The sequence below is a fragment of the Cnephaeus nilssonii genome (genome assembly GCF_951640355.1).
Source record: "Cnephaeus nilssonii genome assembly, chromosome: 14".
In the NCBI taxonomy this organism is placed as follows: Eukaryota; Metazoa; Chordata; class Mammalia; order Chiroptera; family Vespertilionidae; genus Cnephaeus; species Cnephaeus nilssonii.
The window spans coordinates 58,329,934-58,402,022 of record NC_137085.1 but is presented as its reverse complement, the minus strand read 5'-3'; positions in this window follow the sequence as shown (position 1 = coordinate 58,402,022).

Genomic DNA, 72,089 nt, shown 5'->3' with positions numbered 1-72,089 from the left:
TATTGAGACTTGCTTTGCTTTTTACAAAGATAGAATAACAGAATCCACCTTACAGAAATTTGTAGGATTAACTGAGATGAGATGTACAATGCCAAGCATTTAATTGTAGCTTAATTGATGATAGCGAGCTGCCTACCAATTTTATTTGGGGCCAGGCCTGAATGATTTAAAAGCTCCGAGTATTTGTAATGTCTTCTAAATTACAGTATCCTAAACACTCAGCCAGGATTCCCAAAATATGATCATCAATCCACTAGTTAACTACTCTATAAATAACATTAAATGCTAATTCTTACTCTTCTGAATATTGTAGCTGCTTTAAGTGGTAAGTCACTTTGTCCCAAGGTGTCATGGTTACAGAAAGATTCAGCTCTAGACTCAGATCTCCTGCTCCATTTGAAGTTCATTCAGAGAAAGAAAACCACACCCAAAAAAGAGTGCTCTAATTTAGTAAACTCCCTGGGGGTAAACCAGCTAAATCTGGGGTAAGGCACAGTGGGAAAAAGAAATTGAACAACTGTGTAATGAGAACACATTAGGCGCAAAGCAAAGAATTACCTCATGTACCTTTATTTGACCACATCCTCCCCACCCCATCTTCCAAATCTGACCATTGAGAATTTTTATTCTTCGGGGGCTGGTATTATGAATAAAATTGATGAACCAAATGAAACACTTCAGAAGAATGATATTGAATATGAGGTGTTCAAAGAATGAAGTCAAGTTAGTATCATATTTTCTCCATTAGTACTTTGCTCTTCTGATTTTCACTTTATCTTCCTGGGAATTTCGTGAATTTTGTGTTCATGAATGCATGTCTGATTTTTCAGTGTCCAAATGTTACTCTTTTAAATAGCTCTCATCTATGAACAGGGTTTCTGCTATTAATTCTTATGTTGTGTGTAAGCTATTAATAGATTTTTAAGTGACCTTTTCCACTGTGCCTGGATTTGTCATATTTGGGGAACTGCCAGGAATAGAAAGTATGGGGGCATTATGGTGGGGACAAGGTCTTTGTCACCTACTTATAGGAAAGTGAGAAGAGGAAACTGAGTAGAATTTGCAGAGATCACATATAGAGACATCAGTAGAAGGTCAGGCACCAATAAAACAGACCTAGGCAAGAGCAGTAGTCAAAGTTGTAGTGTTCAGAGTTTTTGGTGTGTGTGTGTGTGTGTGTGTGTGTTTGTGTGTGTTAACTCTGTTAGTTCTTTATTGACATTTGGACATTATTATTTTGTGTTGTTTTTTTAGAATACCCCATAAAGTCTTGCTGATTGACACTTTTTTTGTTGTGTTTTTTTTTTCTTCTTAATTTACTTGGTACAGCCTTAACCCTCCTGGGTATGTACACTATGTTCAGCAACGTGAGGTTTCAACCCAAATGCCGTCAGTTAATATCAGTGATCAAGTCCTTGGCTCCAGTGACACTTGGTTTTCCTCCTATACTTATGTCTATCCATTTTCTGCAATTTTAAAATTCTTTGTTTTATGTTGTGTTCGTTATTTGTTGATATTTTGTGATAAAATACTATATATAACATAAAATTTATCATTCTAACCATTTTTAAGTGTACAGTTCAGTAATGTTAGTACATTCACATTGTTGTGCAACCATCACCACCATTCATCTCCAGAACTGAAACTCTATATCCCTTAACCTCCCGCCTCCCAGAGTCTGGCTAAAACCATTCTACTTTCCATATCTAAGAATTTGACTACTCCAGGTACCTCAGGTAAATGGAATAATGTAGTATTTGTGTTTTTGTGACTGGCTTATTTCACTTAGTGTAATGTGTTCAATATTTATCTATATTGTAGCATGTGTCAGAATTTCCTTCTTTTTTTTTAAATTTTTTTTTATTGAGGTATTATATGTGTACATATCTTACCATTCCCCCCCCCCACCCCACACCCACACATGCCCTCACCCCCCAGAGTTTTGCGTCCATTGTTTATGCTTATATGCATGCATACAAGTCCTTCGTTTGATTTCTTATCTACCCCCCCTCTCCCTAACTTTCCCCCTGTAATTTGAAAGTCTGTTTGTTGCTTTAATGTCTCTGTAACTATCTTTTTGTTCATCAGTTTATAATGTTCTTTATTATCCATAAATGAGTGAGATCATGTGGTATTTTTCTTTCATTGACTGGCTTATTTCACTTAGTATAATATTCTCCAATTCCATCCAGGTTGCTGCAAATGATGAGAATTCCTTCTTTTTTATGGTAGCATAGTATTCCATTGTGTAGATGTACCACAGTTTTCTGATCCAGTCATCTGCTGACGGGCACCTAGGCTGTTTCCAAATCTTAGCTATTGTAAATTGTGCTGCTATGAACATGGGGGTGCATATATCCTTTCTGATTGGTGTTTCTAGTTTCTTTGGATATATTCCCAGGAGTGGTATTACTGGGTCAAATGGGAGTTCCATTTTCAGTTTTTTGAGGAAACTCCATACTGTTCTCCACAGTGGCTGCACCAGTCTGCATTCCCACCAGCAGTGCACGAGGGCTCCTTTTTTTCCGCATCCTCGCCAACACTTGTCGTTTGTTGATTTGTTGATGATAGCCATTCTGACAGGTGTGAGATGGTACCTCATTGTTGTTTTGATTTGCATCTCTCGGATAATAAGTGACTTTGAGCATGTTTTCATGTGTCTCTTGGCCTTCCTTCTGTCTTCTTTTGAAAATATTCTGTTTAGGTCCGTTGCCCATTTTTTTATTGGATCATTTATCTTCCTTTTATTAAGTTGCATAAGCTGCCTGTAGATGTTGGAGATTAAACCTTTATCAGTGCTAGCATTTGCAAATATGTTCTCCCATGCAGTGGGCTTTCTTGTTGTTTTGTTGATGGTTTCTTTTGCTGTAAAAAAGCTTTTTATTTTGATGTAGTCCCATTTGTTAATTTTCTCTTTAGCTTCCATTGCCCTAGGGGCAGTGTCAGTGAAAAAGTTCTTTTGGCATATGTCTGAGATTTTGTTGCCTGTGGATTCCTCTAGTATTTTTATGGTTTCCCGTCTTATGTTTAAGTCCTGTATCCATTTTGAGTTTATTTTTGTGTATGGTGTAAGTTGGTGATCTAGTTTCATTTTTTTGCATGTGTGTGTCCAATTTTCCCAACACCATTTATTGAAGAGACTGTCTTGATTCCATTGTATGTTCATGCCTCCTTTGTCAAATATTAATTGAGCATAGTGGTTTGGGTCGATATCTGGATTCTCTATTCTGTTCCATTGATCTATATGTCTGTTCTTGTGCCAGTACCAGGCAGTTTTGAGAACAGTGGCTTTGTAATACAGCTTGAAATCTGGTATGGAGATCCCTCCTACTTTATTCTTCTTTCTAAGGATTGCTGCGGCTATTCGGGGTCTTTTTTTATTCCAGATGAATTTTTGGAGAGTTCTTTCTAGGTAATTTCCTTCTTTTTTAAGGCTGAATAATATTCCATTATGTACACACCACATTTTCTTTATCCATTTGATCTTCAAAAGACACTTGGGTTGCTTCTACCTGTTGGCTATTGCAAATAATTATGCTATGAACATGGGTGTGCACATAACTTTTTGAGTTCATACTTTCAATTCTTTGGGGTATTTACCCAGGAGTGGAATTGCTGGATCATATGTTAATTCTATGTTTAATTTTTTGATAAACCACCATTGTAGAAGAACAGGAATTCTAACGTACTGCCATTGGTAACATGCTCCATCTCAAGATACTTGTGAACGCTGGTTTAAACGCTTTAAAGGTGATGGTTTTGATGTGAAAGACAAAGAACGTCCAGGTCAACTGAAAAAGTTTGAAAACCAACAATTACAAGCATTATTGGATGAAGATGCGTGTCAAACTCAAAAACAACTTGCAGAAAGATTAAACGTTGCTCAGCAAACAATTTCCAATCATTTACAAGCAATGGGAAAGATTTTAAAGGAAGGAAAATGGGTGCCACATCAACTGAACAAAAGACAAATGGAAAACCGAAAAGTCTTCAGTAAAATGTTGCTTCAACGGCACGAAAGAAAGTCTTTTTTGCATCGAATTGTGACTGGCAATGAAAAATAGATTTATTTTGAGAATCCCAAATGCACAAAATCATGGGTTGATCCAGGCCAACCATCAACATCGACTGCAAGGCCAAATCGCTTCTGAAAGAAGACAATGCTCTGCGTTTGGTGGGATCAGGAAGGTGTGGTGTATTATTAGCTTCTAAAACCAGGTGAAACCATTAATACTGATCACTACCAACAAAACATAATCAATTTGAACCACGCTTTGATCATGAAACAACCAGAATGTGCCAGAAGACACGACAAAGTAATTTTGCCTCGTGATGACGTACCATCACACACCTCAAAACCAGTTAAAGACACGTTAAAAGATCGTGCCTGGAAGTATTAACCCACCTGCTGTATTCACCAGACCTTGCTCCTTCAGATGACCATTCTGATTGATGGTACATGCACTTTCTGAGCAGCACTTCAAAACGTACGAAGAAGTGGAAAATTAGGTCTCTGAATGATTTGCCTCAAAACAAGTAAAGTTCTGTTGGGACAGTATCCACAAATTACCTGAAAGATGGGGGAAATGTGTAGCTAGCAATGGAAATTACTTTGAATAAACCACTTTTGATGTTTCTCTTGAAGTTATCGTGTTTTCTTTGATTACAAAATTCGCATTATTAACTGGTACACCTAGTAAAATGGTGCAACCACTTTGGAAAACAGTTTTGCAGTTTCCTAGAATGTTAACATATACCTACCATATGATCCAGTCATTCCTCTTGCCCAAAAGATGTGAAAGCATATGTGAAGGTTCAGAGTAACTTTATTCATAACAGTAAAAAGCTGTTCATCAATGTCTGGATGGATGAATAAGTGGATACACAAACTGTGGTATATTTAAAGAACAGAATACTAGTAGCCCGGTACACGAAATTCGTGCATGAGGGGTGGTGTGTGGAGGGGGTTCCCTCAGCCCAGCCTGCACCTTCTCCAATCGGGGACCCCTTGGGGGATGTCCAACTGCCCGTTTAGGCCCAATCCCACAGTCAGACATCCCTCTCGCAATTTGGGACTGCTGGCTCCTAACCGCTCACCTGCCTGCCTGCCTGATTGCCCCTAACTGCCTCTGTCTGCCTGCCTGATCGCCCCTAACTGCCCTCCCCTGCTGGCCTAATCTCACCCCCAACTGTTCTCCCCTGCTGGCCTGATCTTGCCCACAACTGCCTCTGCCTGCCTGATCACCCCTAACTGCCTTCCCCTGCTGGCCTAATCTCATCCGCAACTGCCCTCCCCTGCTGGCCTGATCTCTTCCAGTCTCTGTCTCTCTTTGTTTTTCTCAGCAGTCCTCCAGGCCTCCCGGCCTCCCCTTGTCCCTCTTCCTTTTTCCCTGTTGGGAGGGGGCGGGGCCAGTGGGAGCTGCTCCACCTTCTGCCCGCCCTCCCTTCCATCCAGGCCTCTTCAGGCCCAGTTTGTTTTGTTTCCTCATTCTGAGAGAGGCTCCAAGAGCAATCTGGGAGAGAGGGAAAGAAAGGGAGAAAAGGCTGAGAGCTGGTGGGCACTGTGTGTGTGTCTGTGCGTCTGTGCAGTTGTGAGTGAGTGTGAGTGCCGTCCCCGCCTCCCCTGTCCCTGTCTCTGCTGCCACAAGTCCTCACCCACCAGAGCCTGCTGTGCATGCAGCCTGGGTGTTAGGTCGTTGCAGATGTGACGGACCCAGGGTTTTTATATATTATGATAAAATATGTATATAGGCTACAACATGCATAATTCACAAATTATGCTGAGTGAAAGAAACCAAATTTTTAAAAGAGTATATATAACTCTGTTTATATAAAAATCTTATAAATGCAATCTAATATAGTGATAGAAAGCTTATCAATGGGTGGTGAAGGGGGAATAGGAAAGGGGTAGAGGGAGGAATTACAATGACATGAGGAAACTTTTATGGATCTTTATTATCTTCATGTGGTGATGGTGTCATGGGTGTCTGCATATGTTAAAACTTAAATTGTATACTTTATGTGTAGTTTATTACATGTCAATTGTATTTCAATAAAGCTGCTAAAATTTTTAGTCATAGTAACAAATATGAAATAATTAAGCATTAAAATGAAATATAAATTCATATTATTGAGTTAAAACATTTTGGTAAGTAAGGTACACGTAAATGTTGTGGGAAAATTTCCTGTTTATGATAAAATCACAACATTAGCAATCCCCCCACCCCTTTTGGCATTAGAGTGGGTACTGGGGCTGTGGAGCAGAAATGATATGAGGAACTGTCACCTCAAAGGGAGGGCTAAGAGAAAACAAATAACCTGTCCAAGGTGAACAGCTAATTGATAGACATGGATTTGAATTCAGGCCCAACCATGCTGGAGAGCACACATTTGCCCCAGCAGATGTACTCTCCATCCTCTCTAACCTGCCCTAAGCATAGGGAGGGCAACCTATTAGGACCACATCATTGGTCTAGGTTCACCACTGGCTCCCCATTGGGTTCCGCCAATGAGCAGCATCAGCAGGAAGTGAGAAGGAGGGAGGAGAGTGAGGTCCATGTATTCATTCTCTCCACTTCCTTTCCCTGGGTCTCGCTTGGAATCACCCAGGGGCCCCCTGTGTCCACCCTGAAGCTTTGCGCATCTGTCAGGTGACTGTTTTCACACCCTTGTTTCCCTTCAGGTTCCAGCAGCAACTCCTTCCCCTCACCTGATGAGAGGAGTTCACCCAGTTGCTAGCAGCCCTGGGATTCTGCACCGTTTCTTGCGGTTTCCTTACAACCTGCAGGCACTTTTGTAGGCGGTCCCTTTGTTAGCCTTTCTTCACATCACCCACATTGAGTATCCTTCAGTTTCCCATCATGACCCTCACTTGTACAGTCATAACAACAAAAATCCATCCCTTTTCCACTGCTGCCCTTTATTGGGCAGAAGCATCATTTCTACCCAATAAGAGCAAGATCCGTTTTGGTGCCAGACTATATAGACAGGAGCAGAACGCTGGTTGGAGAGAAAGGTGTTTGGGGAAGTTATCTTGAAGTTGCATCTGCAGAGGAAGCACTGTGTCCCTCCTTGGATAGAATGCTGATTTGCTGATGCTTATGGGGACTTAGTGCCACCACTGGCTCTGATTCTCTGATGGCAAACGGGTCCACCAATTTCCTCCACTTGATCCCACATCTGATTCTCCACAGTTATCGGCAAGGGCTGCATGTTTAAGTTAAGCATTATAACACTCCTATACCATTTACCATCTGCCTTTGAACGTAGGACAACTCACCTTTCCCTACGTATGTCACCGGAAGCCCATGTGTCCTGAGGAAAGTATGATACATGACATAGTGATTGGTGGTGAATAGTCTACAAAGTCCCCCTTGTTCTCCTGAGATAGGTGCTAGATCAATGAAACACTGTATTCATGTTCCATTCTGTTCTCTCAGATGTCACCAGTGAAGTGAATTTCCCCCCTTTAATTGCACATTCCTTCCACTCATAGACTGCGGCCCAAAGGCATAGGCACCGCTGAGGGGTTTTGGTACAATACAGTTTTCATCAGCACATGTGCGAAAGGCCCCAACACAATTCAGAAAAGCCAGCCAGGGGACTTTCATACCTGGTGCCTAGAATTTCGTCAAAATGTATCTGCTGGTGCCAGAGAGTATACATTGGCACCGTGCTGTCCCTCTATTCTGGCCACCTCACACGTCTCTGTGAGTAGACATGTTTTGTTTCTCTTCCCACTGCTCCTGGGTTCACACACTCAGCAAGGAAATGCAGAAACAGAGCAAGCCACGAGTTTCTCTATCACAGGCCTCCCCTTCATATTCTTCCTCCCACCTTACACCCTCAGGAAACTCATCCAAAGGGAACATGCATCTGGAAATGTAGGCTCATTCTTGTCTGTAAGATTTTTACTGGAGGGAACGTGTGGTCGCCAACAATGAGCTGGCACCCATGTACTGGAAGCGCTGCCGAGGTTTCCAACTGTTCAGCATGTTTCTCATCGCAAAGCCAAGCCCAAGTTATTCTGAGGTAGCCTGGGCTTCAGGAGAGGAGAGATCAAATACCTTTTGTTCCCAATAGGCTAACTACTCTAAACAGCAACTCCCTAGATTGGCATGCTGAGGCACAGTCACAAGCCACAACTGTGGTTCTTAAACCAATGCCAGTAACGGGAAGGGAACACACACACACACACACACACACACACACACACACACAAAGCTCTACTGTGTCACAGCAGCAGCAGCAGGAGTGGTTGGCTCTTCGTGTTTTCTTTTATTCATAGACTAGTGTATCACTTTGCTTCTAATATTTTCCTTTGTAGAGAGTGCATTCTATATGCCTTTGTGTGTGTGTGTGTGTCTGTGTGTGTGTCTCTGTGGTGTGTGTGTGTGTGTGTGCGTGTGTCCCTACTCAAATCTGTTGGTCTCCATGACTGTAATGATCTGGTCTCCAATATTTGTCTAGCGTCTGTCTCTCTTCTGGGTTTTGTAGAAATGACTCCATTGTTTCATTTGCTGGAAAATCTGGATCTGATCTTTGGAAGAAGGATTTGGAACATAATGACTGTGCCTCTTAATGAAAAGATTAACAATGCTCTGGAGCTGAATAGCCCTGCATTTGTTTAGAATGGGCCCGGCATTTTGCTCTTTTGAGGAGTAACATACAATACTGAGTCATGTCCCAGATTTATATACCATTCCAATCCCCTCGCCCATGTTCTAAATAAAGGTGGTGTGACTATATGTTTGAAACAGAAATAACTCCAGTGTGTGTGCTATGGCTTTGTTTATACAAATGAACGCTAGACGTTTTCTTGGATCTCTCTGAGAAATGACATCCTATACTGATGCCCTTTCTGTAATCACAAGTCTAACCACTTCCAGCCCCTGGTTTTGTATTGCAGCCCGTTGATGATGTTTAGTTTTACACTTATTACAGAACCATGTCCCGCCTGATTATCCTTCTTCCTGCATTGCTGGCGGAGCACATATCATCTTAGTCTATACAGGATTACACACACGTCCACGGATTCTGCTGGCTGAGCGTCGGTGATGCAGTTTGGCCAGGAATCCTCAGCCAGTCCTTTTCCTAATTTGGTCCTACTGTCAGCCTGTCCCTGGCAACACCGTGACACCCCACTCACTCCTCTGGGGAGGGGACATGGGGGACGCTGTCCTGTTGCTGAGGAAATGAAGCACATTCACTTACTGCAGCTGCACACAGACGCCAAGGCCAGAACAAACAGTGACACACCACGCTGAGCTCTGCTGAGACACTGAGGCCTCCTTCCAGCCTGGGACTCCTGCCCTGGGAGACCAAGCTTACAAAGGTGGCTTTCTCCCTCCCTCCTCCTCATTCTCCTTCTACTCCCAACTGTGCCAGGTGCCGATACAAGCATTTCAGAAGGGAGGCGTTATAAATCATGAGATTTGGAAAGTTGAAAGTTATCTTAGAGATCACCCGGTTCGTTCAATCGCTTTTAAATTGTTCTGAAGAGCCCCTGGATCTCCCAAATGCACCTTGGGGCTGCCTCCCTCACCCCCAAGGAGAGAAAGGGCTCAGGGCTCCGTGTTCCCCAATCCCTTCCACTGGGGCAGCTGGGCTATGATCTGTTTTACATATTGAAGTTTCTTATACGATTTCCTTTGCAAAAAGGATTCCATACTTTAAAAAAAAAAAAAGTTGGGGAACCACTGGGTTGGAGAAGGGAGTGGTCCCAAGCTCCCAGGCAGGGGTTTGGACCCAGGAGTTCCAGCTTCTCAGCCCCACAGTTTTCCTACCACCCCGTCCTCTGGAGAATGGGAGTGATCGGGTACCACATGGCTGTGCAGTGAGAGTCCAGAAAGCCACATCCTACCTGGGTTTTAAACTCCTTCCTTGCCAAGTAAGGGGTGCAGAGGAGCGGTTGCTCTCACCACGCCGGGGAGCCTCGGGCGATGGCGGCCAGGCTCCCACCTCTAGGTTTTTAAAAGGCCCTGGGTTACAAGAAAAGATGTAGTTAAAGCTAAGCAAGCTCGAAGCGGGGCAGCATGAATGGCCAAGGCTCTGTGAGCGTGCTCTTATATGCCCCGACCCACCTTCCCCAACGCCAGCACTGGGTGGCAGAGGACCCTCTGCTGGCTCCAACTTCCAACAAGGAGGAGTCTGGGGGTGGGGGTGGAGGGTCCCTGCCCCTCTCCTGGGAGAGCCAGGCAGGCTGGGCACGCTGCCTCCCCTCCCTCTGCCCCTCCCTGTCCACCCCTGCCCTGCCTTCCTCCCAGTTACCGGGGTGCAGCTTTCAGGGAGCCCTTCTCCCCCACACAGGGAAGGGCTTCCTCAGCTCCCTCCTAAATCTTCATGGTGCCGCCCAAGCCCCTTCCCAGGTGAAACTGATTCCTTCGAAAATGATGAAGGCCATCGTTTGCCTCCGAAGCAGGCCAGGTTCCCCCACTTAGGGTCTAAAGATCTCTGCGCAGCAGAAAGGGCTGGCCTGGCTGAGAACTGCAAACACCAGACCGGGGCACAGGCACAGAGTCCGGCAGGCGCCCTCCTGTGCCAGTGAGGGCATCCATTCCGGGGGAGCCCCAGAAACTCAGAGTAATCCCTGCTACCTGAAACTCAAGGCTCACCTGCTACCCGCTTCCTGTGGGACCCAGGAAGAACAGTGCCCGAAAAGAAAGAAAGAAAAAAGAACTTTCTCGTTACTTACTCTCTGCTTCAAATCCGAGGGAAGCAAAATAAAATAGAGGGTGGGGGTAGCGGGGTGGAATTGGTCTGCAAAGTGAATCTCACATTCCAGGCAGGAGGCAGAACGTCAAACCCTTCCCATCTGAAGCCCACAGAGAGCATCATGGTCCCACTTTGTAGAGGGACGGCTGGCTGGGGATGAGGGGGGCGGAGGGCAGGGTGAGCGGAGGGGGTAGCCTTCAGCTATTCCTAGAGAAACGTCCCGCAGCCACATTGTTGCAGACAACGTGAAGGGGAATTCCAAGGCAATCACCCCTTGTTTGGGGGAGGAAATGTACTGCCTGAATGATCTGGGTGACTGAGTTAGAAGGTTCTGCCTTTGAGTACTTGTGGCACCTGATTCCTGATTAAAATTGTTTCCTTTCACGTGTGCATGGCACAGGGGATGATGCAAGCTGGCCTGCGATGCTCTCTTTGTCCTTTCCCTTCTCACTTCAGAACTGGTCTCTTTCTCCCTTCTTCTGCCATAAATAAACTTCTTATCTTAATGCCCTGCGTTAGAGCTGCCAAACTGGAGTTTAAGAGGTTTACGGCTCCCCTTGCTTTCCATTTGGGGATCTTAAGATGATTCTTCAGATGAAAAATTATTTTCTTTGTACTTTCATTTGGACAAAGATAGAGTTCAAGGCTCCGTTAATGGCCCAACAAAGTGGTCGGGCGATGATTGGTTTCCGGCATCCAGGTGCAGTGAGAGTCAGAAACCTGCCCTTCATTCTTCCACAATCAAGTGGCGGGGTCAGTTTTCAGTTGCTATCCTGCCACTCCGGGCATCCATTCCTTTGTTACCTAGCCTGCCACTGTGAGTCATCAAAGAAGCACACTTTTCGAGAAAAGTGTATTTACTAAAGACATTAAATTGATTACAGCACGTTTGTCTGGCCATCCATTCCCGGGCTTTATGCGGAGTTTCCACTCAAAAGGCTCTTTTGCCTGTCATGCTGTCAAATGGTGGGTATGGGGAAAGACGTGTGTTTGCATTTGTGTGTCAGCCCCTGACATTTGTATTTATTTGTACATATGTATTTTGTTTGTTCAAATAAATGTTTCATCAGATGAGCCGTACAGTAGGGAGCCTCAGAAGGAGCTGGTACCATTCAAAAGCAAGTGAAATATTTCTCAGTAAGACTTTGGAATTCCAACTTCTGGTTAATTGTAAATATGATCTGGAGGAGGAAGTAGCACGTCAGGGAACTGAGGTCTGTATTTATCTTTTAATGTTATTGTTATGTCATATAGTTTACTGCGTAAATAATTGAAATGATAGTAATTGCAAGGTAGGGACAATGCAACGCTTGTGCATGCTACATTTCACTGATGCTCCCTTTTCTGAACTGTGCAGACCCACAGCGGCTCGCCATTTAAGCAACACCCAGTGGTAAATTACAAATGAAAGTTGTGTTGTTTTTTCAAATGGATAACATTTGATTTTAGCTCATCTCCCTTGAAAACACCCTTCATCATTTTTTCACGCAAAACCATTCGAAGTCCTAAATATAAACTTTTATTTTTTTATTTTTATATATATATATATTTTATTTTTTTATTTTTATTTTTTAAATATATTTTATTGATTTTTCACAGAGAGGTAGAGAAAGGAATAGAGAGTTAGAAACATCGATGATAGAGAAACATCGATCAGCTGCCTCTTGCACACCCCCTACTGGGGATGTGCCCGCAACCAAGGTACATGCCCTTGACCGGAATCGAACCTGGGACCTTTCAGTCCGCAGGCCGACGCTCTATCCACTGAGCCAAACCGGTTTCGGCCCTAAATATAAACTTTTAAAATACTGTCTTTATAGGCACTGCAAATTTAATATGGTATCACTGGGAAGAAAAAAAAAAGAAACCTTGAAAATTGAATGATACTTATTAATCCTGAATGGATATAGATTATTGCATTTACCTGAATGTTTGGCTCTTTGTATAATGAAAAATATGAAAGCTAAGACTATTAAGGTAATAATTTTCACAGGTACAAAGGAGAATAGTGGTCAGTGCAGGATTAATATATTCATACTCTATGAGGAGAACTTTTCATTTCTACACATCTTATTATTCTTGGTTTAACAAATGAACCATTATGCTGAAATGATTTCCTTGAGGTTATGCATAATAACCCTTTTATCTTTGTATCCCTGGTATCTACAGCATAGTAGATGCTCAAGAAATATCTATTGAATAATTTCAGTGAATACCAGTTTACCCTTTCTCCCCATCTCCTCCCTTGAGGGGAAATTGGAAGAGGAGAGAAGGCACTAGAAATAGATAAAATGAATTGAAACCCTACTTTACATCGGACACTTTCACTCTGTGAAGTTTTGGATGACTGATTTATGAGATACAGGGAAAAAAAGACTATAGAAAAAATTATAGGGGTATAGATTCTCTTGTAAATTTAGCTGTGATTATGGAATACTTTTGTACAGATGGTTGGCCCCATCCTCATAATTAGGGGAGTTTTTATCATAACTACAGAATAGTGCCTGGCCAGTGTGGTTCAGTGGTTGAGAGTCTACCCATGAACCAGGAGGTCAAGGTTCGATTCCCAGTCAGGGCACATGCCTGGGTTTGGGGCTCAATCCCCAGTAGGGAGCATATAGGAGGCAGTCAATCAATGATTCTCTCTCATCATTGATATTTCTATCTCTCTCCCTCTCCCTTCCTCTCTGAAATCAATAAAAACTTATTTTTTAAAAAAACTACAGAGTTGTTTTTGTAAAATATTTGCTTTCCTATTCACCCTGCATGAAGTCTTATTCAATACCAATATCTTCAACCATGATTGACAACTGTTGATAGAATTGTTCCTTTCATTTTTATTGTTTTTAATTAATTTTTGTTTAAATTTTAAATATTATAAAATTAATGTGTGCTCACACTAAAATATTTTTTAAATTGTGCCAACATATAATATTAAAATGTAAATGTCTCTTTCTCTATCCTTCAATTCCACATCTTTCTTGCCCCAGAGGTACTTACTATCACTAGTTTCTTATGTATCTTACCGGGAATGTTCTTAGTATAGACAGGCATACACACAGGGGTGAGCAAAAGTAGATTTATAGTTTTAAATACATGAAACAGTTTATTTTTGTATTGTGGTTTATTAATTATACTAGACGCGGGGTACACGACATTCGTGCACTTGGGGGGAGGGGTCCCTCAGCCCAGCCTGCACCCTCTTGCAGTCCAGGACCCCTCGGGGGATGTCCAACTGCCAGCTTAGGCTCAGGAAGCAGGCCTAAGCCCAGTCAGATATCCTTAGCACTGCTGAGGAGGCGGGAGAGGCTCCCACCACCACCAATGCGTTCACAGCCATCAGCCCAGCTTGTGGCTGAGCAGAGCTCCCCCTGTGGGAGCGCACTGACCACCAGGGGGCAGCTCCTGCATTGAGTGTCTGCCTCCTGGTGGTCAGTGCGCATCATAACAACTGGTTGTTCCCTCGTTCAGTCGATTTGCACATTAGCCTTTTATTATATTATTTATTTGTATTACAACTGTAAATCTATTTCTGCTCACCCCTATGTATATGTATGCAATTTTAAAATTTTATTCAAGCAGGTGGAAACACTTTGGCAATCTACTCTATTAACTTAACAATATACACAGGAGGTAGTATTAACACAACTAGAGTTGGAAAAAGACTCTTAAAACTGATGCCAAAATGCAATGATTAATAGTGAGAAGATTTTCCTGGGACTTAACTCTTTTTTTAAAAACCTAAAAATCATGAAAATATATTTCTCATTTTAAACAAAATTTAGATTATAATTGCAACATTGTGATATTTCTTGGAGAAAAGACATCAAACATTGCTGGGAGTGAAAGGTTAAGTCCTTCACCCCTCCAAAGTATATGATAGTGCAATATAATAAGTCTCCACTCACATTTAAATTCACAGCATTATCTTAAGGACAGTTGTTTGCACAAAACTATTTCTGAGCTTTATCAGTTTTCTGGAAGATCTCAGTTAAAAATCCTTTGACATTCAAATGATTTTCATTTGAAGTGCCTGTCTTATCATCTTTGATATTGTTTGTGTCCTCTTGAATTGTTAGTCTAAGACTAACCGGTCAACATCTGGAATGCATATGATTTGAGCTATTTTCATATCTGAGGGGCTGAGATAGCAAGGGAAGATATTTCAGTGGTCAGTTACGTAGTGAATGTTATGATGGCTTTTACTTTACTTCAGAATTTTTTTACTACAGGGACCCAAATTACAAATATGTAGTTAATAATTGAAAAGAATTTCCTCTTGTATATATAGAGATAACAGCCTTTTTAAAAAGTAGGATTACATAAATTTCCTACTTTCCACTATAGGGTGTTCCATCATTTATTTAACCACTTGCCTCATTGATAAAAAGGAAAGTATTTGCAGCTTTTTGAAAATACCAACACTGCTGAAATGAGCATGAGTATTCACACACACAAACACACACACATTTGTATATGGGGCAAGAAAAATGGTTCTTATGAAGTGGAGTTGCCAAGCCAAAGGGTACTAGTAGATACTACATTTTGATAGATTCTACCAAATTGCCCTTTAATGGCTTCACTAATTTATCTTCCCATCAACAATGCTAAAAAGGGCCTATTGATCATACCCTTGACAACACTGGGTATTGCCACATTTTAATTTTTGCCAATATGATGTTGAAAAAAAAATAATTGTTTTCATTCTTATTTCTTGTATTATAAATGATGTTAAACCTGTTATTTCTTTTTTCTTTCACCATTTGTATTTTTCTGTAAATTTTCTATTCGTGTTATCTGCTTTTACAATTGTTATTCATCTTTTTCATATTGACTGATAAGATCATTTTGCATATTGAAAAAATAGCCTTTTACTATACAGATGCATATATTTTTATTCAGTGTATCATTCGTCTTCGATTTTGTCTTGGGTGTTATTATCACATAAACATTAAATTTTTATATGGTTAATTTTAGCAGCCTTTTATTGGGTTCTGTGTCATGTTTAGTAAAGCCTTCCCCACTGTAAAATTGTTTATTAATTCTGCTGTGTTTTCTTCTAGAACTTTTATATTTCATTTTAAGCACATTAAAAATGCTTAGAATAAGAGATCTTATAAGTAATAGATTTTCATAATGCTTGAAAGTTTTATCATAATCTTAAAACTAGAGTGGTCATCACTATATCCCTATTTTAAAAGGTAAGTGTAATAAATGGCGGAAACACCATCGATTCCCTTTCTACTGTCAGCATGGAGAACATATGTGCCTCCTAAACTTGTCTGATTACAAATTATGACTGAAGGAATCTGGGAATGGTTTTTGTGTATACAAGTCGCCAGATGTTTTATAATGATTCTGTTAATATGAGCCTCAGGATTAGACTAGAGCCAGTGTTACAGGTCAAGACTGAAGCTCATTGACCAAGCTACGCGGGAAAGCTTGCATAGTGCCTGCTGGCACAATACATAAATATCCAGATTTATTACTCTCTGTCTCCAGCACCAAATTTGCCCACAGATTTATGAAAGGGAAAACATGAAATTGAGATTTGTAAATATTTGAAGTTTACTTCTGAGATCTAAAAAGGCAGTAAGAAGGCTAGTAATAAATTCAAAATAGAGGTTGGGGAATTCAGTAAGTTTGCAATTATAGGAATAAAACTTAAGGAAGGAATCACAAACAATAAAATTTAATAATTTCACCCTTGGTTCATAAAACACTGAGCTTCAACTGACATATATTATTAGCCTGAGGAAAAAAATGGAGGTAAGTGAATATGGATCGTCACAGAGGAAATCGTTGGTAGATTCAGCAACTAGAGTTAGAATCTTTAATTCTTATGGCAGCATGATTCTCCTTTCGGTTCAGTAAAAGGCAAAGCCTTAAGAATGTTTACCAATATGCATAATGTTCAGTGTCCTTTGCCCTGTATATAACTAATGACATCTTGGAAGCGCATAAAAGTAACCATTTCAGCAGTTTGATCAGTTTTTCCCCTTTTTATTAATCTGGAGTCTAGTTCCTTCAGAAATCAATTTATTGGACTTTGTAGGATTGTGTACCTCTGTCAATTTCCAGGGTTAATATTAGGCTTCATCTAAGAAAAGCAATTAGGTCAGTGATGGGAATCTGAGCCTCAGATTCAAACAAACTAATTTTCAAGTTCTACTTTGTAAGTTAACAGTTGTGTAACCTTGGTGAATAATTTCCCCATGCCGTGGTTTCCTCAGTTTTAAAATTAGGTTATTAATGACTTTCAGTGGCTGACTCCATTGCCTGCCTATTAAATATCAAACGTCACTACTATCTTCTTCATGAGCCATTCCCAGCTGGTACTGGGCCTTCCTATCCTATTTAATAAAGAGGGAATATGCTAATTGACCATCAAACCCTGAAAGATGGCGTAGCCCACAGCCACAAGATGGCGGTGCCCAGTTCCCTCAGCTCCACTGGGGCAGCAGGCACGTGGCACGGCCTGGGGGCGGGCCCAGCCGCTCTATACGCCTGCCTCTGGAGTCCCCCAGTCCCCTCAGCCCCCCAGCCGCCCAGAGCTGGCCCAAGGTACAGGCAAGCCTCGGATGGCAGCAGCCCAGTTGCCCAGGGCTGCCTGAGGCTCAGGTAACCAGGGCCAGCCAAGGTTTGTGCTTCCAGCAGTGGCAGCAGCAGAGGTGTGATAGGGGCATCGTCTTCCCCTGATTGCCAGATCACCTCCTGCCTCTGTGGGCTCCCAGACTGTGAGAGGGGACAGGCTAAGCTGAGGGACCCCCCGCCTCCAGTGCATGAATTTTCATGCACCAGGCCTCTAGTGATTTATGAAAAGGCAATCTAATAGGCAGATGAAGTGCAAAGCAGTATACATCCTCTGGAGTCACACAAAGGGCCACACAGCTTAACATGTAGGCTGTACAGAACATGGGCTGGATTCCACCTTTGTGCAGGCAGGTTCTGAATGAAGTCCAGCTATATTTTTATTTTAATTTTTTTAGTTCCTGGGGGAAATTTTCTTGATCTCAAGGAAAGTAGGCCCAGTGTCTGGCCTAGGGACAAGCCTGGTTGATCAATGAGATGAAAAAGAATGTCAGTTGGAGTTCTTCCTTGATAATGAAAGGCCCAGAAGGAGAAAAGTTTTGTTCTGATTCCACTTTTGAATGCAATCATGTGACAGCACCATGTTTTAGGCTTTCTGGTCATTATTCCCAATCATGAATGGAAGATCAAGAGGCAATCTAGAGTCCTGACACCAATTACTTACTAAAACAATGCTAGAACTCTCTTTTTGGACTTCCATATAAGCAAATTCCCTTTGTTTAAATCTCTGTTAGTTTAGCTTTGTGCTGCTGGAAGCTTTCCTAATTGATAAAGAACTATAAGGGCTGTTAAAAGGCTCAAATAAAGTGGTATAATTAACCTCCTTAGAAAGATAGAAGGGACTCATAATAATCAATGACTGCTATAACTGTGGTGGTCTTATTGGTTATAATCACGATCCTCTTAAACAGGATAACTAAAGGAAAGAACTTGGGATTGAGATAAAACCACCTCAGTTTGAGTTTCGAGCTTTGTCTCTTGGGCAAGTTACCTAACACAGGGCTCAATTTACAAATCTATAAAAAAGAATTAATAACAATACTTGTCCCACAGGGAAGTGGTGAGAATCCAAAAGGAAGTTATGTGAAAAGCATTTTACACTCTGTGAAGTATGATATAGAGGTTAGCTGTTCTTGTAGTATCTTAGCCATCAGCTCCAAAGACAGGGGAAAATTGCCCTCAAATTAGAGATAAAAAGCAATAATAAATGTCTGAGTCTGATTCTAGACAAGGGTATTGAGTAATAAGAATTAAAAATAACTCTCAATCTGTTTTAGCTATTAATACATCTTATATTCATAGCTGGGAACCTGAGAAAAGGCAATAAAATTACCTTACCTAGAATGGGAACGATGAGTTATTTTCCCCCACAGCTTCAGTGCACTATTAAAGAAACCATGACAATGAAAAAGAACAAGAAATTTTAAATTGGAAGGTAACACAATGGAGAACAGATTACAGAAATGAAGGCCAGATGTTTTTTGGGGGGGTGAGTGTCTCATGAAGTATTCAACAGAGAATTTGGGCTCAGGAAGGATCCAAGAAAGGGGGTAAATTGCAGTTATCATTTCTGTGTTTGTATTCCCTGACTCCAGCTTTGGTGGGCACTTCCAGCGGGGACAAGTGGGTTATGTGTCCCAAGCAAACAGGGCTAGGACTTGCTTAGGCCCATTCAGTAAGGGGTATTATTTAATGGGCCTGCCTATTTTCCACAGTGTCTTAAACGTAAACATACAAACACCACAAAGTACAGTCCAGATGTATAATAATAATTAGAGTTTGTATCGGGTATCTTACCTCTTAGACTTCTACACTAAGGCATTATAAAACTTTCAGCCAAGGATGACTAAGAAAATGTCTCCATGCCTGGTTTGCTATGAGTTTTTATTCTGTCATCCTGATTCCACATAATTCAGTAATTCTATGTCTCCAAATGCTCCAAATCCCACATGGATTTGGTTATTTCCTTGTAACACAGTAGTGTCATGAATTACTAAGAAATCTCTGATTAACTAACATTACTAAAAGTTCATATTTTTTAAAATGAACTTTGTCAATTGGAAGTGTTTGGTTTTATTTCTCCTCTGATTTGCAATGTTGGGAATTTCTATAAAGCCAGGAGGTAAGTTTTTTCTATATTGTGTATTCTGCAAAACCAAGCTTGTACAATGGCCTGAAATTTCAACTGATTTAAGCTGGGTAGGGGTTTGTTGATGATACCAACTTTTTTGCAGAAAAGAACAAATGGTTAATTTCCAAGCTATATTTCTACACCCCCCCCAGGGGTTTGTTTTTTAATTATTTCATGCCCATTTCAATGTAGGCAAGGAAGCAGACAGATTTAATAGTGCTGTTCCTAGCACTATTAATGAGTTAAACATTTAATTCTGAAGAGACTGCACACTTGCTAATCTATCTCTGTTAATACTAATCTGGGAGTTAGTGTACATGATGAGCAACTGAGCTAAAGATACTTCCATTTACAATGACTGAAAAAAGAAAGATGTTTCTTTCTCAGGTAACAGTCCAGAAGTCAGTGAGCAGCTCTGTGCTGATAGGTGGCTCTGACATGCTCATCTTGTGCCACCCACTTATGGGTCCAAAGTGATTCCCACCATTCATCCCTTTTCACAAACAGAGGGAGAGCCTGGCCATTTAAAGGCAAGACTTGGAAATGGTTCTGATCACTCTTCTGGTCATTCCATTGGCCAGAATATAGTCTCACACAACTGGAAGGGAGGTGAGTAAATATGGAGCTGAGAACTCACCAATGTGACCAGCTAAGATTCTATTATTGTGGAAGAGGGAGAGAATGGATGTTGAAAAATAACAAAAGTCTGCTACATTAGGTATACTGGACTGAAGCTTCTCAAAATTTAATGTGCATGCAGATTCTGATTCTGGCGTGGACCCTCAGACACTACATTTTTTAACTTCCAGTGCTTGATGCCAATGCCACTGGTCTGTGAACCACACTGAGTATCAAGAAACTAGAATATTCTCTTGATTGCAAGAAATAGGGATTTCTTGAGACCACTATGAAAGAATTATTTATTGTCAGGAAAGTTGTGAAGAATCAAGGAAACTCTAGTTATCTCAATCTTCTTTGGACCATAGAGTATTTACCTTTGAGTTATTGTGCCCTTCTTCTCTCATACCAAACTGGATCACTCCTTACATATTCTCTAGTCCAAAATCTGACAGAAACATTATTTGCTTCAGTTAGATTGGGGACCTTCCCCAACCAAGTGTCACGATTTCCTGGGTCATCTGGTAGCCTATAAATGGGATAAACTTTGGTTTAATCAGTAGCCACATCAACATGAACTTCCTAACTTGTCTTCCCTGAGCAAGGAGCAGTGGGCATTGCAGCTATATGGGAAGCCATACAGAAAACCATATAGTTTCTTTTTGGCAATATTATAGCAGAGCATATGAACTTAATGCTTTGTGGATAAAAAACTGAGAAATAGAAAGACAATACAGATTTATACTTTGATAAATATGATGGCATATAATTATTACAATTAGTAGCTTCACTTGTTTTCTACTTATAGAAATAATTGACACACATTGTTTACTTTATACTGAGGAGCATAAGAAAAAACATAATTTCAGTTAATTCATATATTTTTAGATTAACATTAAGATGTAGGCACAATAAGGAGTACCAAGTTATAGGAAAAACAAAAGAGGAATATTTTAAGTAGAAAAGGTACACTGTTTGTACTTTATATAACCAATGATGCTTTGCTCTTTAATTGCAGGATATTCTTCTTGTTTAATGACACATTAAGATGAGTTTTATACTTAACTACAACCCAATTTAATTAGTACTAGTTCTGATTCTCTGAGTGTCCAGACTCTACCCACACTCATCTTGGCTTCTGGATAACTCCTCTCTCCATGAAAGGCCTCCTTTTTATTTTCTGGGTTCTGCCTTTCCTATGCCCACTAAGAAGAAAGTATACATGAGCACAATTAAATGCAGATGTTTTTAATTAACCCCTTCAGCTGACCTCCGGATGAATGATTCAATATGAATTGGCAAACTGATGATTTCTAAGGAGTCATACACAATTACAACACACCAATAACATTTAATCACGTTAACCATCCCTACACCGGCAGAGCCAGATGAAACCAATGTCTCTGCCCTGTTCATAATATCCAATTCAGGTGCCTGACCAGGTCAGAATGTTACTTCTCAGAGAGATGAGGCTGGGTCCTCACAATGGGATTTAAGGTTCTGAGGGATCCTTTTTCTCTTCTCGGGGGGAGTCAGACAAGGGCTAAGCAGAACCTGAGTTGATCCCTTAGGACCACTGTGGGGCCTGGAGAAAGAACTTCTCTTACACGTGACCATGTGTTACAAAGCGGAAGAGAATAAACTTTCAGGTGAGGAAGTGATGGCTGGAACCAAGTCGTCCACCAGAAGACCAGGCTGCGCACAGGAGTCAAGCTACAGAAGCCCACGCAGGAGTTCTGGAAGACAGGAACACAAAGATGATGCAGTAGTAAACTGAGCCAGAAGCTGCAAGGAAGTCCAGGAATAAAGGTGGAATTCGATCACTCCACTAGGTGATTTTTTAAGTACTTATCTTGCCAACTTGGATGAGTATACCTAGAGAGTATTGTTGGAAAGAACATAGAAGACAAGTGGGATCAAAATTAGTCTTTTCCTTGAAGAAAAGAGGCAAGGCCTAAGAGTGACTATGTTTGCATGAACGGCTCCGTTTTCTTTAGTTCCAGGATTACCTGGTCAACAATCAAAGATTTTGATGTCTGGTCCTGGAAATTGTTCTTTATTTATTCATTTTGCAAGCACTTATCAAGTAGAAATTAGGTAGTAAAAATATGAATTAGATATACTTCTTTCCTTCAAAGGCCTTATATCCATCTTGGCTTGAGAGATGTATCTAAATATAAAACAAGGCAAAATATATGTCTCAAACTTTGAAGAAGGAAGTTGGGATCCAAAGTCACTGCTAAGACCAATGTCAAGAAGATTTTCCCCTATGCTTTCATGTCTGAGCTTTATCATTTCAGGTCTTACATTCAAGTATTTCTTCTACTTCAAGTTAAATTTTATATTGTGAGATAGGAGTCTAGTTTTACTTTTTTGCATGTGACTATCCAATTTTCCCACCACCATTTATTGAAGAGAATTTCCCCCTATGGAATATTCTTGGCTCCTTGTCAGATATTAGTTGACTGTATAATTAATTCTTATCGTTAAGACTTGGGGAAGACTTCTGAAGAAGGTGACATTTAAATCTCGTCTTTGAAGCATGGGAAAAGATGGGATGGTAAAAAAACAAATCCAGGGATAGGAAAGACAATGAGAAATACAGAAATATTTGGCATGATGAGGAATGAAAAACACTCCACTGTAGCTATAAGGTAGATTGCACACAGGGGGATGAGTTGGAAATATAACCAGAGAAGCAGGTTGTGATGATACTTAATGATATACAAACAAGTTTAGAATTTATTCTATAAGTAATGGAAACAACCAAGGATTTTGAGGATGGGCATTGTTAAATTTTTGGGCCTGAAACCTATAACTCCCTCCTCTCATTTTTTTCAATTCTAACTGAAAGAGCTATCCACCAAAGAAACCAATATTAATTTTAATAGTTTCTAAAAATATTCAGTATTTCTTTACCCTCATATTTATTGCAATACATTTACCGGTAATCCCATTTTTAAACTTCAGAACCTAAATGAGACTTATGGTTCCTAACCTCTCATTGGCCAGATCCATAGAGCAGACTCCCTGTCTTACCCGATTAGATACAGGTAGAGACATAGGAACAGAGAAAGAGGCAGACACTGCCCAAGAGCTAAAAAATGGAACACACATACTCATCCCTAAAACAATCATTTTGTCTGGCAGGGTCTGGGTGCTCTGACTGGCTAGGCCTGGTCACATGCCAGGAGCTGCCAAAACCATATAGAGTGGCAGGATGAATTTTGAACATTCTTACTTTTTGTCATTAAACATATATGGGGGATCTTGAGACACAGCCTAGTTTGAGGATTTTAGGCCTTGGTGGTGGGGTAGGGACAGCTGTCTACAAGGGAAAGTGGCTTGAAGGCCCTGGACAATGGAGGAGAAGGTCTGTGAAAGAGAAGGTAACAGAATTGGGTCATCTCAAGGACAGTTTCACTGACTGGACAGTTTTATTTAGGGCTTTCTGGCTTTGTCTTTCCAGGAAGAGACCTACGTGGGTGCAAAGTGCAGTATGTTTCATAAATATGCAGAAAATAGAGGATTTTACAATGCTATTTCATCTGTACCCATTTCTCAGCCAGGTTCCAATGATAAAGTCACAAGAGCTGTTGTAAAGGCTCATTCTTCAGTGAGTCACCTCAAACTTCAAATAAAGAAGGACCATAAATCTTTTCAAATATATAAGGTGATGCAAAGCAGAAGTCAAGCTGCTAGAAAAACAAGGTACAGCATATGTATCATGCCAAGAATGCTTTGGAGGGACTTAGTCTAACCTGTTTATGTTTTGGGGCAAAAGAACTACATATTTTGACAAAGACCACATAGTCATATAGTAGCAGAGCTGGTGCTAAAATTCACATCTTCTGCCTCCTAGATCTAATCATGTTTAAATACATCAGCTGAATAGGTCTCCTAGGAGAAAACTGTCTAGCCAGAAGGTCATTCTAATATGGTTGTATATTTGTTAAAACTTCCACCTGGTGAAGACTGGGTGTGGTCAAACTAGAGTTAATCCTGGATGCTTATGATCACAGCTAGGAGCATTTGAAAAAAAAAAAATCAATCCAGATTCATTTAGCTGCTTAATCAGACTTGTGCTTGATTTTGTTGTTGTTTGCTATTTCATGGAATTTATTTCATCCATCCCAGACTCCCCAAACTCAATCCTTTTTTTTTGCAAATGATCCCATAAGTGAGAGAACACTAGGATTGAACAACAGTAGATAGAGAAACAGTCACTGCCATTGAAGATCAAGAGGCCCTGTCGAAAGAAGTAAATGTCTAAGTAGGAAACTGTCACGAGGTAAAAGAAAGCAGGGAGAAATCCCACTAGGGGATGCAGATCAAATAAAAGAGAGGAATATTTTATTCAGGCCTATTAAAACAGACAAAAACAATACAGCGGTCCCTGCAGGGAAACAACTCAGCAGCTCCTCACTTACACATGCAGAGCACGGTGCACTTTCGTGGCACCTTTCAGATGGGCCCTTCTGAGGCTCCGGCAGCACGCTACCAGCATCACTAACTATGTCAGCCGCAGTCAAAGTAACGCGTAGATTATGGTTTCCATGCTATGTGATGCCTGGGAAGGTCTAAGTCTGGCGAGAAAGTTTCACATTCAAGAAACGAGCTAGGTTGCACACACTATTCATTTTTGTCGTTTTAATATGATCAAAAGAATTTTTAGGAGGAGAGTCATTTAACAACTATTACTTTAGCCCGAGCTGGTTTGTCTCAGAGGATAGAGTGTCAGCCTGTGGACTAAAGGGTCCTGAGTTTGATTCCAGTCAAGGGCACATGCCTGGGTTGCAGGCTCGATCCCTAGTAGGGGGCGTGCAGGAGGCAGCCAATCAATGATTCTCATCATTGATGTTTCTATCTCTCTCTCCCTCTCCCTTCCTCTCTAAAATCAATTATATATATATATATATATATATATATATATATATATATATATATTAAAACAAACAAACAAACAAACAACTATTACTTTAAAAAGTGAAGTAAGACTCATGGCATCAAAAGATATGACCAGAGGTATGGCTACCCCTGAGCTTTCAGTGAGGGTTTGTAATTATCAAGAATCATTCACTACCTGTGCACTAGTCATTCATTCAACAAGTGTTCCTTGGATAGCTACTAGTGTCTGACAGTATTCTAGGCTTGGGACACATAGAGAAATTGGAACCCTTATTGAGTTTATGTTCTTGTGAGAAATGTCCAGGCTACCCTGCCTAGCCTAAAACCGTACCCTCTCCCCCTTGACCAACACCACTCAGACCTATGCTTCTCCACATGGTTTTCTTTAAGTCTTTATGAAATAAAAGGTGACTGTATCCAAACACCGTGAAGATTTGAGGATTGTGCCATTGCCAACTTCAGGGAGGGACTCTGCTCCAGGACATAGATTTGAGAGGTGAACATGCTTAAGAAAAAAGGCAAAATAATTGAATTGTCAAACCCTTCCAAGGGAGCATGACTTTAATAGATTGTTGCATAAGGAAGTGTACTTTCCCATTAGCCAAGCATCTGACATTGGCTTCCCTTTTAATTAAATTTCACAGTACCGGAGAGTTCTGGCTGAAGAAAACCACAAATGTAGTACACAGTATTTACAACAGTTGCACATGGCAGCTAAATAAAGTCTTGTATTTCTATTACTCTTGTATTTGTATACTAATAAGCCTAGACATGATGTGCATAAAGTGTGATACTGACTACATTGTCAATGAAATGGACACTGAAAGCTAAATTTAGAATAGCTTTATATTTTATAAAAATTATAATGCTTTAAATAAATGTTAAACTTTACCTGTATAATACATTTTAAACAAATAAAAATGTTAACTTAAAGCTTTTAAAGTTTAATTTATAATTTTAAATAAAATATTTAGACTTATGACATGTGGGTCTTCACTTGTACTCTTGCCTCAGGAGTATAACAGGGTTGAACCTATTTTTTCCCTCTACTCCTGTGAAATAATTGTTGAGTAAATAATAAGCATTTCAAAAGTGTTAAATAAGGCTATTAAATAAAAGCAATGGCCAAAATAGAGATAAAGTGAATAGCAAAAAATAAATCTGTTTAAATAATTAAAAACTAGTTCTTCTAAGAGCACTCTTATAGGTTCACTTTCTCAGATATCATGACCCTTTCATTGATAGCATTGAACCTCTCCTCTTTGAACGTCTTCTATCTTGAACTTCATAACCTAATTTATATCATTTCCTTTATCTTCCAAAATATTATATTAAAATCTCCTCTTTTTAAAAAAAAATTAAGCAGCCTATGGAAGAGTTTTCCACTTTTTTTTAACCCATACAGTGCTATGTTTATTTTATAATAACAGTAAATAAAAGGTTAATGAATAAGTGAATATAAACAATTGTTTTAGCAACATATTATATGGGGACATAGATCTTGTAATCAGCAGATTCTAAATAGATACATCATCCTCAGAAATATTATTTCAAAATTCAAACCCAATTTCATGGTTATGGAAAATTTTCCATTGTCACACAGATGTGCTATAACAAGCCAGAAAGTTAAATTCACTAAAGACCATGTTAGTAAGAAAATCACAACAGCTGGTATTATTGAGAACATTAAGAATGCTCACTGGAGAAATAATACCCACATCAACTTTGAAGAGCATGAAACTGAATCTCACTAGGGCAGTTCTATTCTTTCTACTTTTATCTCTATCCAGGAATGGATGAATCAGAAGATTTTGAAAATGATTTATGATTTCCCTTATATCTAGAAATGGAATATAAATGAGTAAAAGAACGAGCCCAAGAGGCTATGTGGATAAGTGTGAACAGAGAAGATGAGATTCAATTAAGAGAACAAATACCACCATACTGAACTCTCGATCCTATACACATTTCTGATGAAGTCTCGATCTTATACACATTTCTGAAGGAGACCACATATGGATTATTGTCTGTTAAATTACTACTTTCTGGAATTCATGAATTAGCACCTACAGTACACTAAAATAACTCCAAGAGTGTGTGTCTACTGTGACACTTTTTATTGAGAACTACTCCAACTATCCTTACCATGGGCTGCAATGGGCTACTGGTCACAGATGACTGGACCAGAGATGAAATTGATCTAAACTAGACCAATCTAGTTATTTCCACATATGGAAATAGGAGTGAGATTGAGTTAATTCAGGAGCATTGGGGTGAGCTTTTTCTATCATGAACTCTGAAATCGAGAGACAACTGACCTGAAGATGCAGAGAGAAACAGGGCTAGCAATGTAGAGAGCTAGCAATGTCTGCAAAACTGCGTGGTGGCTCTCCAGGTTCTGCATTTAGTCCCTGGGCAGGCCAGCTGTCTTTGGATTCTTTAAGATTCTCCCACATCCTCCCAATTAATTCCCTTTACTACTTAAGCAGTTAGTTTCTCTTACTTCCAACCGAAACAACTTAGCTAAGATATGGGAAATACACACACTCTAAGAACTTCTATAATGTGCTTAGAACCTTCATGTGATGTAAAGGTTCAGGCCCATGTCCCTGTAAACTCTTCAGTGAATGTGGGAGGGAACGGTTACGTTTGGAAAAAAAAGAAAGAAATATTTTTATCTTTAGTATCTAAAACTGAAAAACAATTAAGTTTAGGGGAGAAAATTGTATATGTTTAGTAAATTCTATAAAACCTAGGGGACTTTAAAATACATGCACATACATGGAAATGGGATGGGAGATGTAAGGAACCAGGCATGAGAAAAATATAAACCCAGAATTTAACTTTTTCTGCCACTTAGACTAGCCATGTTTTGTGGATCACTCACGCAGTATCTTGCTCTAAGTTGGATGTGAATTCACTCACAAGGAAGTTGGAGATAATGTCACTGTGAATATTAAATCAACCAGCAAGGGGTGGGAAGGTGGTGACACTAGAGATAAGATCAGATACAAATCCAGTGAACTCTTAAATAAAGAAACAAGTGAGCCCAGCAGGGCTATAAACAACCACCAAAGTGAAAGGCAATAAAAGAAAAGGAAAATAGGATACTCAAATGTAATGAAGCAAGACTTATAATGACTAGTGCCTGGAATGCCATTTTAAGTAATACAAGATTCTACAACCAGAGCAATTAAAGAATGTATTTAACTGGTTCTCTAAACCTTCACTGGGATCAGCCTACATAGAATATGGCTTACATTATTACGAGTTGTTTTTCCTAGTCCTCTATGACACAAGGACCAGAGTAGGAAAACACTGACCCGGATCTGGCCAGTTTAAAATGGACCCTGCACTTAAGTGGACAAAGGGTGACAAGCTCCAGGACATTTCTGGGAGAGGAGCAGCTTCTCTCGGTCAAGAGAGCACAACAAGGGGAGAATGAGCTCTATGGTTAATGAACAGGACACGTAACTCAGATTTGCTACATTCCACAATTAAGGCCCCGATTTTTTATTTATTTAAAATATTTCAGAAAATTCTTAGTACACAATCAAGATCAAATATAAATAGGTATGAAATTATTACAGTGTACACCTTAAAGTTTCACAATGTTATACATTAATTATATCTCAACTAGAGGCCCGGTGCGGGGTCCCTCGGCCTGGCCTACACCCTCTCGCAATCCAGATCCCCTCAGAGATGTTGGAGAGCCAGTTTTGGCCCGATCCCTGCAGGCCAGGCTGAGGGAATCCCACCGGTGCACGTGCACTGGGCCTCTAGTAAGCATATAATATCTTTGGTTAATCTCTTCCCGCCCTCTCCCCTCCTCCCCTTCCCTCTGAGATTCATCAGTCTGTTCCATGTTTCCATGCCTGTGGTTTCCACTCCTGTGTTGAGCATCTGCCCCCTGGTGGTCAGTGCACATCATAGCTACTGGCCAGTCGGCCGGTCAGCCGGTCACTTAGGCTTTTATATATATATAGATAAAGGTAAAAAATAAATAAATAGTAGTAGGTGCATTAATTCATTCATAAGGAAAATGAATCCAGAATACCAATGAAGGGCTGTGATGTAGATATGAAATCTCTTACATATGCCAAACATGACCCAAGAATCTGCCAAGTATTTTTACTAATATTCATAATTATTAAAGCCATATAGATTTTATCACATTTTGTTAGCAATCATAGCAAAACAAACTGAGCTAGCTTGTGATCAATTCATATTTAGCATATCATATAGGTGTATCCTGCACTTGAAGAAAGCTATACTATAGGTGAAAATTTTCTCTCCACTAAAAGTATTAGGCAGTATACCTTATTCCTCAGTGAACTCTAAAATATACTGGATCTAGAGAATATAAGTTCATTTTGGTTATGATTGGTATGAAATCAATATAGAAAACCTATAAAATTTTAATTGCTATAAACAAAGGACACAGTCTATTTCTAAAAGTACTAGTATTGAGAAAAATTTTTGAATATATACTAGTGAATGTTTTTTTTTTCAGAGTTGAGAAAAGCCAGTAATCAATAAAATTCAATTCAACATAAATTTAGTGAGAGCCTAATGACAGCAAAACTATGTGCTAACTTGTGTACTACTAGTGGAGGTAAAAATTGGCACTCCCTGCCCAGGAAAGCAATTTAGCAATATGTATAAAGAATTTCCCATATGTTTATACCATTGACACAATTATTCTACTTCCAGATATCTTATCTAAAGAAGTAATCCGATGGCTTTACAAGTGAATATTTAAAGAAGTAATACCAATTCTTTACAAACTCTTCCAAAAATTAGAAGAGGAGGGAATACTTCCCAACTCATTATATGAGGCTCTGATACCAAAACCAAACAAAGGCATTACATTAAAAAAAAAAAAAAAATGAAAGACCAATACCTCTTATGACCATAAGCACAAAAATCCTCAACAAAATACTAACAAACCAAATTCAGCAACATATAAAAATAATTATATATCAGAAGCAAGTGGGACTTGTTGCAGGAAATAGGAAATTAAGGTTGTTTTACCATTCAAAAATCAATTAATGAAATATCCCATATAATTAGAATAAATAAAAACCCACATGATCTCTCATTAAATACAGGGGAAAAAAATTGACAAATTGCAACACACTTTCATGATAAAAAGCAAACTAGGAAGAGAAGGAAACTTACTCAACATGAAAACAGTATCTATGAAAAATCCACAAATACCATATCATACTTAATGGAGAAAAGATAGTTTCCTCTTAACATCTGGAACAAGACAAGGATGTTCATTTTGCCACTTCTATTTAACATTGTCCTGGAGGTTCTAGGTACAGCAGCAGAGCAAGAAAATGAAATAAAACACATGTAGTTTGGAAGGGAAAAAGTAAAATTATCTCTATTTACAGATGACATGACTTTATATATATATAGAATCCTAAGAAATCTACAAAAAAAACTATTAAAACTAACAAAAAGGTTCAGAAAAGTTAAAGGCTGCAAGGTCAATATGCAAAAAATAGACCATATTTCTGTACACTTGCAATGAGCAATCCAAAAATCAAATTAAGAAAACAATTCTATCTACACTAGCATCAAAAAGAATAAAATACTTAGGAATACATTTAGCCAAAGAATTGCAAAACTTATACTCTGAAAATGCTAAAACATTGTTGGAACAAACTGAAGATGAATAAATAGAAAAACAGTATACATTCATGGATTAGAAGACTTGATTATTGTTAAGGTGGCAATGTTCTCCAAACTGATCTAAAGATTCAACACAATATTTATCAGAATAACAGCTGACTTCATGTAAATTGGCAAACTATTCTTGAAATTCATATGGAAATGAAAGGAACCCAGAATTTTCCAAGAATGATTTGGAAAATAACCAAGTTGAAGAATTCACACTTTCTAATTTTTATAACAGACTATACAAAGCAAACATAATCAAGACCGTGTAGAACTGGTGTAAGAATAAACATACAATAAGGACACATATGTAACACCTTAATCAATAAAGAAATTTTTTTAAAAAAGAATAAACATACAGATCAACTGAACAAAATGGAGATTCCAGAAATAAGTCCATGAATCTGTAGTCAACTGTTTTTAGACAGTATGTCAAAACCATTCAATATGGAGAGAAGAGTCTTTTCAACAAATGGTACTGGAACAACTGCCTATCCTATCTAATGAAGGAGTAATATGCAAATTGACTCTCACTCCAAGACACAAGATGGCCACCCCCATGTGGTCAAAGATGGCTGCCCCCATGTGGACAGAAGATGGCTGCCACAAGATGGCTGGCAGGGGAGGGCAGTTGTGGGCAGTTGTGGGTGACCAGGCTGGCAGAGGAGGGCAGTCAGGGGGGACCCAGGCCTGCAGGGGAGGGCAGTTGGGGGAACCAGGACTGCAGGGGAGGGCAGTTGGGGAAGACCAGGCCAGCAGGGGAGGGAAGTTGGGGGGGACCAGGCCAGCAGGGGAGGGCAGTTGGGGGGGGACCAGGCCTGCAGTGTATGACAGTTGGGGGGGATCGGGCCTAAACAGGTAGTCGGATATCCCTCAAGGGGTCCCAGATTGGAGAGGGTGCAGGCTGGGCTGAGGGACAGCCCCCCCCCCCCATGCATGAATTTCATGCACCGGGCCTCTAGTACTAATATATCTGTTAAAAGATGAAGTTGGACCCCTACTTCACACTATGTATAAATAAGTTCACCTTTTAGGTTACAACCTTTCAGATGTGCCTGACGATGTGAAATTAACTCAAAATGGATCAAAGACCTAAAAGTAAGACCCACAACTCTTAGAAGTACTTCAAGAGACACTATCATGGCAATCCATATACACACCTGAAACCTATATGATCCTGTTAACCAATGTCACCACAATAAATTTAATAAAAAATATAAAGCTAATAGAATGTAAAAAAGACAATCAATAGAATGGGAGGGAATATTTGAAAACCATATATCTGATAAGGAACTTGCAACTAAAAGATATAAGGAACTTTCACAACTCACTGATAAAAAGATAAAAAATCCAATTTAAAAATTGGCAAAGCATCTAAATAGACATTTCTCCAAGGGAGATATACAAATGTGAAAGAAACAATCATAGAAGTGAATAAACTGATATACAAGTATGCTCACTGTTGCAATAGTCATTTAACATCCAAAAAGGAAGCAACCTAGATATCCAAATAGGGGAATAATGACATGTATTATAGCATATCAAAACATGGAAATATGATATAGCCATTAGAAAGACTTATGGAAAAGCAGTGTAGGGCAATAATTAAGCACTAAAGCACTAGAGAGAGATAGCTTGTGTTTGAATCCCAATTCTACAACTTACCAGATTCGTGTTCTTGGGCAAATTATTTAACATGTCTAAGCTTCAGTTTCTTCATCCATAACTTTTTGCTAGGATCAAAGGCGTTTATGCATGCAAAGAGTTTAGTACAAAATGGGGCACATAATTAATACTAAATAAATATTTAACATGTTACTCTAAAGAATATTTAAAATGTTGACATCCTTAAGATACAGTATTAAGTAAAGAAATAGGATCTAAAAGTATGCATAATATATTCAACAAACTTTGAATGAATGGTTAGATAGATAGGTGGGTAGATGAATGTATAGGATGGATAAATGGGTGAATACAGAAATATATAATAAAATATTATATTACTCCATGTCACTCCCTTAGTAGAGAAAGCCATCCTACTTTATAGTTATTTCACAGTTCATATGCCTTTTTTGAAGATCCCTCTTAACTTTGTATGTTCTTTTTTTATGTCTTGTCTGGTTTTCCTATTGGTGTCTGTGAAGAGGAGCTGACACTGCTAGAAACATTCATGGATCACAGAGAGAATAGGCTGGTTTATTTCTACTGAGAAGCCATAATTACTAGTACTATTACCACTACATTCTTATCATTGTTTCCTGGCTAGAGGCCACCTGCTGTTTGTATGTGGGCTACAAGTATATCCCTTATTCAACTTACTCATTTTTTTTAATCCCCCCTTGTTGGCAATTAGCAATCCAATTCTTAATTAGCTTAAATCCACCTAGCTATTTTGCATCTAATAAATCAATTAATTCAATTCACATAGAGGGGATTGTATTTAGTGCCATATTTCAGTCATTACTGACCATCATTGTGTGTGGCTGTTGTATATATAGTGAAGACATGATATCCAAGCAGAATTTTTATTCTCTCCTGTTTCACAGTCTGTCAGAGAAGTGGAGAATGTGGTTAGAGTTTTTAATGTAGAAAGGGATTTACCAACAGGCCTCAGAAGACTGAAGCAGAGTTTAGGAGTCTAGTGTACGTTATAAATAGGTTCACCTTTTAGGTTACAACCTTTCAGATATGCCTGACGATGTGAAATGAATTTGAGTCATTCATTTCAGACTCAAATTGTACTTGTTCAATAGAAAAATGGTGATATTATATTCTCTGTTGTTGAAATAAAGGTTGCTGAATAGTGGGATAGAGGTTCCAGGAACATGTCAAGAATGAATTCCACATCATTATACTTGGCCCCCAAGTCTCCTAGTGGGTACAGAGTTTGGAGGAAGAGGGCAAATTTAAGATTCCATCTTAGAAATGAACTTGAAGAACTTTCAAATAGAAACAACTTTCTTTTCACCATTTAATATTATGTTTGTTTCTTGAAAGAGAAACTTCTTCAGGGGAATGATAGTAAAGTAGCATTGAACAGGGAATTTTAATGATCAAAATAAAATCTTTAGAAACAGGTGAAGATTTTATGTAAATACTATTACATGTCAATCCTTTAATTACCCTAGATTCATATACTTGGCCTAGTGACCTTGATTGTTGTTTTTTCCGATCCCAATGTAATAAATAGAACAAAATATTTAGATACATTTTGAAATAGATTGCTGCAGCTTAATAGTGTGTATTTTATTCAAAAGTTTGAAAATACTATTGATGACTAACAAAAGAATATTTAATTAACCTATTCTGATTCAGGATTGTCAATAAAGTATATATTTACAACCTCAGAATTTGATCTGGGGAAGTGGCGGAGCAGGGGAATGAGGCAAAGTGTAATGAACCGTTACCACCTCAGAGCTAGTTCTTATGGAAGCACAAATTTGAGCGTCCCAAGGAGTGAAAGGAAATCTCGGCTTAATATTTTTTTCTTTTACTGCAGCTTAATTGAAATGTAATTCACATACCATAAAATCTAGCCTTTTAAAGTATACAGTGCAGTGGTATTTAGTATATTATAGAATTGTGTAAACTTCACCAATATCTAATTCTGTACCTTTTTCAACACCTTAAAAACAAACCTCATATCCAGTAGTAGTTATACCCCATTTCCCCCTCTCCCTGTCCTTGGCAACCACTAGTCTAGTTTGTTTCTGTACATACAGGGTGGGGCAAAAGTAGGAATCATTGTAAACCTACTTTTGCCCCACCCTCTATTTGCCTCTCTGGACAATTCATATAAATGGGATCATACAATATGTGGCCTCTGGTGACAGGCTTCTTTTGCTTAGCATAATGTTCTCAAGGCTCATTCATGTTATAGCATGTATCAGTACTTCATTCCTTTTTACTGCTGAGTGATATCTCATTTTATGGACTTACATTTTGTTTATCCATTCATTAGTTGATGGACATTTGGGTTATTTCCATTTCTGAGCTATTATGAAAAAGACTGCTGTGAACAGTAATGTACAAGTGTTTGTATGGACTTAATTTTCAATTCTCTTGAGTTATACCTAGGAGTACAATGACTATGTCTTATAGTACACTAGAGGCCCAGTGCACAAACTTCATGCGCGGGTACAGTCCCTAGGCCTGGCCTACAATCAGGGTCATCTTCCCAGGCTGCCCGCAACCAGCCCCACCACCTGCCACCACCCACCCCCGGTTCCCTGTTCGCCATCGGGTGATTGGTGCCTGAAGGCCGGGGAAAGGGACCGAGAGGTTGGCTGTTCCCACCCGCTCACTGGCCCCACCCCTACCGTGGGTCACCCTCTGTGTGTGGGGTGACCAGCGGGGCAGGGTCCTTGGCCTGGCACTACCCGCATCCCCTGCCACCCAACCCGGATCCCCGTTCACCATCAGGCAATCGGAGCCTGCCAGCCGGGGAAAGGAACTGAGAGGTGATCAGTGCGCCTCATAGCGACTGGTCCAGTGGTCGTTCTGGTTGTTCCGCCATTAGGGTCAATTTGCATATTACTCTTTTATTATATAGGATATTTATGTAACATTTTGAGGAACTGCCATAATGTTTCCCAAAGTTCCTACCACATTTATAAACTTACCAGTAATGTATGCAGTTCTAATTTCTCCACATCTTCACCAATATTTGGTATTATCTATCTTTTTTATTCTAGTCATCCTATTGTGTATAGTTTGGTTTAATTGCATTTCTCTAATGGCTAATTATGTTGAGTACCATTTTATATATTTTTTGGCCATTTGCATATTTTCTTTGAATTAATGTCTATTCACATCCTTAGTCCATGTTTTGATTGGGTTGCTTGTGTTTTAATTGTTGAGTTGCAAGAGTACTTATATATTCTAGATAAAAGATCTATGATATATACATATTTCTCCCATGTTCACCTTTTTGATGGTATCCTTTGAAGCACAATAATTTTTATTTAGATGAAGTTCAATTTTTTATTTTTTTTTCTTATCACTTGAGCTTTTGGTGTCATACCTAAGAAACCATTGCCTAAACCTAGGGTCACAAAGGTGTGTTCCTATGTTTTCTTCTAAAAGTTTTATAGTTTGATCCTGGCTGGCATGGCTCAATGGCTGAGTGTCGACCAAGAGATCACGGTTCGATTGCAGGCTAGATCCACACGGGGAAGCAGGGGGCGTGCAGGAGACAGCCAATCAATGATTCTCTCTCATCAGTGATGTTTCTATCTCTCTCCCTTTCCCTCTGAAATCAATAAAAATATATTTTTTAAAAAGATAATCTTTAAGAATAAAAGTTTTATAGTTTGAGCTCTTACATATATGTCTTTGATCCACTTTGACCTTATTTTTGTATATGTGTGAGCTAGGAATTCAATTTCTTTCTTTCTTTCATATATGGATATCCTAGTAGCATTTGAAAAGACTATTTTTATCCCACATTGAATTATCTTGGTACCCTCATTAAAAATCAACTCAGCATAAATTTAAGAGGTTTTTTTTTTCTGGACTCTCAATTCTATTTCATATATCTATATTTTTTCTTATGCCACTACCATACCATCTTTCAACTTTGTTTTCAAATTGTTTTGGCTACTCTGCATTCCTTGCAATTCCAAATGAATTTTAGGATCAGCTTGTTAATTTAGGATCAGCAAAAAAGTATTGACTTAATCTTAGTTTAACCCTGGCCAGTGTGGCTCAGTAGGCTGGGCATCATCTGCACCCTGAAAGGTTGCCAGTTTGATTCCAAATCAGGGCACATGCCCAGGTTTCAGGCCAGATCCCTGGTAGAGAGGCATACAGGAGGCAGCCAATCGATGACTCTCTCTCATCAATGTTTTTACCTCTTTCTCCCTCTCCCTTCCTTTCTCTGAAATCAATAAAAACATATATATATTATTTTTTTTAATTTTAGTTTACACCAACACCCAACAGTTTCTGGCCCAGTGGACAGAACTATAATTGAAGATATACCCAAGCAGCAGTGATCATTGGTGCCAGCCAGTTACAGTCTCATGTTCCCGGTGGTCGGGTCAGTCCTGGGTAGAGCAGGCCCTCAGCAGCATCTGGAAAACAAAAGTAGGCTTTAGTCCCTAAAGGAGAAGAGAGCTTACAAGATCTGGGCAGAATAGAAAGATCAGAGCCAAGAAATACAAAACTTGAGGCCCAGAGATCTCCTATAAGAAAGAGTAATTGTACACATCAGGTAACCGTGGCCAAGAGCACTGTGTGCTGGCCATTGTGCTATGTCAGTATTCAATGCACAACAGTGATTACTACTATAATTACTTTGTCAAAGAATCATCGATATAAATGGAAGTCATGTTACTAGGGTGGCCCTTCCACCAAAGCCAATTTAGCCCATATTAATTACAACCAATATTGAGAAGCACTTTTTAGTTTAAGGCACCCAATCGCACACACAATCTCACATCTATAATAATAATAAAAGCATAATATGCTAATTAGACCCGACATCCTTCTGGACCTCCTTCCAGACCAAGCCGCGGTGGGCGGGGGCAGAGGCAGAGGCAGAGGCCCTTGGACGAATTTCATGCATGGAGCCTCTAGTGATACTCATAACAACTTACACAGGAAATGTTATCTACAGATCGGTTTAAAAACATTCACTGAGTTTCTCGATGGCTGCTTTAGACACTGGGTTTAAAAAGATGAATGAGGAAAGTCCCTTTCCTTCAGAAATCAACTTAATAATGGAGATGCAAGCAGAGTGTGATAATTATGTGTCACCTAGTGTTAAAAGTGACAATAATGGGCATTTGAGTCAAGTGCTCAAAGGGAATATAGAAGAAGATCCTAGTCTGACTGGGAGTGTGTACTCAAGGACACAAGGAGTAACTAGAGGGATAAAAATTAAACCTAGATGTGACCATAATATAACCTATTGTATAAGTCAGGGTTCTCTAGAGAAACAGAAGCAAAAGGATTCTTTATCTCCCCTATCTATCTATCTATCTATCTATCTATCTATCTATCTATCCATCCAGTCATCCAGCCATTCCTATAATGAGATTTATCATAAGGAACTGGATCATGCAACCATGGAGGTTGAGAAGGTCCATAACCTGCCACCGACCAGCTGGAGATCCAGGAAAGTAAATGGTGCATTATGAAGGCCTTGGAGCCAGAGAGCCCATGATGTAGATTCCAGTCCGCATCTGGAGGCTTGAGAACTGGGAGCTACAAATGCTGGAGAAGATGACTGACTTCCCAGCTCAACAGGCAAGCAGAGAGAGCTAACCTTCCCTTTCCTTCTCTTCCTTTACTTTGTTCTATTCAGAATAAATTTTAATTAATGAAGTCCAAATTTTGTTCTAATTATCTATTCATGTATAACAAAGGATCCCAAACTAAGTTGTCGAAAATAACACTTTATTATGTTCACTGACCTGTGAAATAGGAATTCTGAGAAGGCAGAGCAGGGACAGCTTATCTGTACTCTGTAAATGTCTTGGGCCTCATCTAGAAAGACTGTAGGAAGGTAGAAATGGTTGTCAGTGACTCAAATACTAGATGATTGGAGTCATCTGAAGGTTTCTTTACTCACATTCTTGTGCCTGAGTCAGGATGACTCTAAGTTGGGCTTAACTTAGACTGTGGATTGAGAGTCCCACAGTCTGGTGGTTGGGTGCCCAAAGGGAATGCCCAATGAGGATGCATCTAGAGAGTGAGTATTCCAGGAAAACCCATATTAAGCCACGTAACTCTTATGATCTAGGTTTGGAAATCACTTAGGCATCATTTCTGCTATAATCTCTTGGCCAGTGTAGTCATAAGCCCATCCAGATTCAAGGAGAGGAGATATATACTAGTATATCACATCACAATTGGAGTAGTTTCAAATAATTTGTGGTCATATTTTTAAATCTGGAGAATTACAAATAGTATCATAGGATAAAATGCCACAGCTGGACAAGTAGGCAAGGTCATATTAGGGAGGGTATTGTTTTACTTGAAATGCCTTAGAAAGGAGCTGAGAACAACAAATACATATCTATCAACAAGTGATCCTGAAAATCAAGTGAATTAAAAATCTGAGGAACAGAATAAACTGGTGAACATAATAGAATCAGAGGCATAGAATGGGAGTGGATTGATAATTCTCAGGGGGAAAGGGGTGTCTGTGTGGGGGGTATGGGCAGAGACTGGACAAAAATCATACACCTATGGATAAGGACAATGGGGGGAGGGAACCGGGGGATGGGGAAATATGGGGGGAAAAAAGGAGAAACAATTGTAATAATATGAACAATAAAGATTTATTTAAAAAATAAAAAAAGAAAGGAGCTGAGATTTTGTTCTGTACGTGATTATATTAATTATCAACATCACTATAAGCAAGGAAAATTGTTTAAGAATTTTAAGTAGTAAAATGACCTCCACATTCTAGCAAAAATATTGACATATGGCAAGCTTTGGAGTAAATATTCTTGGTTGCAAGTAAAAGAAAATGCAATTCAATCTGGTTTAAAAAATAAAGGAAACTTAATTGGTTCACATAGCAAAATTCCTCAAGAGAGCCCGTAGGCATCACCTGACCCAGTTTCTTACTGTTTGGGCTTTGGCTTCATTTGCCTGTTATTCTCTTGGTTCTGCTCTCCTCCCTGTGTCTACTTTATCCTCAGACTACATTTCCTTGTGGGGTAAATATAGCTATTACAATTCCAGTCTCATCTCTGCATACAACACTATCTAGAGGGAAAGAGATCACCCTTATCCTAACATTCAAAGCAGAACCTAAGATTCAGTCTCATTGTCAGGCTTAGGTCAAATGTCACCAGGAAGCAACCTACGTGCCAAAGGAGATGGAGTAGCCTACAGGTTCTTCATCTGTAGAATCACATGGATTTCAAAGTGGAAACAAGAGGCTTACAGAATGGGAGAAGAAAGAGATGAATGTTAATGAGTAAACAGCAATGTACAAGGTGGCCCCAACAAATATTTGTGGGATTGACAAATACTTTCCAGCATTAATGGTATTTTTGACCAAATACAATCTCTCTGGTACAAGTATAAAAGAGTAGATGAGACTATAAAACTAGAGGCAAGGAAAAATGGTAAGGAGGATACTGCAATGGAAGTGATGTCCAGAAGGAGAAAGAGTGAGTGAGTGATTATAACACTTTTGAGCTTGTATTTCATTCATGATGTAACTTAAAAGCTCTGGGGTGTGCTACTTCTCCCTAATAATTTTGAAATTTCCCATAACCTCAGCTCTCCCTTCAGATTAGCCATACAACTCATTTCTATCCATCCTCTGGCTACCATTTTTACCAACAATCTTCAGTGTGCCAAATTCGGTGGGCATTTCACAAACCTGTTGTAACCGCACTGCCTGCTCTACCTGAAACTCTCCAAGAGGACTCAAACTGTACACGCTGGAAGTCTGAAGCACCATGCTCTTTTAATTCTTATAACTTTTCTTTTTGTTTTCATTCTGGTTTCTTTGTCCTGCCCCAGGGCCTTAATTATGAGTGTTTTCAGAGACCTCTCCTTGTCTTCCTGCTTTTCTGACTCTACACCAGCACAGTCTGCCAAAGCAGCCACTGGCACATGAAATGTGGTTTTTGAGCACCTGAAATGTGCTAGTCCAAACTGAGATGTGCTCTTAGTGGAAAATACACTCCAAATATCAAATACTTAGTACAAAAAAAAATAAAAAAAGAAAGTGAAGTATCTCATTAATTTTTTATATTGAATACATATTGTATTCATATTTTGTATATATTGGGTTAAACAAAATATATTATCAAAATTAATTTCAACTGTTCCTCTTTAGATTTTTAATATCATGGGTTCTTTTTTACTCTTTTTTAATATCAAAAAATATAAGTTACATATGTGGCTGGCATTATATTTCTACTGGACAGTGCTGCTCTAGACACTCTCCCTGGTGATCTCATTCAGTATCATAAATTCTCTCAAAACTCTGTGAATCTAATCTCCCTTCTCCCTGACCTTCAGATTCATATATTCACCTTCTGGCTTGGCATTTCCATATGGATAATAGGTAATAACAGCAGACATTTATTTATGGCTTTCTATATGCCCGGCACTATTCTAAATATTTTACATGTGTTAACTCATTTATAATCCACAAAAACTTTATGGGGTGGGTATGATTATTACTCTCTAGTTTATAGATGAGGAAACTGAAGCACAGAGAAGAAGTGCGTCCAAGTCTCACATCTGGTCAATGGTAAATCTCAGGTGAAAATACAGGCAATTCTGCCTCTGAATCCATTCTCTCCCTAAACATTATGCTACCTATCCTCCAGAAATCCCTCACAAATCTCAAACTCCACCTGTTTACACCAGTGGGCCTCCTTATCCTCTGCTTCTGCTCCCACTTGTCCTTGACCAACAAGTGATCTCAGCAGATCCGAGGGAGAGCCCACAGTGAGTGTTCAGCTCTCTTCCTTCTCCCTGTAGGGACGCAACACCCTGGCTGCCTCCATTATTCCTTACTGAGGTTGCAGTGGTCAGCCCTCTGTCTCCAGGTTCCAGTAACCTTTCCCTTCAGGGCTTGGGTTGATCACAGCATTTCTTCTCTCCCTCCACTATCATTGGTCTCAAGGGGCTCCCTTATTCCTCCTGGTTTCTTTATACCCTGCCCACATCCTTGTAAATAACTTAGTTGCTAAACTCTCCTCAAATTGCCCAACCTGAGTGTGATTCCTGTTTCTTGTGGGGACCCTGAATAAGACATACATATTCCTTTCTCTGTGTTTATTAAATCAGCTCATGAGACTATAAATACCAAGTCACCTAAGCTAAAACCTGGGAGTCATGCTCCATATTATCCTGCCCTTGCCCTCTCCCCAACTCCCACATAGAACCTTTATGGATTCTTGCTAATTTTGCCTTCTAACTGTTCTGCCTTTCCTTAGGCCTTCGCCATCTCTGCCTACATTGTGGTACCAATCCCCAAGGAGTCCTACTCAAACCCATCCTCAGTAACACAGTCAAAATGGACTCTCTAACATGAAAATCTCAGCAGGACTCTCTTTTGTTTAAAACCTTTCCACACCTCCATGCCACCAACAAGCCCTGCTTCCTCTCCAAGTCCACATCCCATCAATTTCTGCCTTACAATGTATGCTCCAAAAGCAGATTGTTTGTGGTTCCAAGCTCACACCACCAACATGTTGTTTCTCACCTCTGTGTCTTGGCACACTGCTTCTACTCAGCACCTCCACCACGGCCCCTACTGCCGGCCTTTCCAACTCCTGGTCATTCTACAAGAGCATCCCTCACACATGCATTCACACAGCTTATTCTGATGAAGGTTCCTTCTCAGTGCCCTGTGCATGCCTCGTGATTGTACTTACCACGCTGTCTTTTCACTATGTGTTTGTATGTCATTTTCCTTTGAAGGGTGTCAGAATATGCCACCCCAAAATACACTAACTTGGCATAAGGATTGTTTTGAGCTAAAAAAGAAAAGAAAGAAAGAAAGAAAGAAAGAAAGAAAGAAAGGAAGGAAGGAAGGAAGGAAGGAAGGAAGGAAGGAAGGAAGGAAGGAAGAAAGAAAGAAAGAAAGAAAGAAAGAAAGAAAGAAAGAAAGAAAGAAAGAAAGAAAGAAAGAAAGAAAGAAAGAAAGAAAGAAAGAAAGAAAAAAGGTTGAAAAACAACAGGTGCAAGAAAGGCACTCTGACCTACCCTTTTCTTCCTGAAAGCAGGAGATAAAACTCCCACATGAAAGATGCCCTCCCTATTCCAAGAGGAAACATTCTAATCGCCAGAGATGGGAGTTGAGGCAGAGAGAATTCTGCACAAACAGACCTTATTAAAATAACTCTTATCTCCCTTTAGTCTCCCCATTTATTTTAGTAACTTTTCCACAATTGCCTCTCCTTGTTCAACCTAATATTTAGGCACTTAGGTTTTGTCACTTTTTTAGGTGTTCACTTTCTTATGAGAGTTCCCATGTCACATAAAACTTACATTAAATAAGTTTATATGCTTTTCTCTTGTTAACCTGTCTTTTGTTAGAGAGCCCTAGCCAAGAACTTAATATAGGTAGAGAACACATTTTTCCTTCCCTATACCCCCATTCACCTTCCCATTCTCAAACCAGGCCCAGTACCCAGCACCTAGTACATGCCTAAAGAATGAATATCTAGGATAAACATTATATCCAACCACAGAAAGTGAAGTTATTAACTAAGGCATGTACTTTTTACAATGTAAATCCAGATTCAACTTCTACCACAATTTTATGGCAATTATAGAAAATTGTGTTTTTTTAATCTAATTTATTTTGTATTTAAAGATTCAACCTCAATTTTTGTTGAGTACTTCAAGCCAGTGTCTCCATCCTGGGTATAGAGACATAAAATCTACCTCTTAAGATATTTAATATTTTTCCTTTACCAGGGGAATGTCCAGCCCACAAAATCATTTGGTCTGGCCCTGCCAAGGCAATAGAGGTGAGTTAATTAAATGTCTGACCAAATATAGCAGGCTAATTTTTAAGTTGATCATTTTGTACAGCCCTCGAATAATGCTATAAATATCCAAATGGCCCTTGCAGGAAAAAGGTTCCCCACCGCTGCATCTTTTTCCCTAGATGGTGTTTTCTATAGGTGATCCCTTAGCTTTTACAAAGTGTGTACTTTTGTATGTAGCTAACCCTCCCTCAGGTTTCTGTTCCCTATTTCTAAAATGTACCCCCTTGTTTCGTCACTAAATTTGAAAGCATGTGTGCTTGCTCTGCTGCTTATTTTATTGACTGTATCTCATACTTTCAAAGGCAGCTTCTGCTTTCCAGGATGACATTTAACAAGTAAACTTGACCATCCGTCCTGGTGCAAAGGAAGGCATCATTCCTCTCGGTGACAGTTTTATAGCATTCTTTCCCTCCACTTCTTCCACCCAAGAACCCACCCAAGGAACACGGATCACTCCATTTAAAAGCTCTAAACCACACCGCTTATTTATTTTTCAGGGTTCCACCATGCATCTCTGTTTCTGCATTTTCAAGCTATGGCTTATTTAACTTGTTTATTTTTAAAAATACCCCTTCATCTATTTTAAGGACCCTGAGTAAAAAACTACATGGAAGCTGAGAAGGGAGAAGAAATAGTTCAAAGGATTGTATTTCTTATATTCTTTACTTGGCAGTCATTAACATCTTATCAGAAAGGGAATCTTTTAAATTTTCCTCTAAAATATAATTATTCTAACTATTTAAACTATTTTTCCAGAAAAATCTCCTTAAGAAGATTGCAATTTTTTAACATTAAAAATATGAAAATCTACAGTTCCACATAGAAGACATGTACTATTCTTGTGTTTTCACCCTTCCCCTACTTCTCTCCTTAACTCTCTAGTTTGTGAATGAATAAAGTGTGACCAGAAACAGAGACAACCCCTGAAAACAAGTGCTTTATTCCATGTCCTACCCTGATTTTTCAGTCTCCTTCTGGGTCAGATTCTAGCAATGATAGCTACCAAGAGCATATTCTTTCTTTGAGAAAAAGAAAACAAAACATCATAAAATTGTTAGTTTACCTTATTATATTTACATTTGAAAGTATTTCAGATGATTATTGACTTAACAAAACACCTGAGTAGCTTTTTACAAGGAAATAGCTTATAGCATCTTTGCACCTAGGTCCCGATGTTTTGTCTCTTGGTCCAGAGACAAAAGGCCTTGAGTGACTCTGATAGACAAAGCCTCAGGTGCCCTTCCATGAGCCCCTTAGCCAGGGTCACTGAGCGGGCGACTGTGTGCTCACCAAGAATATTGATCTCCTGGCTACACCAAGGTAAGTTTGATACTGATGAGTTCCTGGGGCTGCAATGAAAGGCGGGGGAGGATTCATGAGCCTGTGACCTGAGCCATCGCCTAGGAGCCTCCACCTAAATGGGCCCTGCATGTCCATTTATGCTCTGCTATTGCTTGTCTTGAAATTCTTAGTAGTTTTTTTAACAAGGGGCCCTAGTTTTCATTTTGCACTGGGTCCTGCAAATTATACAGCTAGGCTTGCTGGGAGGTAGGAACTAACAAGCCCAACAAAGGGGGGGGGGGGCATACTTAATCCTCTATACATTCTTTTCATAGACTCAAGCCAACTACATTAAAGAAAGCAAAAGGATTCCTTTTCCTCACATTGGTTATTTTCCTCACCTAGATCATTTTATATGAAGATAAATATAGAATTCTAAAGAAAATATGAGAAGAACCAGAAAAATGAACGATCTGTTGAAATTAATGTTTACATTAGAGAAAGTTTCGGGGGAATAATTCTGTCAGTGATTTTTATTTTTTATTTTTTTACTATAGATCATGGGACCTTCCAGATCCCATTTAAATACAATATACACCTAAGCTACTATAGAAACTTCTGGGGAACCACTGCTATCTTTTGAGTACTTAAATTTTAGTAAAGACTTAAATTTTAGGAAAGACTGTTTTCAAATTTGATATTGATTAATTCGTTGATTTGGAAGTGAGAAGTGTGATGGTTTTTATCCCTGTTCCACTCTGGGAGGCAGTAGAACATAGAGTGAAAATCAAGGTCTTGAGGAAAGGTGGATTTCAATCTCAGCTGAATTTTCCCAGGTGCAGCCCTTCACAACCCTAAACCTCAGTTTCCTCAACTTTAAAACTGGTTGACTAACAGTCATCTCACAGGGTTACTATGAGGATTACTCAAGATTATGCATGAAAAATATCTGACAAAGTGCGGGATTTCAGTCAGCTGCTATTGCTATTATTGTTGTTATTATTCTTCTCTCTTCTTCTCTAATGGAAGCCCTGTCTAAAAAGACCTACTCTTTCTGGGAGTTAGAATAAAGTATTCAACATTTTGGTTCTACGATATCCTTATCTGTGAAATGGTTGTTAACCTAGCCTAGCACCTGGCAGGGAACCGGCATTCAGTAAACAATACCATGTAAGTTGGGGTTCAGGGTTGAACAAAGTCTTTGGGAACGTGTGACACACATCAGGAAATATACATGCTATTCCCCTGAAGTAGCTCTTATCTCTTAAGTTAGTGTGAACTGTATTTGAAAAAGAAGTTTTATCCTCACCCAAGGAAATTTTTTTAGAGAGAGAGAGGAAGGGAGAGAAAGAGAGAAACATAAATGTGAGAGAAACATCGATCAGTTGCCTCCCTTATTTGCCACAACTGAAGATGGAACCTGAGACCTAAGGGAGAATAGAACCCAACACATTTCTGGTATACAGGACAATGCTCCAACCAACTGAGCCACCTCGCCAGGGTTGTATTTGAAATGATTTTTAAAAGATTAATTTTCCTGACCAAAGCATATAGTTTTTTTCAATTCTTAAAGCAGGTTTATACATTATCTCATCTGATGAGGTCACGCAGCTGGTAATGACAGAGTCTGGAATCCTGCTCTCAATTTTGTGATGTTTCTTCTTTATCATCCATTTATTCTATCAAAAATTTGGAGACACATTATAGTGCTGTCTTCAGGAAAGTTACTTGTGCAAGATTACTTAAATAGGTAAAAGCACTCTATAGTCAAGAGTTATTAAGTGCTTGGGAACTAAGCTGCCCTGTTCCCTCACCTGGCATCCATGTGTCATACAAAGATTGTCAAATTGGATAGCACAGATCCAGCTTGGGTATACAGAGGGCTATACTGAAAGTCAGTTGGGACTTGCTAAAGATCAATTCACTCACATTTCAGTCCTATTTAAAATCAGCCCTGAATTTATGCAGTGGTGTTTGTTTAAATACCTAATTTCAGAATAGCCTTATTATCAAGCACCAAATAGAAGTATCCCATCCCCACAATAAAAATCTTGTATTCTTGTAAACTGTTCTCCATGGTAGGCAGCACTAGGGAGAGATTTGTCTAATCTCTCAGACGCTCTGTCTTCTGGTTCCAGTCTCACTGCATTTGGCTCAGTCCTCTACTTGATATGGAACCTGTGCTCCGTCCAATCTCACCTTGTTTAGGTTCAGTGACCTTGGGGCCAGTCAGACAAGGCCTGGGACCTCTCAGAGAGCGGCTGTCCTTTCGATGTTTACTCTTTCCTGTGGATAATGGTCTACTCATCTCATACCCTTCCTGCCCCTGACAGGGCCCACTTGGGAGAGATCATACTCCAAGACAACACTTTACATTATTTTCTTGGAGGCTGGCTTGCTGGCAAAAATTAACTCCTCCTTTACAGTCACCAAATTATGAGAAATGGCAGAGTGAGTTCTTCACAGATTAAGTCATAGCTCCTCTTTTTTGCATGCCAAGCATTGGCATATTTGTATAATGGCGATAAACATAAAGCAATCATGTGAAAACCATGGCTACATATATTTTATAAAAACCTTTGGATTTAATCTTTTAACTAAGTGTCCCCTCTACAAAGTTCCACATGGGAATTATTTTTTAAATTTAATTATAAAAATAGAATTTTGACCTCCTCTGGTAAAACAGAGCGAGAGAGACCTTATATTTTCCCTTTTTCCTTGTTGGCATCAAGCTGAGAGATGCTACAATGGTAACAACTCTTGTGGGTAGCATATTTGCCTCCTCCTCCTTTTCTTCGTTTCAATTTTCCATTTTATCATTTTTTTAATGGTTCAGGTAATTTTTTGAAAGCAGAAGGGTAAAAAGAAACCATTACATATACGTATGTAATGAAGACTTAGAGTTTTCCTAGAGCTTTCACCTACACCAGAAAATGAAGGGTCCTGCATATTTTGCAAGTGTACCTGGGGAATAAACAGGCAGACCAAGCCTTCTTCATCCTCAAATCCATGACCTGGAGTTGTGGTTCTCACACTCCAGGGAGCATCAGATTCCCCTGGAGGGCATGTTAAAACCAGACTTCGAGGCCCCACACCCAGAATTTTGACTCAGTAGGGCTGGGGTGGGGCCTGGATATCTGCATTTCTGACAAGTTCCCAGGTAATTCTTATGCTGCTGATCAGGGAAACACATAGACAAAGTATAGGAGAATAGAAGGTAAGGACCAAGGAATAACACAGATATTGGGGAAAGTAAAGGTTAAAGAAGGTAGGGGAAGCCAGAGACCTGGCGCTGGCCACAAAGGCTTTGGAAAAGGGAGTGAGACTTGACCTCAGCCTGAGATGAAAAGCAGGTGGTGAAGGCAGGTCAGGCAGGGGGCTAGGTTTGAACAAAGTCAGGAAGCAGAAAAGTTTACAGTGTGTCTAGTAAAGGGAGTCCACAGAATGCACCATCCAAAGAACTCAATCAACATTTGTTGAATAAATGCACAAGGAAGAAATTGATTGGTGGGAGCAACAATTCCTTCCAAGAAACAGGGAGGATATTAAATATGAACAAGGAAGGACCGTTTTGAAAGTGAAATCAAGGGGTTCAATTTTAGTTTTCTAAGCAATTAGAATTCATTAAAGTTTTGGGGCAGAGTACTGACTTGAGGAAGTAGCATTTTTGTATAGCTTTATATAATGATATGACATTATTGATTTCTTGTGGTGTAGCACCCATAAAATCAATAAAAGGAGGAGACATTTCAAAGGAGGCATTAAAGGAATTGGTCATAGACTGGTGTATAGGGAGGAAAAGAGAAAGCCGGTATGAGTCTGTAATGTCAAGCCAGAGTGGAAAAGAGAAAGAATCACTTACATAAGGAAATGTGGAGTAGAAGATAGGTTTTGGAGAAGAAAGAATGAGTTTTGTTTTAAAGCAAGACATCAGGGTGGAGGTGTCCAGCAAGCCCTAAAGCTGCCCGCTTTAGCTTGGCCAGAAGATAGGATTGGACGTTTGGAAACATTCTCCTGGAAGTGACAATCTAGTCATGAAGAAAGTGACAGTAACTCTCATGCCAGGCGTTCCTCCCTGTCCCTCATGATGTGTCTCCTGCGAACACAGACAGCTCTGGCCGGTTGCAGCTGATAGCTTTCCCCCCAGGCCATGCCCTGGGCTGTCTGGGAGATGCACTTTGGTTGTACAGAACCACCCTTGCGATCTGGCTTGCTCTAACCTGGGTCCAGAGGCCAGAGTGCTTCCATAGCCTTCTCAGGGCCTGGACCTTAGCAACCCAGTTCTATGGCAACCCTGCTGGACTCCAGCTGGCAGCAGTGGAGATGGCAACAGCAAAGCCCTCTGTCACCACACCCTGGGGGCAAGGCCTGCCAAGAGGGGGAAGGGTCAGGCCAGGGCTGGAGTCCAGGCAGGCAACCAGCTCCCACTAGATTTTAAATGCAGTTGGAGAAGATACTGCACTAGCAACCAAGGCCGGCAGGAATGTCAAGGCCAGGGAAGATTGTGACGGTATTGAGGATAGCTCAGGGATAAGAATCCAGGGACCTTCTTGTAAGGAGAAAAGATAGGAAGGCATCCAGGGCAGATGGGAATGGAGAGTTCCTTCAAGTATAGAGACAAGGTGGGAGAGAGAGAAGCATAAGTACTAGAAATAGTTTGGTGTTATTTTTTAAAATATATTTTTATTGCCCTAACCAGTTTGGCTCAGTGGATAGAGCGTTGGCCTGTGGACTGAAGGGTCCCAGGTTCAGTTCTGGTCAAGGGCATGTACCTTGGTTGCAGGCACATCCCCAGTAGGGGGTGTGCAGGAGGCAGCTGATCGATGTTTTTCTCTCATCGATGTTTCTAACTCTCTATCCCCCTCCCTTCCTCTCTGTAAAAAATGAATAATATATATATATATATATATATATATATATATATATATATATATATATATATATATTGATTTCAGAGAAGAAGGGAGAGATAAGAAACATCAATGATGAGATAGAATCATTGATCTGCTGACTCCTATACGCCCCACACTGGGGATCAAGCCCACAACGCAGGCATGTGCCCTGAACCTCCTTTCCTCAATACTCAATTACTGAGCTACATCGGCTGGACAATAAGTAGTTTTTTGAGGATAGTATGATTTGGCAAACTGGAAGATCTAAGTAAAAGCCTAGGGGTTTAGTGATCAGAACAAGAGGACTGAGATTGTGCACAGCGACTAGGAGTAAATTAGAAGAAAATAGGGTCCTTAGAAGATATACAAAGTAAAACAAAAGAAAAATGGCTATTCCTTCATATCTTTATTTTACTTATTTATTTTTGTTAATCCTCACCCTAGGACATTTTTTTCCATTGCTTTTTAGTGAGAGTGGAAGGGAGGGAGTGAGGGAGAGAGAGACACACACACGTGGGTTGCCTCCCACACATGCCCCAACCAGGGCCAGGGATTGAACCTACAACCCAAGTATGTGCCCTTGATCAGGAATTGAACCCAGACCAATGCTCCAATCACTGAGCCCCACTATCCAGGGCTCCTTTATATCTTTAAACTGGAGGTGATTTAGTCCATCTAAATATGTGACAGATCACCACAAACATTCCTGTGTGCTACTGAAACAGAATCAGCACAATATATTTATTTACAGGGTGGCACAAAAGTAGGTTTACAGTTGTTCATATGGAAAATAATACAGCCCTAGCCAGTTTGGCTCAGTGTATAGAGCATCAGCCTGAGGACTGAACGGTCCCAGGTTCGATTCCGGCCAAGGGCACATGCCCAGGTTGCAGGCTTGATCCCCAGTAGGAGGCATGCAGGAGGCAGATGATCAATGATTCTCTCTCATCATTGATGTTTCTATCTCTCTCTCCTTCTCCCTTCCTCGCTGTAATCAATAAAAATATTTTTAAACATAATACTATACTTAATACACGAATAGACTGTGTTTCAAGTACTCACAACAGTAAACCTACTTTTTCCCCACTCCGTAGATACATTTACACACCACACCTATTGTGTAAACAACTTCCCAGTGTTCCCAAGGCTCAGCCACTTTGCAGACCTGATACAGAGGATGCTCATCAGGTACCTGGATTCAGGGAGCGATTTCGTCTTCCTGTCACAGTAGCAAAGAAACACTGGAGGAAAACAGGAAAGTAGAACCATGAGAGTTTGTGGGAGCAAGGTTAGAAAATGGGAAGCAGCATTTTGAAAATTTATCAAGTTCAAAGTTTGGGGACCTGGAAAGCTGCCAGGAAGCCCTGACCATTGAGTCCTGAGGTAATTGAGCAATAGGATTTGGACAAAACAAAATTTGCAAATGGCCTGAGAATAGAGAACCAGTTTGCTAATTTCACCAATGTTTCTGTGGAAAGTTACAGGGGCAATTTAAACTCTAAAAAGTTAAACATTTTGTCCAGATTTCTAACCCAATGCTATATTCTTTCTGTGGCACAGAATTTCTTGAGTTCTGGTCTATGTTCCTTCAAACCAGGTTCTCTGAGGAGAACCTTTAACTCCAGTTCTGCAGCTTATGGGGATGAAAGAACATCAAGATGATTGTAAGGCAGGAACGATGCTATCCATCATGCTTTCTTTCTTTGTTTTAAATATATTTTTATTGATTTCAGAGAGGAAGCGGGAATGAGAGAAACATCAATGAGAGATAATCATTGACCGGCTGCTTCCTGCATGCCCCCTACTGGTGATCAAGCCCACAACCTGGGTTTTTGCCCTGACTGGGAATCAAACCAATGGAATGGTGACACTCAACCACTGAGCCACGTTGGTGGGGCCATCATGCTTTCTTTTATGACAAAGGGATACTGTACTTTTCCCATTGAAATAAAAGTACGGATTAAACAAATGAATGGGTTACAGTATTGTTTTTCTTCTATAGTAGGAAATATGGGAAAAGCAAAAGCAGACTTTGAACTCTCACCATGTTCTGTGAAGACATTACTTTAGAGTGAGAATGAGTCAGCCAAAGAGAGGTCATTCTTAGCTTTTCCTGAAGCTCTGTTTTCTCAAGCATACTCCCAAAATATTAGACCCTGAAAAAAAGGGTTTGTGATGTCCAAAGTAAACCAGCCAGAGGCTAAGTAGCACTCAAATGTCTTTTTAATCACTACTACTTTTCCTCCTACTTCTCAGCATGTAAACCTAACTGCCAACCCACTAGGTGGTTGTGACAAGCAATTCAATAACTTCAATAAACATAAGGACATCAACATCACCAACGTATTAAAATAGGTGACTGTTGCCCAAAGGAAAACAGTACCACAATGAAATTCTGAAAATAATACTCTTTTCATTTCTTTCAGTTTATTTTCAGAACATACATATGTGTGTAAATTTATGTGTGTGTATGGTAACACACATGCACACAAACTTTTTTTTTCAGTTCTAATATAAAACTGGCTATCTAAAAATAAAAAAAAAATGCTATGAACATAAGGTTAACGTCCAAACCTCAGAGGCTGTGGCAGCATCCGGGAGGAAGAGAGAGGATCTTCGTCAGGTTTGGGTGTGACCTTGGGTCTCTGTGATCTCTCGGGACCAGAACAAAGGCGTGCGAAGGGCCAGGCGGCCTTGGTCATGCTGGCAGCTGAAGTTCAGCATGCTCTGTTTTCATCCTTCTTGGACAAGACAACCATGCCAGGTGTGATTCTTTGGTTCTCTGCCCAGGTTTGTAGGGATTGCAAGTGGTGCCAGTCACATTCAGTCCAGGCCAGAAAGAGCATCCTGATCATCGGCATATTGTACCGAGTCAGAGGAGGCCCCCGCCAGGCACACAACTTGAGAGACAGAGAGTTCCAGGCACTGTTTTAGGAATAAAGTAGAATAAACTCAGGATCCAAACGAAAAAGTCTTTCTTATGTTTAACACAGGCAAAAAATTAAAACGAATTTTTACACTCGAATTGCATGTGTGTTTTTCACAACGATAAATCCCAAGCATATTCTTTGCCCGTTGGTTTGTGCACTGGTAGCCTTTAACACAGGAAACTGGATTGTTTAATTGATCTTATGACATCTTGAAATACTATCATTTCCTTAAAGGAAAAAATAAAAGGAAACTGACGTTCTGCAGACCATCCCATCACTAGCAACGTGGACATTGAAAAAAAATGGATGGATCCTTCTAAATTGGGTACTTGTTCATTCAAAAACGTTTCTCCTCTTTCAAGTTTTTGGGCAATTAAAGAGAAAAAAAGCAATAACCCATATTAAAATGATTACGTGCAAGGATGTTTGCTATTACAGAGACAATACTTCGGAACTGAATAAATGTAAAAGTGAAACTTCTACTCATTGTAAAAGAGCATCATTTTGAAAATTTATTCTGCAAATAAACTTCTCAAAATATATTCTTTAAGTCCTCAAGAATGTATGACTATGGGAAAAAATAATTACCTTTTCAACTCGAGAGAAGGAAAATGGTTGGAACAGTTTAGGCAATGGCTATCCAATAATAAAAAAATGTTTCTTGGACCACAATTTATTCTCTAAACCTTCAAAAGCCTATCATTTATCATTAATTTTGAAATAAAACAGGAAATACCTGTACTAGGAGAACCTTTGAAAACAAGCAGAATAATTGGCAAGGAATATTTTGGGAGGCACTGACAATAATGTAATGCCTGGATTAGGCTTTCAAAAAAACATGAAATTGTAGCTGGGAGGCATATGTAGCTAAAGATGCAGCATTCCAGTGCTGAGCATTATAACTCAGTTCTCCTGATATTCTGACATATTATTTAACAAAAAGCACATGGAAGCTGTTCACAGAACCCAACTGCTGAGTTCTTACGTGAACTGAAGTTTTACTGCTGTAACAGAGCTAATGGATAAAACTGGCATAGAAATACTCAAGTGCTGTGGAGCCAGGCAGTTTTGACAATGAGGAAACACTTTCAAGGGCTTTATGTCTTGATGTACATGTGTGTTTGTATGCGATTGTATGCATGTATATGCATATGCATGTATGTAATCCCAGGCTGCTTCATTCAAAAAAGGACTCAGAGATGTCTACACTTATTTAGCATTATTCTCCAACTAGAGGCCCAGTGCAGGAATTCGTGCACGGGTGTGGTCCGGCCAGCCCACCCTGATTGTGGCTGATCTGGGCCAGCCGGCTAGGGGGAGGGGCCACGGGCAGTTGGTCGGCCAGCCCCACCCTCTAGTCGAACTCCCGGTTGAGGGGACAATTTGCATATTAGCCTTTTATTATATAGTATTGCTAACATCCATCCTTGGAATGTAAAAATGTGTAGGATTATCACTGTGATATCCATCTAAGATGTCTTCCCTTGCTTTTCCCCAAGTAGACCTTGGATTTTCCCACTTCTGTCTTTGCTAAAACTATGCCATTAACTTAGAATACCTTCCCTCAAAGTTCATTCAGATGGTACATCCTCTCAAAGTTCATTCAGATGGTATATCCTCTCCTGATACCTGCAATCAAACATGATCTCCTTTATTCTGTTTTTTGTGTGTTTTTTTGTCCCTTTCTTATGACACATTTTACTTTAGCTCAAATTAAGCTTATTATTTCTACTTTTCTCTCCTCCATATCCCTTCCCTCACCCCCACAAAATCACCCCCCTACATTTCTTGAAGGAAATTACTTTCCATCTATTTAGACTGCTTATCACACTGACTTTGTATGTAGTGGCACTCAAAGAAGTCTTTGATGAATTAGAGTGAATTTTCCTGAACCTGAATGAAACTTTTCATGTTCATTGGGATGAGAGAATTCACTTTTGATGGTTCTTTAGGTCGTGTTTATTCAGAAATCATTTTTAAACCATTTATTATGAAGCATTTAATTTTTCTCTTTGTTTTTCCCCATTAATTACTAGATCTCCTCCCTCTGTCTCTTCTTTCCTTCCTTCCAACATTAATTGAAATACCTGTTATCTGTCAGGCCTGGCTAGTGTAGCAGTTGAGCATCAACCCAGGAACCAAGAAGCCACCGGGTCTATTCCAGGTTGTGGGCTTCATTCTAGTTTATATATATAGATAAAAGCCTAAGCAACCCTTATGACTGAATGACTGGAACGACCAGAATGACCGGTTGACCAGTTGCTATGACACACATTGACCACTGGGGGCAGATGCTCAATGCAGGAGCTGCCCCCTGGTGGTCAGTGTGCTCCCACGGCCAACCTCCTGCAGCCAGCCAGCAGCAGCGGCATCTGGCGTCCATTCCTTCGGCGCCCAACCCAGCGACCATTGCCTCCTCTCCCAACCCTGCTGGGGCCTTCAGCCCTAGGCTGGACGGGGAACCAGGGATGGGTGGAGGTGGACACGGCCCCTTTCCTGGGAGGCTGAGAGCCGGCTCCCTCCTCAGGGCCGGCGGCCAACCTCCCACACCCAGTCCCTCCCCTCGCCAGAAGGCCCTGATCGGCGAGTCGCCCACCTTCTGTGGTGGCAGCACTGTGGCGAGGGAAGGAGGAGGGGGGAGGCAGGGAACCAAGTGGTGGCGGGGCGCTGGCATCAGTGTCTGGCGTCCGTTCCTTCCGTACCCGGCCCTGCGACTGTCGCCTCCCCTCCCAACCTCGCCGGGGCCATCGGGCCCCAGGCTGGGACAGAAAACCGGGGGTGGGTAGAGGCAGACGCGGCCCCTTTCCTGGGGGGCTGAGGGCCGGCTCCCTCCTTGGGGCTGGCAGCCAACCTCCCACACCCCGTCCCTTCCCCTGGTTGGCAGACCCTGATGGGCCCGCAGTCCCTCCCCGTTCCTCCCCCCGACCAGCAGGCCCCAATTGGCCTGGCCCTGATAGGCCCTGATCACCGGCCAGGCCTAGGGACCTCACCCGTGCATGAATTCGTGCCCCGGGCCTCTAGTGCTTAATAAAATTGTAAATCATTAGGGGGCTGACACTGAGTAAGTAAAAGGAGAAGAAATTGGGCAAGGTAGTAGAAGGATGGATCCCAGGCAGAGAAGTTTAGTTTTAGTTGTTCACACTTCTGTAATAACTATTCTCCATCATCTTCCCAAATCTATGGCCAAGTCTGCTACAAATACACACAGAGGAATAGACAATGTTTTATACAGTGATGCTCATGATGCTCACTCAGTCTTCAGTGTGGTTCTGGCCACATTGCTTTACCGTGGATGTAAATGAGGCCAAGCAGTTTTCAGTTTAGTTCTACTCTGTTCCTGGTGCACAGCCATAGCTACAGAATGCTTCATCCAATTGGCAGGGATCTGTGTCAGTTCTTGCCCAGGTCCTAGGGCCCTCCCACATATTTGCAATAAGTACCCAGAAGAAGTCTACCCTTTCCTTCCTAGAAGCCAATAAAATTTTACCAAACTTCATGCTTGTGGCTCTCACTTTTGAGCATGTATATAAATCATTTTCTACTGACAGACGTCCCCAAGGGCTGAAGCCAGCACCTGGTTCTTTCCATAGCATTATCAGATGACAGATCCCTAATCTCATCACAGAAAGATCAGCCCTATCTACCTGGCCTTTTCTGATCAGGGATCTCAGTTACCTGAAATTTCTCCATACCCTCTGAGTCTCTGCCCACTGCCCACCACCCCACCCCCAGCCCAGTCTCCTGCTCTTATGCAGTTAGACACATCTGGAGAACCATGGATACACCCCTCTTCCATGCTCAGAATGCTCACTCCTCCCAGATGCAATTCTGAAGCCTTGCCTTTTACTCTGTTCCTTTCAATTTGGAACCCTCCCTGCAAATCTGGAATCGAAATTTATCTAAATATATTAATCCAATATATTTACGATTCCAATGAATCCTAATGTAAATATCTGTGTTTTCCGATGGTCTTAGGCGACCCTGCTAGCGGTTCTCAACCTGTGGGTCATGACCCACAGATCGAGAGCCGCTGCTGTAGAGCCTAAGACCATCGGAAAACACAGATATTTACATTACGATTCATTAACAGTAGCAAAATTACAGTTATGAAGTAGCAACGAAAATAATTTTATGGTTGGGGGTCACCACAACATGAGGATCTGTATTAAAGGGTCGCGGCATTAGGAAGGTTGAGAACCACTGCCTTAGATGAAGTGTCAGAATCACTCCCCCACTCCTCCACCACAATGAGGGGGAGATAAAGATGGCACCCCATTCGTGCTCGCTGCTGCGGGGGACAAATGCACAAATTCTGTGGCTGCGTACAGTCAAAACAGGTGTCTCGCTCACATAAAAGAATGGGTTAGCAGCTGGCTTGTCCTCTGCATGGTAACTGAGACAAGGGTCCTTCCATCTCATGGCTCCACCATCTTGTAGGGATTCACATTCATCGGCATTAAGTCCACAGAAGGGGGAAGAGAGGGAGGGCAACACAACACACACCCATTCCTTAAGATTCTCCGGTGGAATCACATGTTCACCTAGATGCAAGGAGCTGGCGAACTGATGTGGTCCCTGACCCAGCAGCCACCTTCCAGTGACAACTCTATCCCACGGACGTGGACATTGGGCTGTCTCTGTCATGATGGCAATCCTCAGCTGACTGAATCAAAAACACAGCTTCCACCCTGAGGCAAACTTACTATGTAAAAATGTTAAGACTCTTTTCTTCAAATAGATTAAATAAATTGTGAATAAAAGGTTCATGTGAAAGAGAAAAGGAAAACAACACGATTTGAGTATTTTGAGTATTTCACGTACTTATAGAGCCCCTTCCTCTATGTATAACAGTTTACATAACAGTATGTAACTGTTTTCTCAGTCTCCTGTAGCTGAACACAAATAATTGAAATGTGACAGTATGGAACTGGTTTCTTAACCACCTATACCTAACTAAGCACACCTGGTTGAAATAAGGTAAGCCTAAGGGATACCTGAGAGCCTTCCCATTTTTGTTATTACCTATAGGGTAAAAGCAAAGAGGCATATGGTATAAGAATACTTGCTAAGCACATTTATTCATTCAGCGTATGTGAGTGTCTACTCTGTCTCCATTATTATTCTAAGCACTAGAAACAGAAAAATACGCAGGGTTTCTGCCCTCAATAATGGATAATGGAGTAAAAAGTAGCTCCATTTTTATTTTCCCAGCCAGCGTGGCTCAGTGGTAGAGCGTCAACCTATGAACCAGGAGGTCACAGGTTTGATTCCTGGTCAGGGCACATGTCTGGGTTTCGGGCTCGATCCCCACTGTGGGGTGTGCAGGAGGTATGCAGGAGGCAGCCGATCAATAATTCTCTCTTATCATTTCTACCTTTCTCTCCCTCTCCCTTCCTCTCTGAAATCAATAAAAATATATTTTTTAAAAATTCTAGACTTGGAATGTTATAGAAACATTTTTTTTAAAAGTAGGTTCATTTTTTGGAGTAGGCAATGCTGAGCTTATCCTTTGAGAAGAGAGAGCTAGATGTCAGAATCTGCTACGGTCTTTTTGAAAGGAGCCTTTAAAATGTTGTATAGATTAACTGTATTGCTTGGGGGTAGAATCTATGTCTTTGCTTATCAGGGTTGGCCATATTATTAAAAAGCAGGTCACTGCCCACATGATACACTTTGAGAAGGTATTCATGGTCCTTGAGGACATTTCTAGCTTGACTTAGGAGACCACAGCTTATTGGTAAGTTAACTCATAGGGCCAGTATTGGGCATGATCACCCTCAGTATTATTAACCGAAGTGGGACCAGAAAGAAGGGCTAAGGAAATGGATCAGAGGACCAAAAATTAAAATAGGAAAACAGAGGGAGGGGTCCTGGGCTGGCCCTGCAAGTAAGAGTCAGGAGTAATCCTGAGTCAGAGTGAAGAAAAATTACTACTTTTAAGAGTCCCTGTTATTGTAAGACTCTGCTGCTCATGAGAATGCCTTTGATCCCTAGGCATGTCAGGGAAAAATAAATCTTGAATATCTCAAGAATAGATTGTGAATCTTTCTTCAGAATTTGGAAGTTGAGTGACTGAATTGAATAGGGTTTTTTAGAACATCAGGGATGAAAAATTGGTCATGAAGGTCCATTGAGAATGGAAATGTGCAGGCTTTTCCCCCAGATTGCCAAGTACATAAAGTTCTGTTTCAGACTCCGAAATCCCACCACATCTCTTGGCTTTTCCTGCTCTTATCAGGAACCTTATCATAAAGATCTAGTAGCTGGAAATAATGTTTCATCCTCCCACTTCCTCTTGATGATCTCTTTTATGGCATTTACTGTATTTTACGGTGGATTATTATTTGCGTGCTCCCTATTTCCCTTGCTTGATGGGAAACTGTTGGCAGTAAAATGTGGTGGTTAAAGACATATACTATGGAGTCAGACAGATCTGAAGGAGCCCCACCCAGGCAACTTAATAACTGTGTGACTTCAAAGCAACAGTCAACCCTTCTAAGCCTTAATTTCTTCCTCTGAAAATGGATATTATAATAGTATATGAAATATCAATACCATGATACTAGGAATAGGCACTCAATGAGGTATTATTAGACCCTTTTCCTTTGTTAGTAAATTTAAAAATTTCAACCTCTTAAAGCCATTTTCCTGAAGAGAGCTCTGCATTTCAGAGGTTATATAAACTTTCTCAGGATTACATAGCTGGTTGGTAGAAGAGTCTGAATTTGAACCCAAATTGTATCTGGGCAGCCTCTCTTTCTAGGAGATGAGGGAGCCGCTATTTACGAACATGGATAGCTGACATACTACGAAGTTTTAATGACAACTTTTCTTTGTCTTGTTTTTTTCCCCCCCATTGAAATAAATAGGCTCCAGTAGGGATGGATCTTGGCTCAGGTATCCCTGTATCCATCACAGAAATAGCGATTAGAAGGTATTCAATGCTTTATAACTTAAAAATGGAGAACAGACATTGCCTTTAATTTTGAGCTATGATTTGTTAATATAAGAGAATGTTTAAACTGTCCTCACACGAAAATGTTTCACTGATGCCATAGTGCTAGTCATATATTGTGAAAGTATAGGAAGGAAATAATGGAATTACATTTTCTGAAGAAATACATAATAGTCTCCCAAGTTTTTTTCTCTGTAGCTTAAGAGTCAAAAGCCAGAGAATACCTAATTTTGTGAATGTTTCCCCCAAAAGGGTTCAGAGGATGATGATAATGACACCGAATCATGCTGAAATCACTTTAGTTATTTCTCTGCTAAAATAGAAGGGTAGATAATGGAAATTTCAAAAAATTTAAATAGCATTCTAATGCAAAACTGAGTTTTAATTTTTAGATAGACTGTTTTGTAAAATAAATATAGCTCATTTTTACCGAGCATAAAATAGTAACTTCCTGGTGTTTTTTTTTTTTTTTTAAGAACACATATCACCAAGAAAAAATTAAAATAAAATAACAATTACTTTTCATTGTTTTCTGTTCGGACACTGCCTGTACTTCCTCAATTAATTTACACCATTACAGAAAATATTTTAGCTCTGCAATATCGAAATATTCTTCATTCTACATAAATCTTTAAAAATTTTATCAGTTGATCCCAGGTATTCATTTCAATAGAGCCTTTCTTTGGTTACTCAATAACTCAATAATTCATCAAATATTTATTGAGTGCCAATTACATGCTAGGCACTGTTGCTCAGTGCTGAGGGACATAAGGCTACAGCGATAGATTCTCTACACTCAACAATCTCTCAGTAGACATTTAATGTATAATTTTATTGTTAGAGTAAAGTAAGTAGAAATGAATTCCTTTAAGTATCAAGTAAAGTATTTTAAGTATGTCTCTCTGGATGTAAGATTCTACTATTTGATGCACTCAATGCACTGTTGAAGATTTTTGACCCAAATTTGATGATTTATTAGTTTCATCTTAAGGTACACTTGCTGACCCTAATGAAGGTTTCTATCATTATTGCTGTTTTTGTCATTCATTCATCTGAATAATATTTGAGGGTCAATGTATACAAGGCAACACATTAATTTATCTGCAGGCTAAAATGAATGGTATGTCTAGTAAGTGGGTGCAAAAAGTTGATGGAAAAGGTAGGGGCTTGAGATGGGACTTAGGGTAAATAGAGAGGAAAACATATTTTCCAGTTACTGACACTTGCATCAGGGTTAATGAAGATGATACCCATTTTATGGATGAGTATTTCCTGGCCTCAAGGCACCTGCCAGCACCTTTTCAAGTACTTATTACTGAGTAGGATTTTTATCCAGACTGAATTTCTGCTTCCTTACCCTGAAATAACATTTAAATGACCATAGGGATTCTGCACCCACTTCCTCAAAGCTTCTAGCCAGCTGCACCCAGTTAGGCCGTAGATTCCTGTCGGGTCCTCCACCAGAGTCAGGAACATGCACCAAAATATTAAGAGGGCCTGGAATGGAATACAGATGAAAGTGATTTATGTTCAATATCACACAATTCTATAAAATTTTTATTTTTATAACCCAAAGTGTATTTTCTTTTTTTAAAAAAAAAAGTTTAAAAATTAAAAGCGTATAAACCACATTCTCCAGAGTCAAAGGCAGCTCCCAGCTCACAAAAGTGTGTCTTCTAAGTCTTAACACTCAAAAATGTAAAAAATGTAACAGGACCCAGCGAGAGGGAGAGTTTTTATAATTCAGAATTTCTACATCCACCGGCTCCCAGTTTTTCTTCGCTGCAATGGCTCTTTCTCTCCACATTTATTCAACAAGTGTGTCCAGGTGCCTGCTCTCCCGTGGAGGTGAAGACAAGCTCCCGGTGGATATACCATTTTAACTAAAGAGGGGAGGATGGGAAGGTGAGGCTGTGAGGTGAAACGGGAGTAGTTAAACGCTGTCTATGGAAATTGGTCTCCAAGAGTTTCCGTCACTGGCCATGGTCCCGTTAGGTGCATAGAAGCATCAGAAACAGAATTCAGGTTCTCCCCAACCCCTTCCCCCACCCCTCCAGCAAGTCCTGGGTCTGCACACAACTACCTTGTAAGGGCTGTATAATTAAAGTCTTCCAGTCTTGGACCTTCAAGTCAGTTGTGAACTGAACAATGATTGATTACAGATTTTCTGAGGACAAACTTTACCTACCGGATGAGCCCTTCTGCGAGCCCTTAGAGAGCCTGCACCTTTCAGGTAACTAGTTGATGAATAATGAAATGAATTTCATTTCTTGTTAATATTCTCTGTTCTACACAAGCCAGTCATACCATGCCTGGAATCTGAGTGTTTTCTAGGACGGGGGCGCTGGTTGAAGTGGAACCCCTGAGGTGGAGGAAAACCAGCTGGGAGCGTTGACCCTCCTTCTCTGCCTCCAACAGAGCTCTCTGGGAATCCTTTGACCAGGAGCCTCTTGCAATATCCACTCCCTGGATCACACAGGCCTATCCAAAATCTTGTGTGTGGTTTCCCTGAGATTCTGAGGAGAGCGGCAAGACATCTTAAAAGCCTCTTGGAATAAATGTGTGTATAGATATCCATTTTTAAATTCTTCATTGTTTGAAGTATTACATGTCTCCTTTTTCCCCCCATTGACTTCTCACTGGCCACCCCCACCCCCCAGCACATGCCCTCACCGCCCTGGTGTCTGTGTCCATTGGTTATGCTTATATGCATGCACACAATGGTTTTCAGGTCAGATTGATGTATTTTTAGCACTTTATAATAGTGTAGCCTCTGTTGGCCAAGCACTTTAGCATTCCATTATTGGAATAGAATTTGGTGGTATGCCAAGTGTCTTCTGATTTGGGAATGATAGCCAACTTAAAAGAGTAAGCTAGCATCTGCAAAGTTCCTTATCACTGAGATAACTGGTTTTATATTGACATTTTCGTTTCCTCATTTGCTTTTACTTTTCTTTCTGAGCGGCATATTTATTGTTGTTATTTTGGATCAGTTTTTGTGATGTTGGTATTAAGTGAGACAGCTATGTAAACAAGTTGCAAGGGCTTATTAGTTTATCGGGAGAAGGATGTCTGGTCCATTGCCCAGATTCATTGATCTGTTTATTATGACTCTACCCAGTACAATTTTAGAGGCAATTTAAAAAATGGTCTTAGGGTTTCACTTACAGAAGTCCGCTGGTTCATTTATTAACCCACATTTGAGGGCTAACTCACTGTATAATCTTACCAGCATTATTATGACAGTTGTTATAATCCACCGCAGCCAGGGAGCAATATCCCAATTACGTGTTCTATTGTTTCACTTGTGATATGAGAGCAATACAAATTGTTGATGATAATTATGTTGATTTTCAGCAGTTTGCAAATTAGTAAATTAGTACATTTAGAAATATAAATATACCCAAAGGCTAATATGTGTGTTGGGGCTAGTTAGCAAGTATTTATGGAGTGCCTACGGTGTGTGTGGCGGACTATAATAGGCACAGTGTAGGGATACCAGCGATGGCGTAAAACAAACAAAGATCCTGACTAGCACAGGATACAGTCTGTGCTAGGTAAAATCAAAGTACAGTACCTTACCAATTAACTTAGGTTTTTTTCTTTGTTTGTTTGTTTGTTTGTTTGTTTTTGGTAACAAACAATGCTGACACTTACTGGCATAAAACAACAATTTATTATTGCCCATGCCTCTGTGGGTTGGCTGTGCTATTCCTCAGGTGGTTTCCTTAGGCTCAGTTAACTAGAAGAGCATCCCCAAGGCTCCGCTGGGTTGGAAGGGACAGCCTCCTTCGTATGAATGGCAGTTGGTGCTGGCAGTGGGCTGCACACTCACTTCCCCTCCAGGTGGCCTTTCATCCTCCAGGAGGCTAGACCCGCTCCCTTATGTGGACTCAGGACAATGCTCCAAGAGGGTAAGAAGCTGCAAGGCCTCTTGAGATCTAGCCTTGGAAATATCATAGCATCTTTACGGCCGTGTTCTAGTGATCAAAGCAAAACACAAGGCCAGCGCTCGTTCACAGGGGTGAAGAAAGAGGCTTGATGAAAGCAGTGGCAAAGTCACATTGTAAAGGTGTATACATACCAGGATGGGTGGCATTAGTGCCGTATTTTACAATCTACCATACTTGCTGTGTAAAAAAAAAAAAAAATGTGTCTTCCACAAGGGTTGTCTTTGTATTTCAAAATTCCTATTCGGTTGTATGAATGACCAATATTGGATCAAAACCCAGCTCTTCTCATATCTGAAGTTTATATAAGTTCCTTTTCCTATGTCAATTTAAGTTACTTAAGTGTCAAAGACCTTGTATACATGATTTTCTTGTCAAAGCTTCTATTTAGTGTCCTGAAAATAGTGGGCTGCTTTTGAAGTAATATTTAGTTTTTAAATAGTGGACTGCTATTTATGCTTTAGATGTATTCCATATTTAGAATAAACTTACTTATATTGTTTTCTGTTATTGCACATTGTTTATACATTAAAACATCAGATTTGATTCACAGATCCTCTGGAAATAAGTCTTTTCAGAATGAAGTTGACTATGTAATTTATTTATTATTTAAGTTGTTTTCAGAATAGGTTACCCATTCACATAATTCCCAACTCAAAAGGTAATATATCCAGTTGAAATTCTCTGTCTCATTCATTTCTCCTGGCATACTATGTATGTTTTTCTTCATCTTGCTTTTTCCCCTTACTCCATTTCAGTACTTAGAGATTTTCATTTGTTTTTAGAACTACGTAATATTCCATGGCAAAGCTGTAGCATACTTATTCAGCCAGTACCCTATTGATTAGAAACTTGTGTTATTCTGAGATTTAACTATTTACCATTTTTTAAAGCCCTCTTTTGCATATGGCACTGTAATGAAATAACAGAACAATAGTTATTTGAATCACATGATTTTGTTCAATGTCATTGAGCCACAGATCATACTGAGCTTTCACCTTTTCATTATAAAGAAGCACTTTCCGGCTTCTCTTTGACATATCCAGATTGCCAGCATCACTGCCCTTGTTTTACCAATAGAGGCCCGGTGCACGACATTTGTGCACTGGAGGGAGGGGGTGCCTCAGCCCAGCCTGCGTCCGTTTGCAGTCCAGGAGCCTTGGGGGATGTCCGACTGATGGCTTAGGCCTGCTCCCCGCTGTGGCTGAGCAGCGCTCCCCCTGTGGGAGTGCACTGACCACCAGGGGGCAGCTCCTGCGTTGAGCATCTGCCCCCGGTGGTCAGTGGGCATCATAGCGACCAGTCATTCTGCCGGTCAGTCGATTTGCATATTACCTTTTTATTATATAGGATTATATAGGATGAAGTAAACGCACTGGAAGCAAGCACTGCGATACCATAACAATTTATCTGATAACCAGGTGGCTATTAAGCAACTATTGGGCAGATAGTGTGTATATGTGGATACCCTGCACAAAGGAATGACTCATATCCCAAGTGCCACAGAGCAGGACGGCATGAGATTTCATCACACTACTCATGCAACTTAAAACTTATGAATTATTTCTGGAATTTTCCATTATATATTTCAGACCATGATTGATCAAGGTGACTAAAGCAGTGGAAGGTGTTACTGCAAATAAGGGGAGCTTACTGCAAATAGAATCATTCAATATGTGGTCTTTTGTGCCTGGTTTCTTTCACGTAGCATGATGTGGCATTTGTAGTAGTTCATTCTTTTTTATGGCTGGATAATATACCACTGCATTGGATATACCACCTTTTATTTATCCATTCGTCAGTTAATAGACATTTGGGCTGTTTCCACTTTCTGGCTATTATGAATAATGCCGCTCTGAACAATGCTATACAAGTTTTTGTGTGGATGCACGTTTTCAATACCCTTGGGTATAATATACCTAGAACTGGATTCTATGTTTAGCTTTTGGAAGAACTGCCAACTGTTTTCCAAAGGGGTCCCACCATTTTACATTTTCACCAGCAGTGTATGCGGGTTCTAATTTCTTCACATCCTTGCCAACAGTTGTTATTATTTGTCTTTTTTTATTATAGCCAGTCTAATAGGTATGAAGTGTTATCTCAACATGATTTTTTAAAAAATTTAATTGTGGTAAATGCACATAATATAAAATGTCCTATCTTAACCATTTTTAAGTGTTCAGGTCAGTAGCATTAAGTACATTCACACCATTGTGCGACCATCACCACTATCCATCCACAGAACTCTTTTCATCTTGTAAAACTGAAACTCTGTACCCATTAAACAATAAATTCACATTCCCTTCTCCACTCATTTCCTGGAAACCATCACTCTACTTTCTGTCTCTATGAGCTTACTTTCTCTAGGTACTTCATATAAGTGGAAGTATATAGTATTTGTCATTTTGTGATTGGCTCATTTACTGACCATAATGTCTTCAAGGTTCATTCATGTTGTAGCATGTGTTCAATGTGGTTTTTATTTATATTTTCCTAATGATTAATGGTGTTAATGTGCATATTGGTCATTGGTACATTTTCTTTGGAGAAATATCTATTGAAATCTTTTTAGTGTCTATAATTTAAAGATTATTCTCAACTAAAACCCACTTTTTGGATTGCCTGTAACACATTCAAGTATCTCCTCTTATTTTTCCCTTCTAGAAACCATACAATGAGGTGTATCACTTAATCACTATCTTTGGGTGAACAGAGGCTCAGTAATAATTGCTTTTCCGCATAACTGAAAGTTCTGATCAATTTTGATGTGCCTTTTGGCCTAATAATGGCAATATTAATGATGTCAATTACAAATGTAAATAATTTTAGAATTTATGTGTATTTTTAAAATATGTGTATTCTTAAAAATTCATAATGGATATAGATTCTAATTAACATTTTATTACTATTTTGCCTCATTTCAGTTCATCTTAAATATTGCTGTCTGAATAATTTTCAACAGTATAAATCTGATCATGTCACTTCCTAGCTCAAAGCCTTCTATAGCGCCCCATTGCCAACCCAAATAAATACAATTGCATTTGACTGAAAAAATCAGTAAGAAATATATTTTATATTATGTAAATAACCAGAACACAAACATATACTATAAGCAAATAGTAAAAAAAACAACAACAACAATGATCTTTCACAAAAATGTTCCTACCCTAATCTGATATTTTGTAAATAATTTTAATGAGATTTACAAAATTGACTTTCAAACCTACAGTTTGGAAAACAGGATTCTACAGCTTGGCCAAATAGGACAACGTTCTTCAGAGTTTGGTAAGACCTACTCCAGTGACCCCTAAACCTACTTGCACATTAGAGTCACTTGGAGAATTGAAATAATTTAAATTTTAAAAGCAACATAATCTAGGTCTCTGCCCTCGAAAATGCTCATTCATGAAGTCTGGGAAAGAGCCCAGAAATCTGTGTTTTCACTAAAAGCTCTCTAATTCATTCATTCGTGCAGCCAGGTTTGAGAACAACTGCTCTTACTTGCCTTTCCTCCTTCATCCCAAATATTTCTTGCTTCTTGCACATTCTTTCTTTGCCCATTCATTTTCTTCCACTTGCAATTCATGCTCCCTGCCTACTGGAACCTTTCCAGGCATAACTCAGACACCTCTTGCTACTTATTTCTCCAACCAGAATAGTCTCATTTCCCTTGACTTTCCACAAGTCTTTATTTGGGTTTCCTTGATGGCACTTTTCTTGCCCCACCTCCAGGCGCTTATCTTCCCATTACATTGTGAGCAATCACAATGTAATTGCCCTTCAGTGGGAATACAATGGCCTGCTCAAAGTCAGGATTTCATAAACTTCCTTGAACTGCAGTTGAAATGGAACCTTTAATTCTGGGGCCAAACTAGCAACAGAGAGTTAAAGGAACATCAGCCTCTGCTACAGTTTAATGTGAGATTATGGGCATAAATAGGTTAATGCCAAGCCTTTCCTCAAGGGATATTCACACCATCTAGCCTTTGGTTAGCATTCCCCTAACATTCTGCTCATCATAGTCCTCCACAAGAAAGAACGGCTAGATCTAAATTCCCATATCCAAAGTAGACTGAAACTCCGTCTTTCTTGGTGTTAAGAGTTCTAGTCTCTGTGATTGGTGGTTTCCAGGTCAGGTCTTTGAGCTTCAAGCATGTGAAATACCCGAAGCATTTTGTTCTCATCAGATTTGGCTGCTTGTGTTCAGAGCACCGTCACAGTATTATGTTTTCCATTTTGCATGGGTATAAATTAAAGTACAGAGAGGATTTGATTAGCTCAAGATCCCAGAGTGACTGGCAGTGATGGGAATAAAGGCTTGCTCCCCAGATTCCTGGCCCGGCTCACTCTGTACCAAACCACAGGTATGCCGCCTTTTTGCTGATGAGGCCACACAACGTTCCTTGGAGGGGGTACCCATTAGCTCTGGGAGGATGAAGGCACATAGGGCGGCTTCCAGAGAGCCATTTGGAGACTCAGAGTAAGATCCAATGGCATCCTGCAAGTTTAAGTGAACGTTTCTGAATATGGTTTAGAAAACATGTGGTTAGCAAATACTTAATGGGGTTTGGGGATATTTATTTTAAATGTCAAGCCACTTTGAATTTATGGGTAATATCAGGTCCTGCATGTCCATCTCCTGCTCTGAGTGTAATGCAAACAAAATGATAAACCAATATCATATTTTTAAATTCTTAGGAGATGCTAGAAATTTAAAATGACACCAATGGCAAAGCAAAGGTGGTGGTAAGGATCAAGTTGTAGAACTTGGGATTCGTATTAGCAATGACTGGAAATTCTTGGAAGAGGGAGAAATCACTGAGGTTTCTTACCATAAACCCAAGGTCCCAATTAGTACCTCCAATTCAACTGTGGATTCCCTAGTTGGTGAATCTCATCTTGTCTGAACTACAGACAGGATCTTATTTATATTGAAAGGTGTTTTTTTTACTGAATACACATGTTCTCTTTGCCTAGCCTCTCACTCCAACTTTAAAAGCACCGGGCCATGATTTCCAAACCCTCACTGACCTTCTTTAAATCCCTTTCTCAACTCTTTCTTACCTCGGGGCCTTTGCAGGTGTTGTTTTCTATGCCTGAGAGGAACTTCCCACTAATCTTTTACAAGGTTTGTCATGATTCAATCTCAGCAGAAAATCACCTTCTAACAGGGACTCCTTTGACTATCCAATATAATGTTTTACCTCATGGTTATCTAACACCAACACCCCACTCCTAGGCACTCTGGATCCCTGAAGCATATTCTATTCTCATTCAAGGTTTTATCACCATTCGTATTCTCACCTGTTAACTTGTTCATGTGTCTTCTCCACTAGATAGAAAGCTCAGGGAAAGTAGAGGCCTTTCCTACCCTGGCCACAACTTCATCCTTAGCACTTGGAGCAGTGCTTGGCATCTAGTAAGTGCTGTATGTATACGTATGTTGAGTAAATGAAGTACCCATCAACCCCATCAGTGATGTCACTGAGGGAAAATGCCTCTTCAACACATGCATTGCTCTAAGAAATTGCCTAATAATGATTTTTGGAATGACTTCAGCAAGTACGTTAGGTAATATCCCCCCAAATGTTGGCTGGCTGCATAGTAAACCTTAGCCAGGCCTCACAATTGACCCAGGAAGATGAACTCAGAGTTTGACTAAGCAGTCGGGTCAGCTTCCTACTGGACAATCTTTTACATATCGGCAGCAAAGGATGGAGGGCAGGTGTCCTGGGCTTCAGGGAGCAGCTGTATCCCAGCATGCCGTGCCTGTGGCAGGCAGCAGAAAAGCTCTGATGGAAAGCAGAGGAAATTACAGTTGTTGGGCCTTGTGGTCACAAGGGCATATGCTGCATTTGCAAGGTCATCATGAGACAATTCAGGGTGTAGCTTGCACACACATTCTGCTGCTGAAAGGGAGATGTTTTTTTTTTTTTTCCTACCACATCCGACACATGGTTTGCCAGAGGAAGGGCACGAGATCAGCAGCACTGATGAGCTGGCTTGGTGTTTTTAGGCCACAACTCTACTAAACCAATGACTCCCTTCTGACTCCTCCAGAAGAGCCAACAGAACTTATTTATTACCGAGTGTGAACAGCAATCACACACAGCCACCAGATTGCTCTTGCCTGCTCTGCCAAAAGTCACTTCTAAAAAAAAAGAAATTCCTAAATAACAACGCTCTCAATGCCTATTGTACTAAGATTTTTGGGAGGAAAGAATGTCACAACTAAATACAAGTTTTATTTCTCCATTACAAACCTAAAAATTAAAACACAATGGAGAACCATAATATAAAACACAGGGTGCATTTAATATGTATAAAGTAGATAGATAGAAGGCCAAAGGAAAAAAAAATGCTCAGCTCTGTTTGCTAACTGGTGGTGCATATTAACACTATGTAACTAAGTGACTGAGATTTCCCTAAAATCATTGGTGACATAAGCATTAGAGAGCATGAGATGCTATGGTTAATTAGTACATATGTCCATTAGTGGACAAAGAATTGACATAGAAATAGTAGCTTGTGCTATAATCCTGCATTTTCTATCTTTTTGCCTTCTGGTCTTTGCAATTTATTTAATCTCTCTGAACTCTTATTTACCTGTAAAATGGAAATGACAACTACTTTGCATGGTTGTTGAGAAAAAGAAATGAGATAATTTGGGTAAAGTATTTTGTAAGTATTCAGTAAGTGTTTGTACCTGTTTTCTGGTCCCCAGAAGACCCAGTAGCCCAGTCAGAGGTAAACAGGGCTACCCCTAAGTAAACTATGTTTTTAGCTCAACCATCCACATTTTTACAGCTGGCCTCAAGCCCTACACAGCATTTTAATCTCCTCAGCTTCATCACAATGGCCATTGGTCTACACTTGTTGACATGACGGACTCACATGTAGATTATTTCCTGTGAGTTTTATTAGGCTTTTCAAACCACTGTTTGAAAGTGTTTAACTTTGGTAACATGGGGAAGAGATTCACCACATTTAACAAGACCCTTGCATTTTATTTTAGGCTAGACAAATGGAGTCATAGTTCTATAGAAATGAACAGCATTAGTCCAGCAAAATAATGAATGCCTTCAGTTATATAAGGCAAATCATAAGGTAAAGGCTTACAAGTGTACGACAAGAATTAGGGCCTTAAAATTTAAATAATCAAGCTCATGGGAGCACTGTTGGCTCGCACTAAACATTTCTATATGGATAGGGCAAGAAGTACATGGTGCATAAGTGAGATAGATATTTTCCTGGTTGGAGAGAGGTGGCTTGGTTCTGTAAGCTGAGAGAACACAGGAGATGCAAAAAGATATGGAGGGGGCTCTGTTTGACAAATACAATTACAATTACATGGTAATCATCCACAAAACTCAGAAGAAATTAGTTTTTTACAAAGCCCCTTTCTTGCTTTAGAGCTGACATACCTGCATGAGTGAGGCAACAAGTGAATGCATCAAAACTGCATGCAATTAAAATAAAAAGCAAATAGCAAGTTGCCTGGTCTTAACATCCAGGTAACCAGATACAATCAAAGTCAAAACTTATCATAATAAGCACATGTAATTTTGGACTCTGTGATGAGACGACTTCAATTCCTACAGAAAAATGTTTTTCATCTAAAATTACTTCATGTCTAAGAATTAGAACCTAGTTTTCATAAATTATTTCATTGAACACTTTTCTCCGTTTATGTGCCTGTCACTCTATCAGACATTGTGGTGAGTTGAGAAATGTGCAATCAGTGGGGTCTCTCCCTTCAAAGAGCTTACTTTCTCATTAAGGAGATAAGACAGACACATGTAAAACAACCATTAATACATAACAGTATGTGATTAGGTGATGAATCAATGATCCAGACTCTAAATGCTGTAGGAGCTCAGAGGAGAAAGAAAGAGATATAAAGGAAGGCTCCATGAAGGATGTGGCAGCTCAAATCCTTGAAAGATGGGTGGAATTTAAGGACTGGAAGATAAACCTGAGATGCAATCTTTACTTAACACTTATATGCTATGTGCCTTTAAGCAAGATATTCAAGTTTCAGAGCCTCTTTCTCATCTATATAACAGGGATGACAATGTCTAACTCTACAGTCTGTTTGGACAATTCAATAATATCTATACAGAAAAAGAATATGTAATAAGTAACTTATTCCAAAGGTACTTGAAAATGTAACTATAATCACTAATTATTTTAAGGTAGTTGTACCTCTTTTTCTGAACAGTTTCAAATGACCATTGGATGCTAGTGGAATTGGCACCGATATAAATAAAGAGGAAGGAGTACAAAAGTCAAGAGAAAAATGTGGAAATCATTATGCTTACCTGTGAGGAAGCCTATCTGACTAGAGCAGCAGGCTTGTGTAGGGAAAAGCATTGTACAGATATGGTGAGTCATTCATTCATTCAACACAAATTTATTGAGCAATTATTAGGTAACAGACACTGTACTAGGTGTGAGAGTTGAATATAGGTGAGCTATGAAAAGCAAACATTACAATTTGGCTCACCATGGTAGAAAACAGGGTGAGATGGAAGATTTATTTATTTAGCCACTATTATGCGGGGGAGTGACATAGAAAACAAGGAGTTGGAAAAGCTAAATTCTGGCCCAAACCGGTTTGGCTCAGTGGATAGAGCGTTGGCCTTCAGACTGAAGGGTCTCGGGTTCAATTCATGGTCAAGGGCATGTACCTTGGTTGCGGGCACATCCCCAGTGGGGGGTGTGCAGGAGGCAGCTGATCGATGTTTCTCTCTCATCGTTGTTTCTAACTCTCTATCCCTCTCCCTTCCTCTCTGTAAAAAATCAATAAAAATATATTAAAAAAGAAAAGAAAAGCTAAAATCTGGCAAATGGATTAGAATGACAGTGAAAGGTGGGCATGAGGAGTATAACTGAAAAAATGTGGCAATAGTTAAATTTGAAGGAATGTGGTCATATGAATGGAGTGGGA